Below are 72,089 nucleotides of genomic sequence, written 5' to 3'. Positions count from 1 at the left end.
TCAGTTAAAAATAGTCTGTTGATAAACGAAGGAGCCTAGAAGTTAATACATGTTAAAGAATATTTTAATGCATGCCTTACCAATCTTACTGATACCACAACCTAGTTATCAATAAATATATCTTAATGTATTGACAAAGTAAGGGGTTTGTTATTATGTCTTCCTTTGGAATGGTATGCAGTGCAGATGACACAACTACATACTGATTTGCTCTCTTTGAACTACAATGACATTCCTGACCATTGCATTATATATCAAGTTATTACTTTGCAGTTTACTAATCCCACATTCATCCATCCTATCATGAATTTGTCTTAGTTTATTGGGAACAACTATTTTGTCAGTTTTGAACATTAAGCCTTGGACATTGGATTTAGCTTATTTTTGCCATGAACCCTATAAGACTAAATTTCTTTCATTACTAGTACTTTTTTGTTAAGGCCTTCACTGGATCATAAAGTTGGAAGAATCTGTAAATTTCACCACAGAGCATCTAGAACCCCATATCTTCTAGTGCCAAGTTGGCCATAGAATTCTGTCTTAATCCATCTCTTCCCCCAAAATTATTTTAGTAGTCTTAGCCACACCAACTATGATGTCTTATCTTTGGCCATACCCCTTTATGTCCAACTTTGGAGATCTGAAAAGGCAGCGCTATTTGTCTATTTGTGCTTCACATGGATATCCCTGTCCCCTTCCACCTTGGTTGTTAACTTGCAGAATTAAATCCTTTCTTGTACAGTTCTGAAATGGATGACTGAATGACTCACAGTCAAGCACATCAATAAACTCCTGCTCCCTCTCTAAATCAATGCTTGCAATTCCTCAGTCTGTCTGGCAGAATCCAAACATACATGAATGTAACCCTCTTCTTCATGCCACACTTTTATTTTCTCCTCTAGTCTGTCATCCTCCTGTCTTGACATATCTTGGGCTGATACACTTTAGTGATCCACTTGCTTTCTCACACTTCACCTATCTTAACCTCCAGGATGCTTACATTAGGTTCTAACTAGGTACTCTTTTTCCCACATAATACTGAACATCTTCCTCCTTCTCTTTGGCCTTGCATTTAATGCCCTCCATTATATAGATCATTAATCCACCACCTCTGCCCTTCGTCTGTTATTCCTGCACAACCCATAGCGAAGCACTTCCATGTTCCATCCTTTCTTGTTATTGGTCTGCATTGCTGTGATACTAGCATTGCCCACCCTCCATTCCCATCATCATTGCTAGCAACTCCATCATCATCTTGCATTAATTCCTTGCATTAAATGAATACTACCTGGCCATGCTCCAACTCACCCTTGTTTGTTATTCTATATTCTGTGTCCTTTTGCTTTCTGTCTGCTATCAGTGTACCTCATGTTTCCTACTTCTTTGACATCCTCCTGCTTCATTAGTAGTTTAAAAGTCTTTCACATATACTTTTCCAACTCAGCTTTGAACTCTTCCATTCTTTTTGAGCTAAGGTAGAACCTGCCCCTGACACACAGAGCTGGTCTTTATGCTATGTTCTTCTCATCATTCTTCCATTTCCAGGCTCTTCTCCCATGTCCACTGCTGCAGACAATTATTATAATCCTAAAGCCTCTTATTCCAAAGAATGCTGGCTGTTGGTGCAACGTAACACATCTCAGAATGCTACCTTTAATCTTCTGTCTCACTGTCAACTCTATGTCTTGCCTGCTACTACCTCAGTCATCTCCCCTGACAGGACATTAGTATCTTCATGCATTACATCGTGTTTCTACTCCTCTACATTAGTGACCACCTTGGTCACTTCTTCTTACATATTACAGATTCTAAGCCTCAAGATGGGTTCACAGCAATCTAATCGCTACTGTTTCCATTGACAAAAATCTTAATTCCATTGGAGAACGAGTACCTAATCACAAATTCTGTTCCCACACTGGCACTTGTATTCTTAATTTCCTGCTTCAAGTCAGTGCCATCATATATGTGTCTGTTTTCCATCCAGTTCCACTGGATTCTTGTGGAAAGTATAAGGCTGCAGATAAGATCCACAGAACTGAAAGACAAGATGTACAAAAATGAAATGTGTGCACTTAAGGTATAGCCCTTGCACATGGCCCCGCAGTCAGGGAATTACTAACCTCGATTAGTGAACCATCTCTGCTGCCTAGGATGAAAGCATGGTATCGAGGCCCACTACAAGTACCACAGTTTCAACCTGGCAACACACAAGCATCACTGAGAGAGGAATGATTTCCAGTTCATTTTTCAAAAGCTCGCTATAATAAGCACTCTGCATAGGGACTGACTGGAAGATGTGTTCTATGAGTTAAGAAAAAAGATGCAGAAGAGACTGAGGTCAAGACTAGACCAAAGCATATATCTTATTCAAGTCCGTCTGTTGGTATGTCCATCTCTGAACCCTCACATGCAGTCACTTTTCTCTATAACAAGGGATCAACACAACATCCTGTTAATCATCTTTAGATCAAGTGAGGGCAAACAGAAGTTCCCTGGTGCCTAGCTTTGGGAACAAAACCCGAGGACAGCCTTTGCCCTCTACGTCATGCTAGAGTGGGTCATTAGGCACATTATACTGAGCTGAACTTTGGTCCAGGCAATTAACTCCCTTCACTAATCCCTTCTTCCATCCGAGGCTATCTCACCAGTGAGTGGGAAAAGGCAGGTGTCATCTATGTCATGCCTGCGTGGTCCTTGGGTATTCTTGCATTCCATGCCTGATAGGATATATTTGAGCTGGCACAAAACAGGACAAAGTTATTCAGCAGTCTGGGCATGATCAGGATTTTTTTTTACTTCAAAGATTTAATAGACTTAGACAAGGTGAGAATTTTGACTTTTGCTGAGTTAGTTCAGGGGGGGAATCAAATGGTGGTAGTACCTCCAGTTGCAATCTGTGATAAGAAGGCCTGGCCTTTGAATCAAGTACAAAGGGTAAGAAAAGAAATCAGAAACTTAGTATTACAGAAACACACACAGAAAGAAATTTATATTTACTATCAGGCACTAGAAGGGAAAGTCTGAGAGAACTTAAAGACAAATGAGAATGACAGTTAAGACACTGTATGGAAATGTAATCTGGAGTAAAATGATAATAAAAAAATAGATACTAAGTTCTCCCACCATGATCGCATTCACTGCTTTGGAAATTATATGGTATGTCAATGCCTTCTTACTCCAAAACAATTAAAAACAAGGGGATGGTCACACATCAACAGATGCTGGAGAAATGGGAAAAGGCAAGCATGTCTTACGTTAATATGATATGAAACCATGCAAGTTTGAAGATATGTAGGTAGAATTGCAGGGTATAATTTAGTATTAAAGGGTACAATGCAACTATGGATTTCTTATGTAAAATCTGCTCTCCTTGCAGTGATCTTCAAGAATTTGAAGTTTTTAATTCAAACTGTAATGTATTTGACTAGATTTATCTCTGCTGTCTTTAAACAGGCTGTAGATAATTTGATATATGCTGTTGCATTCTTAATTAGTTGTATGCTTAAACTTAAGGCTGAGGTGTAAGCATACAACAGAAATATATTGATTATGACTAAATATGAAAATGTTAGAAGGTGTTAGTGGAATAATAAGAATAGGTAAAGTTGAGTGAAAATGATTATGTTACTATATGTTTTAAGTTTTATGTGAATTATTGTATTGTAAAGATGTAGGAAGTGTGTATTCATTTATTCACAGTAAAGTTTCTTTGGTTGAAAAAAATATTTAACTCTATGGGCTGATTTCTGTAGGAGACTTAGGGGAGGCATCTCAGGAATAAGCACCACCTCTAGCATTTGCCTGCCCCATATCTCTTAACTTCCTTGGTCAAGAACTCCAGACAAAGTCAAAAATAATGGGGAGGACAAAGGACCAAAATCAGTCAGTTTTAAATATTGCTCTTATAAACTCAGAATGTTGCTAGAATGATAGGTTTTTCATTAGGAGGCATTTTCTGCAGGATATGAAATCTGAAACTCAAACGTCTGTCACTATGTAGTGATTGCAGTCCTGAACCTCTTTGCAGAAAGCCACAAATTTTAAGAGGAACAGATCAAAAACAAGAGAAAGGACATTCTGGAAAGCTGGAGGTATAGTCTTCTCCTGCACATGATGTAGTCATGTAGCAGCCCAACATTTTTATACATATAATTTACACCCCCCCCCAGCCAGTTTGTGGCTTACACGAAGCTGCACAATATGAGTTTGTTTGTACCACACTTGTACAATATGAGTTTGTTTGTACCACACTTGTACAATATGAGTTTGTTTGTACCACACTTGTACAGTATGAGTTTGTTTATACCACACTTGTACAATATGAGTTTGTTTGTACCACACTTGTACAGTATGAGTTTGTTTATACCACACTTGTACAGTATGAGTTTGTTTGTACCACACTTGTACAATATGAGTTTGTTTGTACCACACTTGTACAGTATGAGTTTGTTTGTACCACACTTGTACAATATGAGTTTGTTTGTACCACACTTGTACAGTATGAATTTGTTTGTACCACACTTGTACAATATGAGTTTGTTTATACCACACTTGTACAGTATGAGTTTGTTTGTACCACACTTGTACAGTATGAGTTTGTTTGTACCACACTTGTACAATATGAGTTTGTTTGTACCACACTTGTACAGTATGAGTTTGTTTGTACCACACTTGTACAGTATGAGTTTGTTTGTACCGCACTTGTACAATATGAGTTTGTTTGTACCACACATGTACAGTATGAGTTTGTTTATACCACACTTGTACAGTATGAGTTTGTTTGTGCCACACTTGTACAATATGAGTTTGTTTGTACCACACTTGTACAGTATGAGTTTGTTTGTACCACACTTGTACAGTATGAGTTTGTTTGTACCACACTTGTACAATATGAGTTTGTTTGTACCACACTTGTACAGTATGAGTTTGTTTGTACCACACTTGTACAGTATGAGGTTGTTTGTACCGCACTTGTACAATATGAGTTTGTTTGTACCACACTTGTGCAATATTTGTTTATTTGTGTCACAGTTGATTGAACTTTACCGCTCAAGTGAGTAGCTAGTTTTATTGTGTTGCCACTCCTTACAGGATGGATATGTTGTTGCTCAAAGTCTATGGTGTGTAGTGCTGTCTGAGTTCATTGCCTCCTGCAAAAGGTGCAAGGCAGGTTTTCCTGTATACTGATTGCTCTTTATGTGAGATTCCTTCACCTTTGAGTCAGAATAATAAAAGAGCATGGGTGACAAATCCCCGACGTGGTCAACGCAAAGGCCCCGCAAAAATAATTAGTAAGTACAGTATTTGTTCATAAACTGTACAGACTGAGTACCTGTGCATCAGGTATTTGTGTACTTGAGCTGTTAGTTTCAAATGATTGTTGCTAGGGAATTGCTATACAGGCACTTTAGCAATGAGTAAATGTAGTCATTCCTTAACAGGTAATGGTCCTCTACCTCCCCATTTGAATCCTCACCTGTGCTGAAGTCTGAAGCAAATCAAGGGCATTTCATTGTTTTGTTGCAGACCACTTGATCTAAGACCATTTGGTTACATAGTTGCTCCTTGCTGATCAAATGAGCGTCCAATGAAAGAATTTTAACTTACTTTGTAAAATTTGGCAGTCACAGCTGTAATCATATTCATTAAAAGAATTCACAGAGCACAATCCCCTGCACAAAGGGCTTGACAGATGGCATCCATGCAAAGTTATTTTATTAGAAACCTATTTAATCTGATGAACATGATAGAAATGACTTTGAACATTTTCTTAGTGAATTATAGCGCTTCATATCTGAAGCAGAAACTTATAAAAAGCCTTTCCCTCACATATTTCCTTCTCTGATCATACTTTCCTTGCAAAGACTCACAGGTGATTAAGTTTTCATGGATTGTCCTTCTATTCCCTATCCTGCTTCCACAAGGAAACTCAGTGTGTGTTTTGACGAGAAGGAAAGGGGAGCCTTCAGTCACCCCTCCTTTCAGCCAGTTCTCAAGGATTCTGTTTTGATAGCCTGGAAACAACCACAGCGGCTGTAGCTCAAAAGATAGGTCACCTATATGAACCCCAATGGAATGGCCAAATCTTCTCTTATAGAATCTCAGGAGTGATTCCTTCATGGTCATCTTCATCCAACATAGGCACCAGACTTCCTAACATTCCGATATTCTCCCTCCAGATAGACAGTCCAGTTCCTTGAAAAGATTATGCAAAAGAGTTTATTCTACTGTCGATACGTGCTTGTTTTTCATTTCAAATCCTTTCTTACAGGCAGTGATTTCATGAGGTTCTCTGAGCTCCTTTACTAGGATGTCAAGAGTTAATAAAGAAAATTCTCCACGAGGGGAATAGCCAGGATTTTGGGGCTATAATCTGACTTCCATAGTCTAGCCTTCCTCCATCACAAGCAGTGCTGAGGTAGATACTAATATGTCAAAATAGCTTAATCACAGTAAGGAATTTGTGGAATTCAGGGCTTCATTTAAAGAGACTAAATGTAAGGAAATAATTTAAATTGAAAATGTTCACAAAAACTACTTTACTGGTCCAGTTGTAAAGACTTTTCTCACATTTAAGATTATTATGATTCAGTGCTGCTATTGACAATAAATACATTTTAAACACATTCTACAGCATTTTATTTATTTCTTTTAAATTAATTGGGGTAGAATACTGATCTGTCTGGACATATTTCAGTTCCAGCCTAGTGTAAACACAACAGAGTCAATGACAAAATGCAATATATGCATATATTTTATAGAAAATAAATATCAGAGTTGGCTTGAAGGTGAAAAGGCAGCAGATAAAAGACATTATATACCGAGTGACTGACAAACACAATATATACATACATTATATAGAGAGTGAAATTTAGAGCTGGCTTGCTGAAAGAATCACAAGAAAAAGTAGTCAGATTATGGTATGTTGAAGGGTAGGAAATGGTTAAGTTATATGACCAGAGAGGTAGCATTTGCATTTTCCTAGAATCTTGAAATGTGCTTTTATTTTTGATTAGAAAATAGAGTAAGAGGCATGCTATTTAAAAAAAGATGGGAGAGGTTCCAAATATTTTGGATCAAGGACTAAGAAATCATGGTCTTTCCAGTGAAGCCTAGTTTAGGGGGGTTGGAGAAGAGAACCTGTGTGGTTAAGTTTGTTTGTTTGTATATCTTTGAATGCTCTGGAGGCTAGTGGTGGGAAGGTCTCATTCATGATACATTTAAATAGGAGTGAATCAAGTAGAAAGTCAGCACACTGTCTCACAGATAGTCAGTTATCTTTTCAATGGTTTTGCAGTGGCATTCATTTCTTAAGGAAAGGGTGACGAATCTGCATATGGCATTTAGGATGGATTGAATGGTAGATGCATTTCTTTTAGAGGCTGCAGTGATTAGTGAGAAACAATATTCTACTAGCGCCAGTAAGATACATTTTCTTATGGCATTTCTATGGGTCTAGATAGAAAAGGGGAGATCATATTAATCCAGAATAGGAGAGGGTTGCTTTTGTGTGTGTGTGTGTGTGTGTGTGTGTGTGTGTGTGTGTGTGTGTGTGTGTGTGTGTGTGTGTGTTTGTGTGTGTGTGTGTGTGTGTGTGTGTAGTTCTAGTAGAGATGGAAATTTAGGAACATATCCAACCAAATCCCTAGGTATTTGATTGAAATGACATTTTCAAAAGTGTTATTTAGATGATCATTGATTTTTAGTGGTCTTGAGACAGCAGTGAATTTTTGCCTAGTGCAAGAAAACATGTTTTTTTTTTTAGAGGAGTTAAGCAGTAATTGTCTATCACTGGCCCATTGAAAAAGGACATGAAAATCAGCCTGAAGTTTGAGTTCAAGAGAAGAGACCGAGTGGTCAGAGTGGAATAAGACCATGTCATTAGCATAAAACAGGAGAAGAAGCTGGGGTAAGTCAAAAGAGAGTTTGTTAATGTACATGGAAAGGAGGAGGGGCGCCAGAATAAATCCTTGGGGGACACCTTTCTGCAGAGGGACTGATGAAGAGGTTGACATGCTGAAATTCACTGAGAAGTTGCAGTTAAACAGGTAGTTTTTGAACCCGGGCAACATGTCATTGCTAATGCCTATTTCAGTGAGATGGTTTTAGGAGAAATGAGTGATCAACAAGATCAAAGGCTTTGGTGAGGTCAATAAAAATGGCTCCAGTAATTAGACCTTTGTCCATTCCAAGTAGAATGTTGTCACTGACTGTCCAGATAGCTGTGGATGTACTGCGACCAGACCAAAAGCTTTGCTGCTTTTGAAAATGGAGGTGGTATTTGTTGATGTACTGAGTGGCAAGCAGAAGAACAGCTAAGATGGGGTAGAAAGGAGTAACTGCCCTGGGTGCAAAGTTTTGGACGGCGTGATCTGATCAGCCATCCATCATCACGATTGGTCTTAGCGCAATATCGGCTTTTAAAGATGGAATTGCATTTGCGATCAAACCTGAGTGCTGTAGCTCTCTGTGTGTAGCAAATGTTTGTTACATTGTAGCAAGCAATGTGCTACAGTTTCAATGTAAATTTTTTTTTTTTAAATAAAACCTGAACTCTGTAGTGCTCCATGCAGGATATAAACTATAGCAACTGCTTTCTACAGTTTAAAAGATAATTTTTTTTAAGAAAACCTGAGTACCCTAACTCTTCAAGCAGTATATAAACTGTAGCAACTGTTTGCTATGTTTTCTAGCAAGAATTTTGCTACAGTTTAAATATAAAAATAAATATATTTTTTAACTAAAACCTGAGCACTGTACTGCTTTGTACAGGATATAAACCATAGCAACTGCTTGCTTCATTTGTAGCAAGCAGTTTGCTACAGTTTGAAAGAGAAATGTTTTTCTTTATTATTATTATTTTTTTATTCTAATGTAAAGAAGGATGGTTGGGGGCAGGGCACAGAAACAACACCTGAATGACTATGGTTGGAAGGGAGGTGGTATATCCTGTATCTTGCCAATTGGTTGGTGTGGAGGGATTGGGCTTCTTACGAAGAGGTTTTACAATGGCATTTTCCAGATATTATGCATAATATATAGTGTAGTACAGAAGTTGTAGATGTGTTTCAATGGGGTTATGATGTTGTCTATACAATGACAAATAAACCATGGGTGAAGATTGTCTGTTTGGGGGAGGGAGATCAAGTTTAATCTGAGCAGAGAGTGGATGTTCTTGGATGTGATAGTTCTGAAGCAGGATGAATGGATGTTTGATGGGGAAGTGGGAGTGGCAAAGGCAGTCTGGATTTGGCTTGATAAAGGAATGGAAAGGTTGCCGAAACGAGAAAGGAAATCAGAGGCAGAACTCTGAAAGGATGTGGAATTCATGCTGGGAAGGTTATTTCATCTTGTAAGATGGTTGAGCTCTTTCCAGAGGTTTTTGAGTGGTTTTATTAGTGAGGTTTGGTTTGAATTCATCAGATGACTTTTATTATGGTATACTGCTTGCTTGACAAGGTTGCATAGCTGGGAGTAGCATTGTCTGTTGATATTAGTAAGATGGGCTTTCCAAGAATGCCATGCATTGTCTCTGAGATGTAGAAGAGCTTTAAGTTCATAAGTTAACCAGTTATTAGTTCTTGGTTTGTAAGGTTTTTGGATTACTACAAAGCAGGAGTTTTGCAGTTTAGTCAGTATAGAGGTGAGTCAGTATGCACTGTGTATGCCTAGCTGCATCACTGATTATGGTTGCTTCTACAGTGCAGTCTGTGTTGCCAATGCACCTTTCATTCCACTGATATCACTGTACTGGTTGCTGTTGGAAGCACTTACAGGATGGTTTGAGCATAGCTCTCTTCCTTTACCAGATTATCCTGTATACTCCTTTCTGGAGGGGTTGTCTTTAGGAAGGCCAGATAAGATGTCATTAAGGGCCTCTAGAACAGGTATAGAGTGCTTTCAGTCAAGAAAGTTATGCACAACTCCCTATCAGGTCCTTTTCTCTCTAGCAAACCAACTCATATCGCTTAGGATTAAGAGGCTTCCATGAAGGCATAGGTAATCATCCAAACACTTGATTGTGTTTCTTCCTCTAATCTTATGTGTGAACTTACCCAAGATGCCATTCCCTGTGTGCTTGTGCATTATTTGGCTATTTGCTTGGTCTGCCATTGGGTAGCAGGTTTCAGCATAAAGACCTCTCATAAGGGACAACTGGGTACATAGTACTATAGACAGACCTACTAAATATTGCCACAAGTAAAATTAGAAACTTAGGTTCCATAGGACTATACATTACACTTGGTGGTTCCCTACAAAGAATGAAAGAAAAAAACTTGATTAAACCCTTATCAGTTATGTTAAATAATGTTAGCATGTAGGCATGTTCCTGATCTGTGATATCAGACTGTACTTTGTACTTCTGATTCACAAAGTGGGTTGGGAATCACATCCTACTAAGACAATTTTGTACACATAAACCTAACCAGTAGTATGCTTAAAATCATGGCGAGAGAGAGAGAGAGAGAGAGAGAGATAGAGTCACACTGGACCTTATCCAGAATGGCACAAGGGGCTATTTTCTGCTAAATATAGAACACTGTGCATTCAGTAATGAGGACTCTTGCCTTTTGAATCTTGTAGTGCTCTTTGAAGAGGCAAAACCAGCATTTGATGAAGGTCTGATAGTACAATTTGCTTATCTTGACCTTGGTAAGGCACTCAGCACTATCTGACATAATGGAATAAATGAAAACCGAATAGTATAAAGTGTCAATTCCCATGCAAATAAAGTCCCAGTCATTAGTTATGCAACAGGACACAGCAAGGCACCATGATGAGGGGTTATCTGCATCTCCCAATATGGGCTACCAATTTGTTTTATTTCGTAGGTGTTGTTCATTTATTGAGACAAAATGTAGAAGGAATGGCCCAAGGATAGTTTCAATGTTACTATGTAGCAAAGATAAGCACATAAAAGTAATATTATAAGGTTTAATTTATAGAGATATTTGAGTAGTTTTAGTGGTTGGTAGTGAAATTATTTAGTGAAAGCAGAATGAGAAATTATTTGTGAGGAGGGCCAAGTTCTAGAGGACAACCAATGATTACTGAAGGTTTTAAAATAATTGTGTGAGGGATGATGATGTATTATAAAATAAATGATGTGTGGTACTTTGTGAAGAATAACTCTTCCATAATAATGGTATGCCAGTGTCAGTGGTGAGGGAAAATAGTAATTAGAATGTGGCTGGAAGAGAAGATGGTAGGGGCACATATCAAGAACTACATTGATTGGTAGTGGACACTGTGACTCGGTGTTGATGAAGAGCTAGATCAGGAATTACAATGCTTGCTAGGGAAGACTCTGCATTAGTGGTGATGAAGAGAGTAGTAAGTTAGTTGGGGGTGAGTTTTAGAAGCTATGCTAAGTGCAGGAATAGTTATTCAACAGAAACATACCTCTGAACATCTAAGAGCAAGGAATCTCGGCAAAACCATATATAATGGGGGACAAATGCCCAAAAATAGGGATAATTTTTAAGTATTGCTCTTAGAAACTTAGAAAGTTGATAGAATAACATATTTTGCATTATCATGAATTTTCTGAAGAGTATGAAGTCTGAAACTTAAATGTCTGTCATTATTTTCTGACTTCACTCTTCAATGATTTGCCAGGAAACCAACATTTTATGAGGAGAAAACCAAAAATATGAGGCAAAAATCTGGACATCCTGCAAAAATCTGGAAAGTTGAGAGGTGTGGACAAAAGTAGATTAAAGGGTGTAGTGCAGTTGCTGTTGGCAGACTATCAGAAGTACAAGTAGTATGGGGCAATTCCTATGATAACACAATCTGTGGGCAAGTGTTAATTATTGTGTGGCTGGGTTTGGAGTGATAAACGAAACAGTTAATCTATGGGCAAGTGTTAATTGTTGTGTAGCTGTGTTTGGGGGTGATATGTATTTAAGAGACACAATCTGATTATTGTGTAGCTGTGTTTGGGGTGATATAATAAATACTTCATCTGTGGGCAAGTGTTAATTATTGTATAGATGTGTTTAGGGGTTATATAAGAAACAATCTGTGGGTAAGTGTTAATTATTGTGTAGCTGTGTTTGGGGGTGATAAAAGAAACAATCCGTAGCAAGTGTTAATTATTTTAAATAGAAAAGTTGAAGTTAGAAGAGATGGTATGGTAGGGATGCATAGATGTGGGAAATGTTCGTCTGCAACAAAACTAAAAATATGCATGGGGTGAAAATTAATGGAAAGATGTACACTGCTTTTGAAAGGTTTGATTGTAGGTCAACAGGTGTCATTTATATTTTAGGTTGTGATTGTGTTCCAGCTAAGTGGTATATTGGGCAAACCACTAGACAAATTAAGATTCGAATTTTGGAACATTTGGGTGACATAGGGAGGGGCAACTTAGAAAGCCCCGTAGCTGCACATTTTTGCAGCACACATAATGGTGAGAATGACAGTTTCAAGTTTAGTGCATTAGCTAGGCCCCATTCTAGCAAAGGAAATTATAAGGCAGCCCTAAGTAAGTTAGAACAGAGGATGATCATTGAGTATCATACTTTATTCCCCAAGGGGATGAATTTGGAAATTTAATGAGCATAAATGAAATTTAACTGTTATTTGGTGATTTAATATATATTAAAAATGAAGTTTTGTAATATTGATAAGTTAATGTGACTAATAGGTTGTTATATTTACATATACATTTAAATGAAAAGCATTTACTGTATTAATGAAATTTAATAATTAATTATTTTTGAAGGGTTTAGTCTAGTTTATATTTTGTAATTTATATTTATAAAATTTGTAAATTAAGAGAAAAAAAGAAAAAAATAGAAAAAATGTGTTATAAATAGTCACATTATAGAAATGTTTCTTTCCTTGGAATTTATTTCAGTGGAGAAAGAGTTAAAATGTTTGACATAATGATGTTTAACTGATTAATTGATGCTTGATTAATTAATTAAAGCATATATAAAAGAACACTGAAAATGGCAAAGTATGTCCCATTGAAGGCGAACAGCCGAGGTACCAGGATGAAAAGAATAAAGATGGATATTTACTACTTCTGTGTCTTCCTTTGAACTTGGTGGTGTTCCTGCAGTTTTTGAAGTATTTGAGGCTTGTTTTTCCAGAAGTGTATAGCTGTGTTTGGAGGTGATATAAGAAACACTCTGTGGGCAAGTGTTAATTATTGTATAGCTGTGTCTAGGGGTGATATAAGAAACAATCTATGTGCAGGTGTTAATTATTGTGTAGCTGAGTTTGTGGGTCATATTGTGTAGCTTTGATTTGGTGATATTTATTTTATTTATTTATATTTTTATTTTATATTTGTTAACCGGGACAGTCCGACTGGACCAGGTCCATTTACAGCGGAGGCCCGGGGAGAAAAGCTCTACATATATTAACAGAAATACTAGAATTTAATACATAGTAGTAAAAAACTGATACCAACACATTATAACAGCAAAAATCCAGCTAAAATGACAGAAATATAAAACAGACAGGATAAACTCAGCAGCTGAACAGACTAAATACATTTAACATTGAGAGTAATGACATACATCATGTTAAAATGAAGTACCTATATTAAAGGGATAAACAACTGTAGCATTTACATTAGTCAAATAATAAGCCTTTCAACTTTACACAGAGCTTAAGCAGTGGTTTTAGGTTATGCATGGGCAAAGCCAGGTGCTTGTAAGATGTGATTTTAAAGAGTTTTTGAAGTATGAGGTGGTGGGGCTAGAGGTCAGTGATGGGGGGAGTTTGTTTGTGTGGGAGAATAGCGCTTTTCCAGCAGTATTAGCCCTAGAGATGCATAGAAGTGATTTGTCGCTAGAACGGAGTGTGCGATTTCTTGCATAGTAGGTAAGTAATTTACTTAGTGATGGGGTTTTATCAGGATACTTCAGAATGTTATAGGCAGTAACCAGTTGGTGGTAATTTAGTAGCTGAGGAAATTCTAACCATTTTAAGTCCCTTAGAGCTAGACAATGATGGGATCTGAAGGTGGTATTGGTAGCAAATTTGGCAATATTATTATAGCATGACTCAAGTTTGTCACGGTCAAGTTTTCTGATATGGGTAAGAATTGGTGCTGCATACATTAGTGTGGACAAAAGGTGAGTTTGGGCTAGGGTGATCCGGGCTTGATCTGAAAGGACGTTTTTGTGTCTGTATAATGAGCCCATTTTTTGTGAACCTTTTTGATGGTTTGAGAGATATGGACATCAAAGAGAAGGTTTTTGTCAATCTCAACACCGAGGAGTTTGGTATGGGCAGAAGGAGAAATGATTGTACCATTTTTGGAAGTAATAGAAAAAGAAAGAGGAGCAGACTTTGATTTATTGGGGGTAAATAAAAGCAGTTTAATTTTATTAGGGTTAAGGATGAGTTGGATATTTGTGATCCAACGTTCCACAGAGTTAAAGGATTCCTGGGTCTGTTGTTGGAGAATAAAAAGAGAGGGGGCTGAGCAGATTAAAGTCGAATCATCTGCATACTGTATGAGTGTGGCATGCTGGGTGGAGGTATGTAGATTGGGATCTAGGACTATTGAACGAAAGTTCAATAGTCCGAATCCACAATCACCGAACATACTTTAACGAAAGTGCTTTCAACAAAAATGCGCTTTCATTAAAATTTGTTAAAAAAAAACAAAAAAACCCCCAATAAATCTACTTTTATGCAGGGGGACAAGCTTCCCTGCACCCCCATGTGGGGGATGTGCCCCCCACATCCCCCTACTTTAATATTCTCACTCCGAGATCACACTACAGTGAGGAAAAGGGAATATTCCCTTATCCGCACCATAATACAATCTCCGCAACAGTCATTCCCCCATGACTCCCTCTAGCTGCAGACATACTTCCACAAAAGGGCTTTTTCGGTAAAAAGCATTTTCGCAGAAGTATGCCCAGCTGCTTGTGCTTCAGTCAAAAGTTCCTTCAGGGATCAGTACTGATCCCGTATATTATTAGTGTTGATAGAAAAGAGAAGTGGGCCCAGTACTAAGCCTTGTGTTACACCTATGAAAGTTGAAAGTAGAGGAAATAATGCCCCTTGCCATTGGACAGATTGTTGCCTATCAGCTAGATAGTTCCTGAACCAGGCAATAGTAGAAGGGGCAAAGGATAGGGACACTAATGAATCTAATAGTAGGGAGTGTGAGACCATATCAAATGCTTTGGATAGATCCAACAATATAGCAGCTGTATAGTTATAGTCGTTTCTGTGCTGGTTTACTAGATTGGTAAATGAGAGAAGAGCAGTAGTTGTACTGTGGTGTGGCCGGAACCCATGTTGTGTGGTGGAGAGGTGTTTGTGTGTGTTCAGGAAATACACGACTTGAGAGTGAATACACTTCTCTAGCAGCTTGGAGAGGGGAGACAGAATAGCCATAGGATGGTAATTAGAGAAATCATAGGAATTACCACCTTTATGAAGAGGGATAATGTAAGACACTTTCCACAATTGAGGGATGTAAGATTCTTTTATGGAGCAGTTTATGAGGATAGAAACGGGGTAGGATAATGATTCTGTAGCTAGTTTTAGGAAGTTGGCAGGTAGATTATCAGCTGCAAGTGTGGTAGGTTTTAATTTCAAAAGTAGTTTTTTAATATTGGAGGTGGGAACAGGTGAGAGAGTAAGGGGGGAATGTTATCTAGACACTTGGTTGGGATATATGAAGGTTTGTTTTTGGACAATTGGCTGGATAGTGCCATTATGGATTCTGCAAAGTGGTGATTAAATCGAGAGGCTAAGTCCATGTTGTCACTGGTGGAGTTGGGAGCTGGAGTAGTAGTTTTGCCTGGTTTAATTAGGGAGTTGATAGCTTGCCAAAACATTTGAGGTTTTTTGAGTGATATGTCTTTAAGAAGCAGTGATGATAAGGTGAAATGTAGGTGAGGACATTAGCAAGTAATGGCTGGGGAATTAGAGGTGGGAGAGGAGTTAGCAGGAGTCAAGTAGTGTGTGCATGCACACATTCCAAGAAAAGCCAAAGAGAACTGCATCACCCTAGCAGGTTCTGTGCAGTAACACAAGATGTTCTTCCCTGTGTGAAATAATGAGGGATAGAAAGAAAAGGTGGGAGGGGTATGTTGAAAGAAGATGGCTGGAACTGGGGTCACAAGCAGTAATCCAAGTTATGAGTATGATGTACTACTGTGCTGTTTCCTAAACTTGAAACAGTTATAAGGAGCAGGGGTGGGGGTAATAGGTTCATGAAAAGGAAAGTCCAAAAACAGTGAGAGCTCTCAGGGAAGCACTAGATGTACCCCACCCAGAAGGCAGCAGTTAATAAAATACCAAGTGTGGCACCTAAAACAAATTCATACTAGTTACAAACTACTATGCTGATAAGGCAGTACACGCACAGGTAGATGTGGTCTTTTTTAGTTCAGATGCTCAAGGAGCTCTAGACTGGTGACTGTTGTCTCAACTGATAGCAACTTTTAAAAGAGAAATTCCTGCTGATGTAATCTACACTGTGTGCTGAGCAGGCAAACTGTGACAGTAGTATTTTCTCTAAAAGAAAGGGTAAAAATGAGTAGACATTGAGAAAAACATAAAATAAACATTAAATATGAATTACTATGGTTTACCACCTAAAATCTGATATGTGTCACTCATTAAAAATAGGTCATAATAGAATGCATAAATGGATAAATTATTTGTATAATTTTCAGAAAGAAAACAATTTAAATTCAGAGCAAATTGTTACTATGAAATTAAGGACATTTGAACTCAGAACACTGTATCATTAGGAGAATAATAAATGTCTTGCTGAGATGGAAATATGACAATCTAAAACTGATAAGTTATTATTTGATAAGTATTTAGATAAGATGTGTACAAAAATAAGGAGAAAGCTAGTCAGTCTATACACACAAAGGTTTTTCAAAGCAGAACTCCAACAATAATGATCCTTTTATAAAATGTGCTGACAAAACCACAAGACCAGTCATTTAATATGGGAGTAACTTCTGGCATATGAATAAGAAAAAAAATGTAGAAGATAGATTCCAAGATCTTTTAGAAAAATGGTACTAAAAATGCTAAGTAATTTGCAGGCTTAAGGTGATTTCCCACTGTTTAATAAAAATACTCCAGAATACGGAATAAAACACATACTTTAATGGTGGAAAATGCAACCGCTAACGACTTTATTTATTTATTTATTTTTATGGGATAAAACACACACTTTAATGTCGGAAAATATAACCACTAATGACTAAGTGCTTTTGCCAAAATAACATATGGCTTCATCAGAGTCATAATGGAGCACTCAAGAACATGCATTTAAATACTACTAGTAATTAACTACACTCAATCACAACCAAGATCACACAATACATCATTCTATCAATGCCTTCATTAATACATTAAAATCTATTGAAGTATATCAAATCACTAATCATGAACCATTTAAACATGTTATTAAACCTTTTCATAAAAACTTGAAAATCTATTTCCTAAGTGCAAACATGCATAAAAATAAATCAGTTCATGTTGAATAAAATAAGAAATCATGCACATTTGAAACAAGACTTACACAATACAAGCTCTTTTTGTCAATACTGGAACCAAAGAAATATTGTCATTCAGGCCCGGAGGGCTCATGGCATTTAATCTTAACTGCCACAAATATTCTTTGTTTTCAACTAACAATTTATCATCACCCACCTCACATTAGGGAAAACACAATCAATAACAAACAAGATAAACTTTTTAAAATTTGGGAATTTAGTGCTGTGTATATACAAGGCATTATGTATATTTCCATTTTTAATTGCTCTTAGGTGTTCAGCTATCCTGTCTCTGAGTCTGCAAATGGTTTTACCCACATAAAATCCCTGACAGCTGATGCATGTAGCAACATACACTGTAAGTTTAGTGTTACAGTTACACCTGCCAGGGCAAGACAGGGTATATCCATAGTTGGCTAAAGAAACGTAAGGTCCATCATTAACAAACTTACAACATCTGCAGGCTCTGCATTTCAACATCAAGGACTTATAAATTGTTCTTTTCTGATGCTCCAGGATGTTTTTAGCATTCTTACCTCTGCTGAACACTATTCTCAGTTTGGTCCCCAGTTTTTCCTTTGTATGTTCATCTAGAATAGATAAACATTCCATGTTTTGTTAACCACGGATACAAACAGTGGGGTTAAATCATTATATCACAAGATACACACCTCCTGGTTGCTACCATCTTCTTTCCTTTGTATAACCCCACCATCTGACCTCAGAATAGGCTGAAAGGAAGTTTCTCTTTTGCCCATGATTTCCTGCCTGATCTTAAGTAACAATTTTAAGGGGTACCCCCTATCCAAAAACATCCCTATAAGGGTGTATAATTTGATCTTAAAGGTGCCATTGTTACTGACCAAGCGGGATAATCTAACCACCTGCCCTTTAATAATACTTTTCCTTTGATGGAGGGGGTGACAACTTTTGAAATGCAACAAAGAATTTGAGTGTATTTCCTTCCTATGTATCTTACTCTGTAGCCCATTCTCACTCTTACTCAGATGGATATCAAGGAAATCAATTTCTTTTGGATGCCAACGACAAGTAAATTTAAGGAAAGGGGTAGTGTTATTAAGGTAATCAACAAACCCTTTCATTTCTTCTTCATTACCCCTCCATAGGATCAGTATATCATCTAGAAACCGATTGGAAAGTTTTATTTTTTTCCATAAATCCAGATTTTGCATGAATGATAGTTGATGGTAAATTGTAGACCCCATAGTCCACAAATTCCATCAAGTATTCAACATCAGACCTCCACACCATCCAGCAGTCATCCAGGTATTTATGCCATATATCAATTTCCCCCAAGTAAATGCTGTGTGTAACATCATAGATAATTTGTTCTTCTATGTAGGCCATATATAGATCTGCATATTTGGGAGCAAATGATGCACCCATTGCAGTACCCCATATATGGAGATAACATTGTTGGCCATAGAAGAAAACATTCTTGGTGAGAACGTGTTCAGTCAAACAAATGAGGAAAGTAATGAATCTGGGTTTGTATAACTCGGATTTATGGAACCAGTATTCAAAGGGATCAAGCCCAGCCCATTGTGGTATATTGGTATATAATGCGCAAACATCTAAAGTGCATTGCAACCAGTGATCCTCAATTTGCATTTCATTTATACTCCCTAAGAATTCTGTGGTGTCCTGAATTCTGGATCTTACCCATCTCAATAATGGTTTTAGATGTTGGGTTAAAAATTCTGACAATGGTTCAGTCAAAGAACCATTGCCTGTTACAACTGGTCGACCATGGGGATTCTGAGGGTCTTTATGAATCTTTGGCAAGAAATAAATATATTGACTGTTTGGATCTGACAATGTAAGATGATTTTTAGTGTTTTGTGTGACAATGCCATTTTCTACTGCTGAATCCAAAAATTCTTCAGTTTGATGTTTAAACATAGGTGATGGATCAAGAGGCATTTTGGTGTAGTATCTGGCATCATCCAATTGTCTCAGAGCCTCAGCATCATATTGTGCCCACAGCACCACCTTTGTCCGCAGAAATGATTACCAAATTCTTGTTGTTAGAAAGTTCCTGTAAAGTTAACATATCAGACTTTGAGAGATTATTAGACCTGGGGTGAGTCATACTAGATGTAAAGTGTAAATCTTTGAGAACACTGCTTTGGAAAATAATCACACAAGGATGCATTGGTGGGACAAGGGTGGATTTGTGGTATTTGAATGTATCAACAGTTAAACCATCAGAGATATTATCATGGAAATACAATTTGAGATTGAGCAATCTACAAAATGCTATCACATCTTGTGCAAATGTATCTTCTGGAACAAAAAAAACCGGTATAAAAGAAAGACCTTTATTCAACAGAGTTGTTTGTGAGTCAGATAATGTTACATCAGAAATGTTTAATACATTTGTACTAGGACCAGTATTTATTTGTTCGTCAAAAGTTCCATTAAACCCTCCAAAGTTTTTATTTTTCCGATATTTTCTGCCTCCCCTCTTGTAAGGCCTAAAGGGACTGTACTGTTGTTACGTTTGGGGGTGGGAGAGTCTGGGGTCTGCTGTGTGTCCAAATCTGTACCAGAAGAAGAATCTCCCCCAGATGAATCCATATATGTATTACATTTTCTAAGAATGGACTTGGGACATTTGTGTTTGGGGGTGGTATTGGTTTTGTTATAGCCTCCTTCAAACCTGACATGTCTGGTATGTTGAAAAGGATGACCTTTGTCATAATCAGTTTGATCTCTTTGAAATTTTTTGAGTTTCCTATCTTTAAGCTGTTGTACAAAGGTTAATAAATCTGAACTGAGATTGGTCAATTGGGTAGAATAAAAAGGTTGATCCATGTACCTGATTGCTTTCATCACATAATTTACTGACATTAGTAATTTCCCTATCAATGATTCGCTCATAGTATCTAGATAATGTTTCCACAAATCTCATAGAACAATTTTGTTGTATTGTCGACCATTCACTGATTAGTTGCTCATCCAATTCAGTGACTAATGACTGAATTTTGACTCTGAGCCCTTTGGGGGTTATCCCTTTGGCCATATACACTTTGAATAATTTGAGGTGCCATACATTAGATCTTAGTGTTTTCATGTTTCTGTTCAGTTGTTGAAATAATCTGTCACAATGGGTTTGTGGGTTTTCAATAGTATTTGTACCATTGTCATTATGCCGTTCCCCTATCCCAAACATACCAGAATCTTCTTTATCAGAAGAAAGCCCGACCAAGATCTGATTCAGATCCATTATATTAGATTGGTAATAGATGAAAAAAGATAGAATATAAGAAAAATATAAGAAAACAGAGTCAACTGTAGCTAAAGAGCAATGTAAGGTATAGAACCTTAACAATTTTTTGAAAAGAAGGATATCACCCAAAGTCCAAAGACTAATCACACATGTATACAAGCCAAAAACAGACTTATATTGTAAGGAATATATGTAAAAAAGGTAAATGCAGTACCACTTCCTAATAACAAACAAATTCAATCTAAGATCTGGGCAATAGTGGCCACCGTAATGAACAAGTTATTGAATCGATCACCAAATTGACAAAACAAGTTTTGATCAATGTGAAATCCTGGTGTCTCAGTGCCTGGATAGACCCAAACTAAAGTTCACATAAATGAACCTCCTTATCTGGCCTTGACTGTAATATTTAAATATATACTGAGTCCCTTCAAATAGGTAAAAAGAATGTGCCGCGTCCAGATCCACTTACGACTAAATACAAAATCCTGGACAATAATGGTCCCTGCGTATCAATTGAATGTCAACTGGTATTGACAAATAGCAATAAGCTTATGAAAAAAATATATAGAGCCAAAATTTGGCCTGATAAACGTGTAAATGGGTGGTAAATGTTGATTAATAGTCATAAAATAGTATACAGAAACTACAGTTGAGTCTGTGAGCAAAGCCCAATTTATCTAGATTACAATAGGGTCTTTGTATCTTTAACTATATACCACCAAAAGGTAGGATAAAAAAAAAAGAAGAAGAGGGAGGGGGAGTAAGAAGGTTGAGTGAAGCCTGTTATATGTCCCACTGATGGTAAAGTCAACTTATAAATAAAAGTCAGTCTAATGCAATGTATTTAGTATAAGAAGTCAAAACTGGTACTGTAGTGATATTTATGCTATGTGAAAGCATCCTGGTATAAGTTCAAAAAGCTGGGATGTGATACCCATTTAGGAGTCCCAATACACACCGAACCAGATTCCAAAATTATGCAAGTTAAACAATCTTGAGCTGTTAACAATATTACTTGTTAGATACACATTGCAATACATTGGTTCCCAATATAACCCATCTGAAAATAACCAACATATGACAAAGCGAATATCCAAAGTATTACTTGATGTTTAATAAAAGATTATTATTATTAGGCAAAAAACCCATTTTAAATTTCCAAAGAGTCCAATAAATATTATCATTGAAAAGAATGTCCAAAAAATGCCTAACTATGTTGCAGGCCCGTTAGAAAATGACACCTGAATATATCTTAAATGGTGAAATAAAAATGGCTCCCCGGTGTTGTAAAAATGACTTTTGTCATAAATAATTAACAGATACCCAATAGTCCGGATAAACTCGTTACAGATGTATCAATAAAAGCGCACATTAACATGGCTGTTATTGTCCAATCTGAGTTTGCAAAAACAGTTGCTACACCTTTATGTTCTTTGAATTAGAAAGTTCCACTCAGGCACACTCTTGCGTAACACAGCTTGTTGTATAGTCGAGCCACTTCGCCTCGCAATGTTAAATAATCTTTATCCCGAGACTGTAGCAAAAAACATGTGCATGTATTCTGTAATCCCAAAGTCAAAATGCACAGTAGAAAAATAAATAGTGGAACAATAAAGCCTTTATAATTGGATAATTTGTTAGAGTTACTGTTATGTTCCAGGTCCATAGGAAGTACTAACTTCCAAATATATCACAAAGAAGATGAATTAAATCAGCCCCATTAACAATGTGAAGTACACAAGTAAAAGTTACCTTGAGCGCCTGAAAAATGGCCGATAATCCGATTAACTATTCACGATTGTTTTAATGCCAGATTGACAAACCTACTGACATATCAAATAAAACCTAAAGAAACCTAAAGATGTTACTGCTCAGTGCTTAAACAATAAACTCCACACCTACAAGCTGTCCTTATTCTGGAGAATATAGACATCTGTGCCTATTACTGAAACATCAGTGCAAGACTTAACTGCCTCCCCCATATTTAGACCATCAGCTGAGTGGACAGGGACAAAAATTCGAGGAATGTCTGTTTACATTAGCAACAAGTATAATTCTAGGCTGGTTAAACAGAATGATGTCCTGGAATTTAACCATGTACAAATCACCATAGACAAAGTCCCATACCATATCCTAGCAAGCTAAAGGTCACCTTCCATGTCCCTAGAATCCCATATCCCCTACTTAAACTTACTGGAGAAGCTCATCATTAAACCAAATACCCCCTTCATGGGAGACGTTAACTACCCCTGTACAGACTGGGAAACATACACTGCCTTATATTCACAGGCACAACAATTCCTGGACTTTATAAATACAAATACCCTTGACCAGATAGTGCTCACATCCACCAGAGGTTTAAACATACTGGACCTGGTACTCACCAATATGAGAGAGTGCTGCAACACCCCCAGTGTCACATCCTCACTGAGAAGGTCAGACCACAAAGCTGTCTCCTTTGAAATAAAAAATTAACTCGGTAACCCAGAAAACCCTGTAATACTTATTAACTATTCCAAAGCAAAGTAAATCCCATTAAGTGATAGTTTGTCAAAATTCAATGTCCCTCCCAACCCTGTATTCACAGCAATCTATTTGGAATTGTTCACAGAGACCCTGTACAACCATGTAAATGGCTGTACAGAGGCTGCTGTACTTACTAGAAGTAAACTCAAAGCAAACTCTAAAAACAAACCACAGTGGTGAAGTTTTAACTTTAATAGAGTGTATGGCAAAAGGAAAAAACTCATGGCTAAAATCAGGAAGAGGAACTCCCACAATGATAGGAACACTGTAATTAAACTACACAGGAAACTAAGAGGACTAATTAAGTCCAATAAGGCCAATTATGAGGTCAAGATAGAATCACAGGCTAAAGACAACTGCAAAGCCTTCTACAGCTATGTCCAAAACTTCAAAGGTAGCGCACATCAGTGTGACGAACTGGTGGTCAGTGGTGCCACCTTCACTGAGCAGAGCAATAGCTCAGACTTGGGATGTTAGGCTTACATCTTTGTTGTTTGCAAATTGTGCTTTTTCTTAGCCTCAAGTGTCTGTGATCAGGCATGTATAGTGGAGCAATGCAATGTTGAGTGAACAGCAAATGAGATGAAAATCAGCACCTCTAAATCAGAAGATATGACTGTCTCTCTCTCTCTCTCTCTCTCTCTCTCTCAGAAATGAATGAACTACTGCCCAAATATGGTGGTGAAAGGGGCAGCTATCCCAAGTGGAGGTGTTTAGGTACCATTGGGTCTTGCTCATGAGTGAATGTTGCAAGGATTGCTGTAATGGAAGCAGTACTGCAGGACATATACCCATCTGTGGTGGTGCTGTGAAAACTGATTCATAAGGTAAAGGTCTCGTTAGTCAATCAGTGTTTCTATCTTCACATGTGATTATGAGCTCTGGGTACTGACCAAAAGGATGACATTGGAGGTACAAGTGACAGAAAGGAGGCTCCTTTGTTATGCAGCTGTGCTCACTGTTCACTAAAGAGGGACCTTGGCAATTCTGCAGCATATTGGAGTACAGCCACCACTCCTGTGGGTCAGAGAAGTCAGTTGAGTGATTAGAGTACCTGCTGTGGATGCTACCTTAGAACATCCCATGTGGGATAAAGAGGGGGTTCTTTGCCTTTGATACAACTCACTGAAAGGAGACCCTCTGGCAGACCTCAGAAAGGCTAGAATGATTATATGTCTCAGTTTGCCTGAGAATGCTTGGTAATCTCCCTGGATGAGTTGAAGATTGCTGGTGGGGAAAGGCAATTTATTTCTAATCAGCTTACTACCATTGGAACCCTCAACAAGAGAAACAGTTTAAACAAATAGATGGATGTTTGTGGAAACTAGAGTATATGAAGAACACCCTTATAGACATGCAGGTACCATGCTCACAGTGACTCCGGGTCAGGATTGAACCCTAGACCTAAAAGGCAGATATCTTCAATACTGAGCTGTCATGCCACTCATGTTTAGTATCAGTCCAATTTTAAAGAGGAAGGAAAGTGAGGAAGAAGTGTGAAGGATGAGAACTGAAATGGAGAATTATTACAGAGTGACTTAACATACTATTTCCTGAGAAATGTAAGGTTTTGATGCACAATCAGAGAAAGTGTGAAACTGAAGTATAAGCCAGAGGAGAAATTTAATAGAGTGAGAGGTTCAGTCCTGGGACCACTCTTGTTTGGCATCTACTTCTCTGAAGTACAGGCCAGCACTAAGGGACTCTGGCTAACAAAGTTTGCAGATGACTGCAAACTGGGATCCATTATTGAATCCCCAAATTATGTGGATATTCTACAAAAGGGCCTTACAGAAACAGATGCCAGAGCCATACATATGGTGCCAGAGCCATGGGCTCAAGCTTAATGCTAAGAAATGTATAGTTGTCCCCTTTGGGAAAAACATGTACCCATGAATTACCACATAAGTGGCAGTACACTAAACATCGAAAGTGTGATAAGGGATTTAGGGACACAGGTGGACAGTGGGCTCACTTTCGATAACCACATAGCCACAACAGTCAGGAAATCCTTCTATGTGGCACACCTCATCACTAAGGACTTTCCATCCAGAAAAAAGGAGGTCATTGTCCCACTGTACTCATCCCTCATTAGACCCATTATAGAGTACAATGCCCCATTTGGTATGTACCTCACAAGACATCTGCAACAACTGAAAAGGCCACAGAAATACCTCAGTAAAAGAATCACAGGCCTAAAGCAGATGTTCTATGTTGACTGTCTAAAACCCTCCAGCTATACTCTGCCACATATTGCCTACTCAGAGGTGATCTCTGCTTAACATACAAGGCCATGTCAAACCCAGTGCTGTAGAACATGCTACACTTAAAGAAATCCCAATCACTCTGAGCTACACTCTCCAGGGATCTAAATGTGGTCATCACAATGAACAAAACATGCTGGAGGGATAGGTTCCTGACCCAGAGACTCTCCATACTCTGGAATAGGCTGCCCATACATGTCAAGCTGAGCGCCTCTTTGGCTCTCTTCAAAAGGAACCTTGATGATTGGATGGGAGATAGGAAATTCACCCTGGGAATCATGTCAATCGCCCTGCTAGACAGGGGATCAGGGATGTAAATATTCTGGGAAGAAATAGCCAGGGAATTGATATGGCTAGGCTTGTATAGGCCCTAGGGCCAATAGCCTAGTACCAACCTATGAACCTATAAGTTGGATAGGAGAAAGCCAGGGCCAGTTGCACAGGAGCAATCAGCAAACTGGACTTGACAGACCATAAATCTTCTTCTGCTACCATCTATTTATGTAAGAAACAGAATATAAAGGCCATGTCCAGATAAAATCACTTTAGCTAGCAGATCTGGGAGACTCTCTCTGATACCTTCCCTGTGGGAGGAATAAAGGCACTTATTTTATTTGGACTTATCCATTATACTCTGTTTCCTGTTAGTCCTGTCACCCTCTGGGTCACAGGTGGGATACCAGACTTCACTCAAGCCCTCTGGATTACCTCTCTTATCTATGTATGTAAGCAGAAAATGCAAGGAAGAATGTTTTAAAATCCTTATTTTCATGACTTTTGGAAAGCAAATGGAGAAAAAAATGCAGGCTCAGTGGAGTTACTATAGTTTACTAGAGTGGCAAGTTAAGAGAAAAATAACAACAAAAACATGCCAATATATGTTGATGCAAGATATCCAGAAAGTAAACAGCATAATAATGCCATGTCTGAAGTCACCACGCATTAGTATGGAGGTGGGGGGGGGGGGGCTAATCTCTTGTCAATGTGTTTCTTTAAAAATACAGGGAGGATGACATAATAGTATATGGTGTGTTTTTTTTTTCTTGCAAATAAGTCCGTAAATGATATATTTATTTCATAGTCAGGAGGTAGATTCACAATGAATAATATGAGACACAACCGAGGAAAAGATAGTGAATGCCAGTGATCTGCAGGTTTCTGAACTAAAAGAATACAGACATGAGAAGTGTAATTAGTAAAACAACAGCTGTAATCGTGTGATATTTTAATATCCAGGTGTGCTGGTGGGAAGATTAAGATCAAGTCATGTGATTACTGAAGTAGAAGACTCTTACTTGGTATCCTGGGAAGCAGAACAGCTCTGAAACTTAGAAGCATTCAGAAAGGAAATTAAGATGATGAATTTCATAAACAACACACCACAAAATTATTAAACAGTCTAGAAATCTCAAATAAATAGTTGAAAACACTTTTCTGGCAATTGAAAAATGCTCTGTCATTCTAATTCAAAAGGAATAAAAGTACACCAAGTGAAATCACAGACAACTGATGCTCTTGGAAAATTAAAATGGAATTGTGCAGATAACTGTAAGAGTGGTTGTATTATGAGGAGAAAAGTAGCACAAAAAACTTTATTGGCAAGATAATTAAATGTCTGAGTTGTGAGCTGGTGGTTCAGATCAAATGGAAGCTTGTTGACCCTTCATTCAAACTAATGCAACAGCGTGAAACAACTATGTGTGCACAATGTTGACATATGTTCATAGGTTGTTACTAGGCTAACGACCACTAGGGCCCTTACAGGCTTAGCCACGCACCTCAAACCATTAGGGTTCCAAGTATCATGGGCGGCTATAAAGGGGTCATGTTAGTAGGGAGGTAACTAAGGATTTATGGGGGGGGTGTTAGTTAGGCTAGTACTTTTCTTTTTGACTGCCTCTGTCCGTAAGGGACATGTAGCTGTGATTAATATAGAAACCCGGCATGAAGTAGCAGGATCAAAAGCATACTGCTAATATTGTAGAATGTGGTTAAATTTCAAAATAATAGGGTTCTAATACTGACATGTAGCCATGGGTCATGTAAAACAGAGGCCTTATAAACATGCCCTTGTCTGTGTAACACCACTGTATAAGCATAGCAAATAGCCCTGCCAGGAAGATAATGTTGTGCCAAGTACAGAAATGGCTGAGTACTCTAATAGGAAGGTCACATGTCAAAGGGTATAACAACAATGGCAGGACACATGAAGAATACAGGTACAAATGAAAAAAGCAGTAACCTAGTCTCTTCTTATCAAGAAAATGCTAGGAGTTACCTGCAGATTGTCTGCAAGCCACTTGATATAAGGTACAATAAGAGCACAACACTGGGCTTACAGACAACTGTGTAAGGATATTTGACACTTGTTCAGTTATTGCACTGGTGTGAGAACAGAGATTGTTCTGCATTGGTGAAATACTCTTTTTTCCAAATGTGCAGTTACGTATAATCAGCTGATTATATTAATTAACAGGGTGCATAAAGGTCAAAGTCTCCTGTGTGAGGGGTGTGAAAGTTTTGCCACTTCAAAAAAACAAAAAAGAAACAAGTGGACAGCTCTGTGCTGATACCACTGCACATGGTTTGCATCATAGGTTCATATGTTCATAGGTAGGTACTAGGCTATTGGCCCTAGGGCCTATATAAGCCAAGCCAAAAGGTACCCTGGCTTTTGCCACCCAAGAAAATTATTTTCCTGTGCCACTGTCGAGCAGAGCCACAGAAGTGATCCCCGGGTTGAATTTCCTATCTCCCATCCAATCATCAAGATTTTTCTTGAAGAGTGCTAATGAGGAGCTTTGTTTGCTATAGATACGTAGTTTGTTCCAGAGTGTGGGAAGACTCTGGAACAGGAATCTATCCCTCCAGCATGTTCTGTTTATTGTGGTGAAAAGGTTTAGGTCCCTAGAGCGTATAGCTCGTAGGAATTGGGATTTGTTTAAGTGGAGCATGTCCAAAATCTCTGGGTTTGACATAGCTTTGTGTGTTAGGCAGAGATCGTCTCTGAGTAGGCGATATGCGATGGAGTAAAGCTGCAGTTTTTTGAGATGGTCTGCATAGGGCATCTGTTTGAGGCTGGTAATCCTCTTTGTGAGGTATTTCTGTGGCCTTTCCAGTTGTTGTAGATGTCTTGTGAGGTACATACCAAAAGGGGCGTTGTACTCTATAATGGGTCTAATGAGTGATGAGTAGAGGGGAACAATGACCTCTTTTTTCCTTGATGAGAAACCTTTTGTGATGAGGTGTGCCACATAGAAGGATTTTCTAACTACTGTGGCGATGTGATTATCAAAGGAGAGACTACTGTCCACCTGTGTCCCGACGTCTCTTATCACACTTTCGGTGTTAAATAGACTACCACCTATATGGAAGTTCATGGGTACAGAGTTTTTACCAAAAGGAATGACAATGCACTTTTTGGCATTGAGCATCAAACAAATACCACTTTAATAGTGGATATTTGCACTTTTTCCCAATAGCTGAGGAGGGGGATCCACAAATGGACTATTCCTTGAAGCTATTAGCTATCTTACCAGTAAGAACAGGAATAGCGGGATGGAGTTCCTGGTGTTTTTGTCTTCTAACCAGTAGTGAAATGCAGTAACTGTGTCACCATGGAATGTATGCACAGATCTACATATTGCATGCAGGATTCAGAAGTGTAGCTTTGCCTTTGGCTCACCTGGTGGGGAACAGAATATATGAAAGTGGAGCACGTAGTTATCACTCCCGTTTCCTTCATTAGAAGTCAGAGTAGTTGGTTAACACCTGCAAGAAAAATAAGGTAAGGAGATTACTACTTTCCTTTCAACCAAACCAAGTAGGTAAATTTAATCTAAAATCAGGCAGTAAAGGCCTGCAAAGAGAAAGTCATGCATTAGGAAACCTGAATTCACTCTCTTGCCAGACACCTACTAATAATGATGGGTGGATCTAGCAGATGGTTTGAATGCTTGGAAGGTAATGCATGCTACCTGACTGTGAGCATAGTGACAGACACACATCTTGTATTCTGTCTATGAATCCTTTTCTAAAGGCAGCAGTAACCTGACTAGATCACTCCACTTTTCAGCAGACTTATTTTTTTCCTGGGTTTGAAACACCCTATTTGCAGTATGGGCCCTGTAGGACCTTAAGGATTCTGGGTCTCATGTCATCTATGATACTCATGATAACTTTTGCAAGACTCTGCATGTGAAAAATTAATTGTTACATGAAATCTCTTTTGTTCCAGCATCAGCATCCCATAACTTTTCAAAGTCCAGTTTTGGAATTTGTGAAAAGGGAGATTTTGTGGTGGAAACACCAAATGTCTCAAATGCACAGCTGCCATTCTGCCTTTCTTCTTCAGCACAGTCAGTCATAACATATGCCTCAGACTTTGCTTGCAGAGCAGTGTCTATGGGGATAAACCTGCAGGGTCTTTGGAACCAAAAATACAAACCAAAACACATATATATATATATAGAAGATGTTCACTCTTATAAATGCTCTCAACTCTCTCAACCATTTCTGGTCTCTAGGACCTCTTCAAGTGTTTACAGACAGCACCATAGTGATGTGGTACATAAACAAACGAGGAACCAGATCATACCCTTTGTACAGACTAGCAATAGTGGCCTGTGATATAGCTTTTCAACACAGTCTCAATATACATGCATCTTAACATTCACTCACAGAAAAACTGTATGGCAGACAAGCTGAGCAGGGACAGTTCACACCCTCACAAATGGAAATTGAATCAGGGGTGGGGTTTCCAATGACTGATCCATTTGTAGGGAACACCTGAAATAGATCTTTTTACCTCCATTCTCAATAATCATTTGGCAAAATTCTGCTCTAGGAATCCATCCAAGAAGGCCTGGTAGACAGATGCTTTTTCTTCCCCATGGACAGAAATGTTCCTATATGCTTTTTCACCATTTCCGCTAATATCCAGGCTCATTCTGAAAATTCAGAAATGCTCTCCAAGATCATTGTGGTGACTCTGTTGTTCTCAATTTTTTTTTGGAAATGGCAAGGGACAATTACCAGAAGATACTCACAGAGTGAATTTACTCATACATGACCAGGAGTGTTTGATACATCCCAACCCCAGACACCAACAACTGACTGTCTGGATGATAGAGTTTTAATACCTTTAGGCAATGTTTCCCTGTGGATATGCAGCAGGTATTAAGGGATAGAAGAAAACCTGCTAGTAGAAAATTATATAATAGCAAATGGAAAGGTTTTGTAGTTGGTGCTAATAAAAGAATCAGCACCCATTCAGGACTAGTGTTTCTCAGGTTCTTCAGTATTTGTGTGAGTTACTATCATATGACCTGTCTTATTCCTCAATCATGGTTCATTTGTCTACCATTTCAACATGTCTAACCATGGGTCCCCCTCTTTCAATGCAGCCTCATGTGAAAATGCTTTGAAAGGGTGTTGCATAAAAAGTCTCCTAGGAAACAAGTGTCTCCTCCCTGGGAACTTAATCTTGTGTTAGAAAAATTAAATCTTGCTTCATTTAAACCAGTTCATCAGGGTGACATGAAGTTTGTAACATGGAAAACAGTCTTACTGATTACTCTGACCTCTACAAGAAGAGTATCTGAGTTGCAAGCTGTCATGGTTGGTCAGCCTTATATAATTTTCCCACAAAGATAGTGTTTCCTTAAGAATTAATCCTTCTTGTATACCTAAATTAGTATCCAAGTTTACTTAAAGCTGAGTTAACCAACACCCTGCCTTTTTCCCAGAACCTAAAAATGAGGGAGAAAGGATATATTATACCTTGGATGCCCATGGACAACCCATGTACTATCTGACAGAACAAAACTTTTCAAAACATATGATCAGTTGTTCATTTAGTGTGAAGATAAAAAAAAAGCAACCAGTGTCAAAACAGACTATTTTAAAATGGTTGTCTCATGCCATTATTTTTTATTATGCCCACCACAACAAAACTACTCCAAGTAGGGTCAAAGCTCACTCTACCAGAGCATTGGCTTAATTGGTGGCTTTTTGAAAAGGGTTGGATACGAAACATGTTCTAGAAGCATGAACTTGGTCCTTTGCACAAGTTTTGCAAAAATAATTGTCCCGTCCCCCCTTAAATAACTACACTACACACAAAAAGACATTTAACGACCTTTATTAAACTGTATTATACAATGAACTATGTACACAAAAACCAACATTAATTAACTTATTTAGCAACGATGATCTCCGGGCAGTGTCACTACTCACCCTGGATGAACTTTACCTCAAGGCAGCGTACCAACTCACCTTGATACCTTCTCCACCTGGGCAGCGTACCTACTCACCCACATAAAGAGGCAGCGTACCTAGTCACCTCACACCATACCAAAACCATAAACCAATACACCTTCTTTAGTGGGGGGAGCAGAAGAGGACAATCCTGTCCCTCTTCCCTGCCACCAGTCTGATCCCAGGCTGTTCCCCCTCCTAAACCTTAGCCGCAATCATATTGTCTAAAAAGAGTTTCAGATGCAAATTAAAAAGATCCAGACTCACATCATTAAGGTGTACTCCATCCGTTCGATACCAAAACTCCTCTCCATCCCCAAAATCTCTATGGGCAATAGTAAGCATCCCCAAAACCCTTAATTGCCAAGCCAACCTTTGATTCACATACCTACTAACCCTTTCAATCGCCTTATGACTATATGCAGCCCTCCAACACAAACGCGGAACCAACTCTGACCACACAATTTCCATACCCGGTGGATGAACGAATGCCCCAAGATGATAATGTGCTTCCCAAAAAGAAAAGAAGAAAAACTAATCATCAGACCACAACTTATCTAATATAAGACAAAAATGCATTTGAAGACCACCTCCCCACCCTTTTAGTCAATTCAATAGAACTACCCTCTCTAGCTAAATCTGAAGCCCTACCTATCCTGAACGAATGAGCTGCAAACCTCTCCACCGGAAATCCCATACAACGTAAAGCCTTCCTCACCAAAAGTATGAATCTACTACTCGACACCACCTTCCCATCCACTGAACAAAAAATTAACTGAGCCACACTCCCCTTTCACCTCCTATCAAATTCTTTTGCCCACATTACTGGACAAATGCAATGATTCCTGTCCGTTTTAAGCACCACCACACATCCTCTAGCCAACTGATCTGTCTTACTCCTCCTTAATGCAATAGTAACCTTGCCCTCCCCTATAATGACATCCTTCCAATATAATGAGCTTAACAACTCCGAAATACGAAAAGCACCAAAATATAACCATGTACATAATGTACCCCATATAAAATAATCCATAGACCCCTTTTGCAACAAACCTAACCCTTTCAACAAAACTTTCAATATAACCCTCATAATTGGCCATCTAATATCCTTATGTTCCACCACCATTATACCCAATCCCCTTAACATATGCCCTAATGTCCAAGACTTAGTGAAATCCTGCAACCTCGCTACCTTAGTGAAAATGCTAATCGCAGCCAAATTCACCTTAACCATCTGCAAAGCCTTGCCTAACCCCCAAGCACGAGCTACATATCACAGTAGTAATTCCTCTGACCATACCCCTTCCTCCTCTGGCAGCTGCAAAATAAACTGATTAAAATCAGAAAGAGCCCTACCATACGCCTTCCTTGTAGAAGGGGTCCAGGAATGCCATACCAACCACCTGGCTACATCGACCCAAGATTCCACACCTCCTCTGGCAGGAATTCTGGCACCTCCTCCGCCCATGGAACCAACCCTCAAAACCTGCGAAACTGAAATCGGAACAAGCTATTAGCAATCTCATTCCTTAATCCAGGCACATGCACTCCTGTAAAAGAAAAATTTATTAGAAGGCTCTGCAAAACCAATTTACATAATACCAACAATAACAAACCCAACTTAGCTGTCTTCTTTTGCAATACCCTCACTACAGCCATATTGTCTGAGTGAAAAACGACTTGCTTGCCCCTCAATTGCTCCTTCCACACCACCAAAGCTGCCCATATAGGCATCAATTCCAGAAAGGCCACATCCCGCTTCCATACCTCCTCCCAATCCCGAGGCCATTCAGCCGCAAACCACCGACCCCTAAAATAGGCCCCCATGCCAGCACCCCCAGCTGCGTCCATAAACAACTGAAGTTCCTCCTGCCCCACCCAGTCTGACTGCCAAAAAGATATCCCATTAAATTGTTGCAAAAACCCATTCCACAACCCCAAGTCCTCCCGCATCAATTGGGTTACCCTAACCCAATGGTGTTTGCTCTTACCCCCTTTCAGCAAGTACACCAGTGACCTACAAAAAGCTCGCCCTTGGTGTAAAGCTCGCCCTGGGTGTACCACTCAACAGGCAAAATTCAAAAGTCCCAGCAACTCCATAACTGAACGAATCCAAATCTTATCCTTATCCAACACCGAACGTATTACAGACCTAAGCCTCTCTGTTTTATTCGCTGGTAAACAAAACAATCCCCGCTCCACATCAACTGTTAATCCAAGAAATTCTAATGCCCTTGCCGGACCCTCCATCTTATGCTGAGCCAATGATACTCCTCACACATAACCGTAAACTCCCGCAAACCCTCCTGTGCTCCTACCTTTCCTTTGCCCACCAACAGAAAATCATCTAAATAATGCACTGCCTTTTGAGTTCCCACTTTTTGCTGCCAAATCCAATGCAATACTGTACTGAACTTCTCAAAAGTCGCACATGCCACTGAACAACCCATGGGCATAGCTTTATCAAAGTAGTACTTATCTCTTACCCGCATCCCCAATAGTGGCCAATCCTCCCTCCTAATAGGCAACAATCGAAAAGCCGACTCAATGTCGACCTTAACCAACCATGGCTCCCTAAATTCCCTAATCACTTTTACTGCATTATCTAAGGAAGCGTAATGCACCCTAACCTCCTCTTCTGCAATAAAATCATTTACTGAATTCCCTTCCGGATAAGACAAGTGATGTATCACTCTGAATTCCCCTTCTCACTTCTTCGGCACCAAACCCAAAGGTGACACCGTGTAAGTACTAAAAGGCGGACTATCAAAAGGACCCAATAACCGCCCCGCCCTACTCTCTTTCTCCAATAAAGCCTCCAAGATGTTCTCTTTACCTTGAACAGATCATAAATTCTTGCAACCCCCCCACCCTTTCCCACTGTGGACTTAATAGGAAACCCCTTTTGAAAACCCTGTATTATCTCCTCTTTGATGGCCAAGCCAGGAAACTGATGAAGCTTATCCCAGAGAACCGCTACCTTAATAGGGAACGGCGCCCCTCTCTCTATTGCCTCTAAAGAACCGAAATCCCCGGGACCCATGAAAATGACCCCTCCCCAGGGCCGGCTGAAAGCCTTGCCCACCAAAACCACCTTCATGACCCATCACATTGGAGTTCCAGGACAAATCCTGCCTACCATAGCTAGTGGCCGAATGATCCCCTCCACATCTCGAACAAACATGGGCAAATTTGCACCCCACCCATGAACAGGAGCCACTATTAAATGACCAACACACACCCGCTGTTTCTGGTCCACTCAACCTTCTGTTAGAGCCCATGTCACTATCCATCATCGTAGCCAACCATAGATCTGGGTGACACATCTCCCAACAAAGTGACTGGTCCACAGCCTTCCATTTACAGAAACGCTGATCATACCAAAGCCACGCATTACCCAGCCTTAACCGCTGCGCCTCATGAATAGTAAGGAAATAGCCTAGCAGTGGCAGAGCCAAGGACCCGTCCTTCTCCAGCTGCACTGCCATAAAATAAATAAAGCCAACCACACAATTATCCCATGTCCTAGGGCGAAGGTTACCTACCCTCTGCCTTCCCAATGCTGCTAAAGCTGCTAACAAGTCCTTACTGTTAGAGGACTCTGCTTCCACTTGCTGTTGGACCCCTTCCACATTAATCAGCTCAAACAAATCCACATACTCCCCTTTCTAAATTTTTTCCTTAACCGGACCCAAAATATGGGGAGTCAGAATAACTGCTCCTGTCCCCTGCCCCAAAGACTGGGTAGCCAACCTATCCCCAAGCCGCAGCCCAAAATCAGAGCCTACCCCCGAGCCCAAGCCCAAACTGTCCCCGGAACCCCCCACCCCCGTCGCATCTCTAACCGGGTACCTGGCACCCTGTGCTAACTGCCTCTGCACCTCCTCTATCCCTTGCACACCACCCCTGAGATCCCCAACTGCCAAGTTGTCATCCATCCCCACCTCACCATCCTCAACCCCTAGCTCCCTCGACAATGCTGTTGCAATAAAACCATTACCTGCACCTTCGTCTTGTGATGTGCTGGGAACTGGAGTCTCCACTGCTATCCCCTGCTGCAATGCCTGCTGCTTTTTCCCCTCGGCTGGGGTTCTCACCGCCGTGCGTCGCCTCTTCTGACCTGGGGTCTGCTCAGGTTCCTGTACCACCTCCAATGTTGTCGCCTCCTGGAACAGCTCCTCCGCCTGGGCCACGATTGCTTGCCACCTCTGCCTTAGCTCTGGTAATTTGGCCATCTGTAAAAAAGAAAAAAAATATTAGCACTATTCTATAAGCCCGACTGCCCCACTCCCCCCAAACCCCTGGTATTGCCTTGCCCCACACCTTAACTTATCCTTGCTTGCCCACTGTCACCTTTCACCCCTCCTGTTAGCCACCTCCTACCATTAGTACCCCACCCCACCCTACCCTAGCATATCCCCTATCAATATCCCTCCCCCCTATGTATCTATGAGGGGAAAAAATTATTAATTAATTAATTAAATCTCTCTAACTATTTCCCTATCACTCAGCCACCCAATCCCCTCACCATTCACACAAACAAGGCTAAACACACTTACCTTCCCTCCCAGCATGATCCTCTATCTAAGTAATAGTTATTCCACACAGTGCGCATGCGCGAACCGGCACTAGGACCTAATGGCCAAAAGACCGGCAACAGCAACCCACTACACCACCAGGGAGGACAGAGAAGACATATCACCACCACCACAACCGAAAACTGAGACAGAGGGACACCCGACCAGCCACAACGCCATCCTGAAGGACCAGAAGACTGATCGACACCCACGAACCCACCAGGGAGCACGGACTGACAACCGCCACTATACCACCGATGAAGAAGACAATGGACCCCTGAACTCAAGCTGCAAACACCGGGAAAGTGACATGGACACATTGACCCACGAACCCACCAGGGATAAGCTGCTCAGGATAACTGCGACGCCATTCAGAAGGGGAACCGGAGAGGCAAAAGGACACACATGAACACCCTAGTAGCGCGAACCGAAAACACCGCCACTACCACCAACGAAAATGGAGCCGGGAGCAAGCTGGACCCACAAACCCACCAGGGATAAGCTACTCATACACCGTTGGACACCCGGATGCCCCAACACCATCCTGAAGGGGGATCAGAGAGCAGATGGACCCACAAACCCCCCAGGGAGCGCGAACCACAAACACCACCACTACCACCAACAAAATGGAGCCGGGAACACGCCGGACCACTGAGGTGCTGATCCGCCACTATACCCCAACGCAACCACCACCCACGACCACCAGAAGAACATCTACCCCCCAGGAATGAACACAACCCACCCACGAACCCACCAGGGAGCATGAGGGGATGATCTACTGCTACCCCCCAACCTAACTGGGACCAGATTACACTGATGGACCCCCCTTTTGCCTACCACAACCACCAGGGGAAAGTCTTACTGTTGTTTTTTTTTTTTTTTATTTAACTGTACCCCGACCGCATGGCACCGATGGCCTGCTACCCGACAGAGCTAAGGACAGGCCCAGCCTCCCCCCATGGATATCCCTCGACCGCATGGCCCCACCAAACAAGGCCCAATGAATCCCCAGGAGACCGGCGGATGACAGGAGCAAGGAAAACTTCACCCACCCAGGTAAGCCTAGCACTATTCCCATCCACTTTATTATTTATAGCTACATTATTCTATATATATATATATATATATATATATATATATATATATATATATTTTTTTAATATCCATCCCCCAACCGTTCACCCACACACACAGTACTCTATCACCCTTTCCTATCAGTAAGCTCAAACTATCTTCCCAGATGCCAGCCCCCCCCTTAACCTAATCCCTAGAAAACACCAAAGAGGGAACTGACCCAGACCACCTAACCCCTTCTCTCCCCACCATCCAAGGCCTACCTTCATCCACGATACCTACAGGTCAAATGGACGTAAGCTAGTTATCACTCCACCAACTCATGCCAAATGTGCCTACTTCCTCTAATCCCAAACCCATAGTACTGTCAGAAGTCCCACCTACTCCTACCTCACTTCCTTTTACATCTCACTCTCTCTTTAACCCTTTCACCACCACAAACCCACTATCCTAACCAACTGCAATCCTTACCTTCCTTTCTACCACTATACCCTCCCCACACCCCTTTACTCCCTTACTCGAGGGACCAGGACAACTTAATTTGTCCCAAACTGCATTTATAATTTAGACTCTTCCAGGTCTAGGACAAGCTTTGCTAGGACCATTCTCCATGGGAGTACTGGACCATCGTCCTTTCTCTCAGTCAGTTTAAGCTATGATATTCTACCCATATAGCTTAGGCTACTGCAGCAGTGATCAAATGATGAACATAGTACAGCTGTGCATCTAAACTTACAGTAACAGGAGGGGCAGAGCCTGAATGGCTAACTGAAAGCAGCAGTATTTTAGAGCTGCATATAACTAGTTAAATAAGACAGCAAAAATATTCTTTTTTTTTTTCAAAGTATAAAATCTTATAGATAAAGGTCTAATTTACATAATTAGAAACTTTGGTGAAGTTTTACAAATAATTTCCTGTCAAAAAGCTTGGAGATATATTCACTTGTTAAAATGAGCAACTCAAAAGAATTCTCACCAGGATGCTGCCTTAAAGAAGGAACTACAACAGATGGCATCTACCCTGCAGGAGTTGTCTTTGAAGATGGATGATTTTAAAGAGAACCTGGAAAATCTTAAAACAAGCAGTCAAAAACAGGCTGACACCCTCAAGGAAATGCTACAACAACACCAGACAAGGATAACAGGAATAGAGGTTTCTCTAAATGACTTAGAAAGCAGACTTAAGGAAGAGGAAAGTCAGAAAGAACTGCTTCTTAAACAAAACACTTGGTTGGTTAATAAAGTAGATGCCTTGGAAAATAGGGAGAAGAGAAATAACATCAAGATTTTTGGATTACCTGAAAACAAAGAAGGTGAGGATATTATATCCTTTTTATCATGCTGGATCCCTGACATTTTAAATTTAAAAGAAGAACTTTCTTTTGGCATTGAAAGGACACACAGAGTTCTTGGGAAACCTGCCACTAACTCACACTCTCCTCCTAGGTCAATAATTATTAGATTTCTTTCATACTTGGACAAGGAACTGATTTTAAGATCAGCTTGGAGGAAAGCACCTCTAAAATATAAACAGATCCTGATAAGATTTGATAACGACTATTTATCTAGAATAATGGAACAAAGGAAAAAAGTGTAGCCAATGATAAAGTTTCTGAAACAAAATAACATCAAGGCACAACTTGCATATCCAACTAAGATAAGAATACTGTATGCCAACGAGATGAGGACTTTTATTGACTTAGAGGAAGCCTCTTCATTTATTAAAACTAATAATGTGATTACTTTATCAAGAGAACAAATGAAACAAATGTCTGGACAGATGTCAAAAAGAAGAAGCAAAAGACTATACTGTTACAACCAAATCTCTCAAAGCATCTACTATGATATGAATTGCTTTAAAGGACCAATTTTACTGCTTGGAATTTTAAAACAAAGATTACTAACTACTGGAATTTTTATCTATATTTTTGGAAAATAGATGACACATGAGAGTTTTCACATTACCTCAGGTATGTAAAACAGGGTACTTTTCTTTCACAGAAGGAGGGTTATATAGCACATAAAATATTTATACTGTAAATCAACATACATAATATATGTGTATTTTCTCTTAATTTTCTCTTTTCTTTCTGTCTTCTCTCTTTTCTCATTATTTATTTTAACTGCATCTTCTCTCCCTTTCTAAATTCTCTCCTATTTACTATACTAATATAGTCTATTTAATAACTCACTAGCTATACATAGATAAATAATAGTCTAAAATAATCTAGTTTTAAGGTAGACTAATTGGAATAGTGAACTTAATTAATTATTACAATATTTATTAGATTAATGATGGTCACTGTTATGCTTATTGGGATTGGGGACATGTTCGTGATTAACTCTGAAATGTTCCATTCATGTACATACGTCCTTTGAATTATTTTTGTTGTTTGTCTTTTCGGCTTTTTCCCAGTAAGGAGTCGCCACAGTGGAACATCGGTCCACTAATGAATGGCAGTAGATTTTTTTTTTTACGAAACGCCGAGGTGCCAGCTCCACGCTCAACCTTCAACGAAGGCACGTCCATTTATGCACGCATGTCTTTCGAACGCTACCCAACCGCGGGGAGGACATGCAGACTCCACACAGAAGGCACTCCCAAGCCACGTCGAGAATCAAACGGGAGAACCTCTTGCTGTGAGGTAACAATGCTACTGCTGTACCACCGCGGCTACTGAATTATTTCCTTTTAGTATTAACAAATACATAAAAAAGAAAAGGAGGGAAAAATGTACTGTTGGTTAAGAGAAGTGAAGCTTTCTTCACATTCTATTTGGGTTGCCATAGCAACAGTAAACAATTGCTGCAGTTTCTTTTTTTTTCAATAATTTTTCTTTTTCTTTTTACATTAATAAATGTCATCTTACAACATGACCGTACATGTGTGTATATATATATATATATATATATATATATATATATATATATATATATATATATATATATATATATATATATTTATATATGTTATACATTGATGTCAATACCACAGGATATAGGTCGTACAACATATCTATTTACACTATGTACATAGATGCTTTCACTGTACCGCAGTAGTGGTGCTGCGGTAGCATTTTTGCCTCACAGCAAGACATTGTCCCGTTCGATTCTCAGCTAGAGTGTCTTCTGTGTGGAGGCATGCGTAAATGAGCGTGCCTTCGTTGAAGGTTGTGCATCAGGGCTGGTAACTCGGCATGTAAAAATCCACTACCAAACATTAGTGGACCGGAGTTCTGCTGTGGCGACCCCTAACCAGGATAAGCCGGAAGACGCAACAACAACATAGATGCTTTCACTGTTAATTCCACATTCGTAATATCCCAGTTATTATTTAATATCTGAACTTGTATGTGTTCTTTGGTTCCATTAGAGTGTATTTCTAAGTTGCTGTGTGGTGAGTTATGCTAATATGATATTAAAAGTTTGTTCCCAAATTTCTCTGGATTTCATGTTTTTTTTTCTTTTATCTATTACTATTTTATGAGCTAAAAGGTGTTGTATAGCTACTTGTTTAAAACCCTCCCAAGAGATATTTATCGTATCTAGCCATTTAAAAGCTATATACAGTTTCATTAGTAGGAAGATTGTTAAAAGTGTATTTGCTTGTTTTTTTGGTATGTTGGGTGGGAGAATGTGTAATAGAGTGAATTCCCAAGTTAATGTTGATCTTTGATAACCCATTTTTTGTAATTGTACCTTGAGAGAGTTCCAGAGTTTGTAGACACATTTACAGCTTCAAAATACATGGATTAAGTCAGCAATCTGGTCCTTACAGTGTGGGCAGAAAGGTGATTTTGATGTGTTAAATTTGTGTAGAATTGCAGGTGTAAAATATGCATTATTATTGATCATGAGCTGAGTGTATGCTAACTTTTTGAGGGGCATAATCTTCAGTGTTAGACTGATTGCCTGGCTTATTTGCTGATCATCTATGGATGGTTTAACTTTTCTCCAGTAGTTAGAGAAGAGGAGGTCTTTCTGGTATTTGATTTCATTTATCATTTTATATGAATTAGTAATAGTTTTCTTTGTTGTGATAATAGTTTTCCAAAACCTGCTACAAGTTTCTATGTCACTATTGGTCATAGTAGCATTTTGGAGGTTACTGGAATACAGTTCTTTGATTTTTCTTAGGATTATTATGTGTGATTTAGGGAGGTTTAGATTGGCCCTCATTTCTTGTATTGAACAGTTAAGATAAGAATAAATATCTTGGATTGTTTTATCTTTCAGTCTGGGAAAAGGGACTAAGTCCAGCATCTTATTGTTTATTTTTAAATTTGGGTTTTTATGAAGGGGTTGCAATATTGTCATGACTTGTCCAAGGTTCAAGAATTGAAAGAGTTTTTGCGCTAAGTTGATAGAATGTTTTAAGGGCTCTATAATGTTATAAGTTTGTATTTCTTTCTGCTTCAGGAATGGAAGTACATTGGGATTGAAAACTAGAGCTTTAAATGATCTATAATAGATTGTCACCCAAAGAGGAGACCAATTTTCCATTGATGGGTTATGTTCAGCTATTCTTAATATTCTATTAGTGTTAATAATCAAGAAGTACATTTTAAAATCTGGTAGATATAGTCCTCCTTTATTTTTGGGGAGTGTTAATTTTGTATAGGAGATTCTGTTTTTTTTTTTGGTTCCCATATATATTTTGCTAGGAAGGTATGAATTTGTTTGAAGAATTTATTATGTATTATTTTCTGTGATGTCATGAATACATACATTAGTCTAGGTAAAATGTTCATTTTGATTATTGATACCTTGGCCAAGAATGGTAGTTTTAGGTTGTTCCATCTTTTACAGTTTTGCATTATGTTTTGCCATTTCAGGTTTACATTGTGTTGGTAGAAGTCTTTGTTATTCTGGAAAAAGGTGATTCCTAGGTATTTAGTTTCTTCTTTTATTTTTATTGTGTTTAACAATGGTATTAGTGAGATGAGTTTGGGCATTTTTAGGGGGAAAATATTAGTTTTATTGAGGTTTAGTTTGTAGTTAGACATAGTCGAGAAATGTTCAATTACAGCTATTATTTTGTTTATATCTGAATTTGGCATAGTGCAGTATATGTTCAGATCATCCGCAAATGCAGTGAGGTATATTTTGAAGTTGTGTGTTGATGGAGGATTGTGGTATGTGTTTTGTTTAATGTACAGAAAGAGTGGCTCTAGGTATAGGTTAAACAGGAAGAGTGATAATGGGCATCCTTGTCTTGTTCCATTTTTTATTAGAATCCTATTTGACCAAGTTTTATATATATATATATATATAGAGGTGTATAGGTTGCTATAGAGAGTTTGGATGATCTGAATGAAGTTATTGGGTATATTAAAGTAGGGTAGTGTTTGGATTAAGAATGCTAGGTTAACCCTATCAAATGCCTTGTGGGCATCCACTACCATTGTGTAGATGTTGATATTGTATCGGTTAGCATAGGATATTAGTGCATCTAATGTTAATGTACTGTCACTATTCTATCTATGTGGCTTAAAACCAGATTGTTCTGAGGAGATGATTTTCTCTATCAGATTTTTCATTCTGTTTGCAAGTATAGAGATAAATATTTTAGTATCTATATTTAAGAGGGAGATGGGTCTGTAGCTGTCGGGGTTTTTGGGGTCTGTGTATTCTTTTAATATAAAGATGGTTTTAGAAGCATTAAAGTGGATATCATTTATTTTCCAGTTTATTATGTAATTCAGTGTATAGTATAGTAGTTTGGCTATCAAGGGGGAAAATGCTTTGTAAAATTCTGATGTGAGTCCATCCGGACCCGGAGCCTTATGCGCTTTTAAGTGTTTGATTGTTGTAATAATTTCACTGATGGATATCAGTTCAGTAAATTTTTTTGTTGGTCTAAATTTAGTTTAGGGAATTTCAGTTTTTGAAGGAAAAGAGTTCTATCTTCCTTTGTGGTTTGTAGTATTTGTGCTCCATATATTTGAGAGTATATTTGTTCAAATGTTTTAACAATGTCTTAATTTTTTGTGTAGTTTTTGTCTCTGTAGTTTATTTCTGATATATTGGAGGTATTTTTGTGTTGGGAGATAATTCTGGCCAGAGCTCTAGAAGGTATTTGAGCTTTTTCTGTGTAAGTGGCTAACATTTTGGCCTCATAAAAAGATAGGTTCCTGGTTTCTAAAATATGTAGATTCCTTTGCAGTTTTAAAAATTCTGCTTCTGTTTGGTTCTTGGGGTCATTTATTAGTTCTTTTTCAAGATGCTCTATTTTCCCTTTCAGTGTATGCTCCTCTTTCAGTTGTATTTTTTATAGTATGCTGCTTTTTTGATAAACAGTCCTCTAATTTGTGCTTTGGTTGCAGCCCATTTTATGTCAGTTGGTACTTGGGAGTTAATGATATTTGTAAGAGCTATTTTTAGTATTGCTTCTGTTTCTTTTATTACATCCATTTTAGAAAGTAAATTAGGGTTTAATGACCAATTATGACCCCTATTCTCTAAATATATCTTTTTGTCCCAGTTAATGTTCAGTGTGATTTTGGAGTGATCTGAAAAGAACCTGGTATGTATAGCTATTGTTGGTTCCATGTTAATGAATATGTCAGAAATTAAGAAGAACCCCGGGATTCACGAACCTTGCGCCAGGCGCACGCATGGCGTAGGCGTCACAATGCCAGACATGGCCGCCGAGCAATTCAGGTACGATCCAATTCCACGTGCACCACCGGCGTGCGCCTGAGTTGTGCCGCCTCCGGTGTAGGTATGTTAAACACCCCATGTGCAATGTTGCGCCATGCAAATGAAGGCATGTAGCGATTCACGAAGTGGCGCAGGCGTAGCATAAGGGCACGGCAATGTAAACCAAAAAAAAACGTTTACATATATCCAAACATGACATAGGAGTAACGGAAGGCTGTCAACGTCAGGTGTCATACTGGTGCAACATGCCAATGGCGAAAGACACCGAGAATGTCAAAAGAAAACATGCAGAAAATGTAAATAATGACATAAATGGTATGTACGCAGAAACCACAGCAGAACCCCAGGACATGTCTGCGGAAGGTGCGGAACAATGAAATAATATGACAATGTCATAAAAGAGCAGTATAATACATATCAGCTTCACAGCCACAATACACCATAGTATGCATGTAAAGCCACAACCACAGCCCAAGGGTTGCCAAGGAGTGGCGGCAGTGTCTGGCACCGTAACCATGTATTACTAGTCAATGCCATGCAAATGAGGCAGATAATACTGAATCGCAAAACCCCCGCCGGCGTAAGGCTGTACCAAATGGTGCAGCGGTAATACACCGAGGAGTGGCCTAGAGGGAATACATGTCAATCGCAGAGGGGTGTGCCACTGTAGGAGGAAGCACATTGGAGCCCAGCAAACATGGGCTGTACAATGCACATCACAGCAGCAGGACCGGCGCGTGAGGAAATAGATGCGCTGAGAGTACACAATGCGTGCACAGATGCATGTGCACGAGGATGACTACGTCCCCCAACCCAGTCATGTGACGGCCGCCCCGTCAACAACCACGGATCCAGGAAGGTGATGCGGAGAATATGAATAAATGCGGAAGCAGTGTAATTGGAGTCGTAATGAGCAATCAACACCAATCAACCCACGAAGGGCAATCGGCGGCAGCTGACAACTCTGCATGCAGAATCCCTCAAAACGGGAAAGGGGAGGCATATGAATGCAAAGAAAGTAGGGGATGTAGCAGAATTGCAAAGAGCGAAGAACCGATACAGCACAGCCAAGTAGAGAGGTACCATAATGGCGGCGGCAGACAAAATGCATGATATGCCATGTGCCTGCAGGATGCACTCCAGGCAATAGTAGGTGCAACGTGCAGAAACAGTAAGGTAAGGTGTAAAGCTAAACCAATGCAGGCAAGTGTAATGTAACACCAAAGGCAACAGCGTTGCAGTGCCAACGGTAAAACACGGAAAATAATCCACAGATACGGCTGCACAGACACACCCAATGACATCACCGGGTGTAGAGCACAACAGTATAAAGTGTGAATGCACAACAACATAGTGAGCTGCGACCTGGCCAGAACACAGGTGTTACCACTGTGACCTATGCCCCTGCATTGGGTGCACACGTTGTGACATGGCAAATGACATGTCCCATGCACGTGGATGTCTTTCCGCAACATTGTCACACCATGACATGACCTATGCACGACATAGCAGACATCCACAATGTCTGCATAGCCTTAGGGAATGTGACACCGCAGACTACTACGGTTGTATGTCACATGGGTCACCACAGGGTTGTGTGCACGATGCCCATCACACACAATTGTCGATGAACCAGACAAACATGGCCATGGGTGATACCTACAGGCATGTTGCCACACAGTACATCCGCAGTGGGTATTCACCGTTGCACCCTGTCCACACATAGTGGGCTCATCACTGTAGTGGACCCCCTGGACATCCGATGTGGTACACCAGAGAAATGGAATGCCTGTCTGCAGCCACTAGAGGTGCCACCAATGTCTACCATATACGTGCTGTTGAACAGCAGAACTGACTTGCAGACATGGCAACGCAATGCGTCCAGGTCACGCATCGCACAGAAACATACCTGTGTCCTGCTGCCGTGCAGTGGCACAGTGCCCATACTCCCCACTGTACAGCTATGTACACAGCTCACACCAACCACACCTGCACAGACATCCTTGTTACACATGCATTCTATCTGTAGACTGTACACATAACACTGCACTGTGACATCCGTTGTGATGTGGTGCATGTGGTGGCACACCATTGTCACATGTCCACATGATACCGCACATGTTTGCGGTGTACATGACATAGTGACGCCAGCCATCTGTACTGTTAACCCGCCCATGGCCACACGGTGTATCACGGTGATGCATGCAAACTACCATGAATGTGTGTACTGCAAGCCTACTAAAAGACACCTGCCTGATGTAGTGTGCACTCCAGGGCAGTATGCATACTGCCACTATTAATGTCTGGGCTGCATTCACTGGGCTGTGGTGTGGGAATGCTGCATGCCACCTGCAATATCACATGCATGATGTGTCTGTATGTGTGTGTGTCCGCGTGTGTATGTCAGCGTGTGTGTGTCCGCATGTGTGTGCATGTGTGTGTGTGTCTGTGTGTGTGTAATGTAACTTACGGTATGTCTTTGTATTCACAGGTGCTGTAGGTGCGTTCCCCTCCATCTGATGCTAGTGTCCCCACAGATACTAGCGGTGATGACCATGTGCATGAGGCACAGGCAGGGTCATCATGGGCAAACACTGTGCCATTGGAGAACATCACACTTATGTCCCCTTCATCCCTGCACACGGTTCAGATGCCGACACATACCACAACACCGTTGCCCACAGATGACGGACAGTCAGCGTCTGTTGGCACCGAGCAGGAATGTGTGGTGGCTGCAGAAGGTGCAGGTACACACCATGTTGCCAGTGTAATGACTGGTGAAGTGCCACACAGGCATGTGGCAGGTGCTGCTCGTAGGAGGAGCACTGCTAGACATACACCTGCCGTACAGGGTGCAGCAGCTGGTATAACCAGACGCATGTTTCAGACTGTAATGGCGGCGCAGGCACGTGCCGAACAGCAGAACCAGGAAGGGCAGAGGCTGCAGAGGTCCGCAATCCGTTCCTTAAATGAGAACATCCAGTCATTGGCGAATGCCCAACAGCAGCTTGCCGATGTTCTGGATAGGAGATTAGGTGAGATGGCTGGGATCCTCGACCGAGGCATGGCCATCCGTGAGCGTGAGCTGTCCGTGCTGGAACACCTGGTAGGGGTTGGGCGTAGGGCACGTGGGCGTAGGCCAGCAACACCACCAAGTGCAGGTCGACGTGTGCATGCCACCTCCCATGCCCACCCACACAGTGGTGGTAGCAGCAGCAGTGCAGCTGCTGCTACACCAACCACACCAGGACACAGCAGGCCACGTGGACATGGCCCTGGACGGTCCCAGCGTGGACACGTTTCCAGCAGACATGTGTCATCGGAGAGTGGCCACGCTATACCTCCACCCGGTAGTGCCCGTGCGACCCCAGGCAGGCACGGGTCACGTCGCCGCAGGCTGACACAGTGAGCCGTACCACCTGCACTGTACAGTCTGGGGGCTGCCAAGTATACCCCGTGTAGGCATCACAGATGACTGAACTGTGTACACATGTACCCACACACAGCAGTCACAACTGTAGGGCTCCACCACATCCACATGCATTCTGCACAGTCATGCCCAGTAAATGCACAGGCCCTTACACACACACATGCTGTCATCCATTGGTACATCCTATGCCCGTGGCACACATATCACCCTGTGCATATGATGAAGCCTCTGCTGCAGAACCGTGAGCTACACCATCGGTGCACGGTTATGCAAACATATTCTGATGCACAGGGTGGACAAGGTAGTGAGAGGTGTATGTGATACCTATGTCCACATAGTACGCAATGTGTATGTTGCGGTGGTTGTGTATGGCAGGTGACAGGTGCGTATGTGACTTGGGTCATGCACTGACATCATGCAGCAGGCATACCATGTAGTGCAGGTGCAGCATTCATTGTTTTGTGTACACGGTATGCGTGGTGGTTACATGTGTAGCACCATGTTGGTTCAGTTAACCCGTATGCCAATTATGGTGTACTTGCATGTGCCTACTGGGAGCACTGTTATCAGTTCCCCACGTGTAGTTGTGGGGTACCCACAGGCACGTCTGGCAATATCAGCATAGCACAGGTACCCGCAACCGGCATGGACCCCTACATAGGTACATAGGCGCACATGTACATACTAGGCTATGTGCCCTACGGCATGTGTAATCCTAGCCAGAGTGTGTGTGGCTGCTAACGCCCCTTAGGATGAGGATACCACATCCATCGGTCTCCTGTCCCCCATCCAGCACTGACACAGAGATGATGCCTGGCGCATACCTATGATCACACATCCACACGTCATGATTACTCATGGACAAAGTCAGTCAGGGCCTCTGCTTCACATGGGCTGGCAATCCTCTCCGTGTTGTAGGGGGTCTCTGGGCATTGACTCTGTTCCCCAGCACGTCCTAGTCATCTTCGTGGTGAGGTGTCTGACAGTCGCTTCTGTGCCCGTGTTTGCCTGGAGCCTAGGAGGTGGAACATGTCCATGTCACCCAGGTCGGACATGGCCGTGTATGTCAGGCACAGATCACCACAGAGCAGACGTGCTGGGAAGGTATACAGCCAGAGTCCCCTTGGTCGGGCAGCGTGTGACACATGTCCCAGCACCCTTATCCCCGTGTCCTGGAACATTTGTGGTCCTTCCGAGTGCTGCAGGTGTCAGGTTAGGTACAGCCCAGATGTGCCATTGTACGCAATCATTGCTCTGGTGTGTGATGTGTACAGGGGTACAATGAACACCCCTGATGTGGATGTGATTCCTTCCAGACCAGGTGGCCACAGTGGAATGTCTTCCCACCCACATTGGCATTGTGTGTGCTGACAGAGGTTACCGACAGGTGTGGTACCCATTTCCCTGAACATGTCCACCATGTTGAATGGATTACCACCTACGTGTTACGTCGGGGCGAACATGTCCTACCCACTGGGTAGGTCTGCACCTTCTCTGGCATGTAGCAGCAGGCCATGGCTCTGGCACCAGTTATCCATTGTCTATGAGGCCCCAGGTGGATGTCCGTGTCAGATGGGGTGTTGGGTATGGTGGCCGGTGTGCAGTCATCTGCATACCTTGTCTGCCACAATCCCCCTATGTTTGCATGCACATTGGAAGGTCGAATGCCGAACGGCAGGGGGCCCAGGACTGAGCCCTGTGGGCCTCCACTCGAGACCAGCTTTGAGTCTGACACGGCACCAGGAACACAAACCCTGTGTGGTGTGACCTCCATCCATTCCGAGAACCATCGTGTGACATATGTCCCCACATGTACGCTGGCGAGCCTTTCCATGAGTCCCACGTGGAGTGTGTTTTGAATGCTCCCGCCAGGTCATGGTAGTGTGTGCAAACCGACGTACCCCCATCAATGGCCTTAGTGACCGCTCCAGACAGGCCGAGCAGGTTTGGGAGGCAGGATCTGCCCTTGACTAAGTCGTTGTGGGTATGTTCCGGTATTGGCTGTACACCACTGTCTGTATTCATGGGCACCAGTATGGACCTCCCCGCAGCTTTGCAGACAAGACTTGTCAGGCTGATAGGGCAGGAATGTCTACAGTCCATAAGAGCACTACCCTGGCGTAGTGGGACCACAGCTGCCGTATGCCATCCAGCGGGGACCTAGCCCATAGTAAGGCTAACATGACACAGCGGCCTTATGTGTGGGGCGAGGGCTTCAATGAGGTTGGGTAGCACACAGCCAGGGGCACCATTGGGGCCCATTGGTGCTGTGTTCACCACCTAACAGATATCAGATCACTCCAGGGCATATGAGATGTTTTGGAGGCTAGACTCTGGTGGGATGGATACGTCCCCTCTTGGGGGGGGGTGGATGTATGCATGGAACATGTCCACTGGTTTGTTGACAATGTCTGTGGGTGCAGTGACCGTTGTACCATTCTGGATTAATTCCGGCCATGACTGTGCACTCCCACCCATGTCCCTACCACAGCTAAGGAAGGCCCTATGGTTGTCTCATGTGCCCTCTGCAGTACCACTCCCACAAGCGGCCTTGGATGATTGTATGTGTGGCCGTATGTTAACGCCGGTATGAATGGGTGATGGCTTCCCTGGTACTGATATTGCTCTGTCATGTATTAGCTCCAACTGTTGATGTACAGTTTGTCAGTGGCTGGGGTCCACCAGACCATGTGCCTGCCTTCGGTGGACAAGGTCCTGATGTTGTCATGATCGCTTGGTGCAGACATCCCTGGGGGTGCTCAGAGAAGGCATTCGTAAGGGTTTTGGCAGTGTGGCCTGTGTTCACCACTGGCATGGAGGACTTGTAGGGTACCACACCGGTTGTATGATGTGTGTGGTTTGCTGTGGAGAGGTCGTCACTTAGGTCTCCCATGCCGGTGTTGGGTGCAGGATGTGGATTACCAGTGGATCCACTATATAGTCTGACATCACCATTGAGGGATGTACATCCTGTGTGGAGCATATCCTCCCCATGTGTGATGAGCAGAACTGGTATACGTCCCCCCCTAGTGGGTATGGTTCATGGCTGTTTCACAGCAGTCAGGTGTATGAACACCCGGGACCTGTGGCGTAGGGTGTTGTGTCATGGGTAATGTTCTCAGTCTATGTATGGGTGGTTGATGTCACCCAATACGGCGGTGTTGTGAGAGCATGCACACTCACCAGTGTCCTCAGGACGGCTGTGCAGGTATCCTGGGTTTGGGAGGGTGGTCTGTAGCATGCAACAAACTGTATGGCAGTCCTACCCATGGTTAATTGCACCTGGATATTCCCCGCTGCAACGGCCATGTCTGTGGCATGGCCGGGTTGCTGTTGTGTGGCTGGACACACACGACGGTCCACAGTCTGCCACCCATGCCGTCGCACCATGTGTATGCATGTCTGCTCTATGCCGAGTCTAAGTGTCTGAGCATGCCCAGTAAGCAGCTGTGTAGATGGACACACAGTACAGTGCACACCGCGCCCGACTGCATTAATACCCCGGGTGCATGCCTGTTTCCCCTTCGCAACGGCCACGTCTGTGGCATGGCCAGTTTGCTGTTGTGTGGCTGGACACACACGACGGTCCACAGTCTGCCACCCATGCTGTCGCACCATGTGTATGCATGTCTGCTCTGTGCCGAGTCTAAGTGTCTGAGCATGCCCAGTAAGCAGCTGTGTAGATAGCCACACAGTACATTGCACACCGCGCCCGACTGCATTGATAGCCCGTGAGCATGTCTGTCTTCCCTTTGCAACCGCTAGGTGTGAGAGGCATGGCCAGTACACCCGCCGGGGGTACACACGACAGTCGTCACCGATGTCTGCTACTAGGCGTGTAGCCATGGCCAATGGCATCCTGCATAGCCATGGTGACCATCCAGGTGACACATATGTGGCTGTCATGCCACATTGGCTGCCTACATCCTGCACGCCGGATGCCCTCTTATAGGGTATACTGTCATGTGGTGCATCCCGTATTCCTGTCGTGATGTACTGATCAGTAGTTATGTGGTATTCCCGACTGCAGCACTAACGTGTTACTGTACGGCCACCTTGGGATGGTAACAGGCTGCGTGACTGCGCACTCTGTTTTCATTCCCTATCGGACGCATTGCCTCTGCAGATGATACCACCCACCTAGGGGTATGCCTCCTGACAGTGCTGTGCTCAGTAATCCCGGTAGCGCGTTCTGTAAATGCTTCATGCTGTAGTGTGTTCATGTAGGTAGGCGTAGGTTCGACTTCCAGCCCTTCTGTGTGTGTGTGTGTGTGTGTGTGTGTGTGTGTGTGTGTGTGTGTGTGTGTGTTTCCAGCTGCCTCTGCAGATGAACAAGCTTTTAGACGCTTCACAACACATACCTTGGCTATTGCCAGCTATTCTCTTACAGGTGATGTCATCCGCCTAGAAGTATGCCTCTGACAGCGCTGTGCTCAGTAAACTCGGTAGCGCGTTCTGTAAATGCTTCATGCTGTAGTGTGTTCATGTAGGTAGGCGTAGGTTCGACTCTCGGCCCCTGTGTGTGTGTGTGTGTGTGTGTGTGTGTTTCCAGCTGCCTCTGCAGATGAACAAGCTTTTAGACGCTTCGCAACACATACCTTGGCTATTGCCAGCTATTCTCTTACGGGTGATGTCACCCACCTAGAAGTATGCCTCTGACAGCGCTGTGCTCAGTAATCTCGGTAGCGTGTTCTGTAAATGCATCATGCTGTAGTGAGTACATGTAGATAGGCGTAGGTTCGACTCCCGGCCCTTCCCTGTGTGTGTGTGTGTGTGTGTGTGTGTGTGTGTGTGTGTGTGTGTTTCCAGCTGCCTCCGCAGATGAACATGCTTTTAGATGCTTCGCAACACATACCTTGGCTATTGCCAGCTATTCTCTTACGAGTGATGTCACCCGCCTAGAAGTATGCCTCTGACAGCGCTGTGCTCAGTAAACTCGGTAGCGCATTCTGTAAATGCTTCATGCTGTAGTGTGTTCATGTAGGTTCGACTCTCGGCCCCTCTGTGTGTGTGTGTGTGTGTTTCCAGCTGCCTCTGCAGATGAACAAGCTTTTAGACTCTTCGTAACACATACCTTGGCTATTGCCAGCTATTCTCTTACGGGTGATGTCACTCACCTAGAAGTATGCCTCTGACAGCGCTGTGCTCAGTAAACTCGGTAGCGCGTTCTGTAAATGCTTCATGCTGTAGTGTGTTCATGTAGGTAGGCGTAGGTTCGACTCTCGGCCCGTGTGTGTGTGTGTGTGTGTGTGTGTGTGTGTGTGTGTGTGTGTGTGTGTGTGTGTGTGTTTCCAGCTGCCTCTGCAGATGAACAAGCTTTTAGACGCTTCGCAACACATACCTTGGCTATTGCCAGCTATTCTCTTACGGGTGATGTCACCCGCCTAGAAGTATGCCTCTGACAGCGCTGTGCTCAGTAATCTCAGTAGCGCGTTCTGTAAATGCGTCATGCTGTAGTGAGTACATGTAGATAGGCGTAGGTTCGACTCCCGGCCCTTCTCTGTGTGTGTGTGTGTGTTTCCAGCTGCCTTCGCAGATGAACATGCTTTTAGACACTTCGCAACACATACCTTGGCTATTGCCAGCTATTCTCTTACGGGTGATGTCACCCGCCTAGAAGTATGCCTCTGAAAGCGCTGTGCTCAGTAAACTCGGTAGCGCGTTCTGTAAATGCTTCATGCTGTAGTGTGTTCATGTAGATAGGCGTAGGTTCAACTCTCGGTCCCTGTGTGTGTGTGTGTGTGTGTGTGTGTGTGTGTGTGTGTTTCCAGCTGCCTCTGCAGATGAACAAGCTTTTAGACGCTTCGCAACACATACCTTGGCTATTGCCAGCTATTCTCTTACGGGTGATGCCACCCACCTAGAAGTATGCCTCTGACAGCGCTGTGCTCAGTAATCTTGGTAGCACGTTCTGTAAATGCGTCATGCTGATGTGAGTACATGTAGATAGGCATAGGTTCGACTCCCGGCCCTTCCCTGTGTGTGTGTGTGTGTGTGTGTGTGTGTGTGTGTGTTTCCAGCTGCCTCCGCAGATGAACATGCTTTTAGACACTTCACAACACATACCTTGGCTATTGCCAGCTATTCTCTTACGGGTGATGTCACCCGCCTAGAAGTATGCCTCTGACAGCACTGTGCTCAGTAAACTGGGTAGCGCGTTCTGTAAATGCTTCATGCTGTAGTGTGTTCATGTAGGTAGGTGTAGGTTCGACTCTCGGCCCCTGTGTGTGTGTGTGTGTGTGTGTGTGTGTGTGTGTGTGTATGTGTTTCCAGCTGCCTCTGCAGATGAACAAGCTTTTAGACGCTTCGCAACACATACCTTAGCTATTGCCAGCTATTCTCTTACGGGTGATGTCACCCGCCTAGAAGTATGCCTCTGACAGCGCTGTGCTCAGTAATCTCGGTAGCGCGTTCTGTAAATGCGTCATGCTGTAGTGAGTACATGTAGATAGGTGTAGGTTTGACTCCCGGCCCTTCCCTGTGTGTGTGTGTGTGTGTGTGTGTGTGTGTGTGTGTTTCCAGCTGCCTCTGCAGATAAACATGCTTTTAGATGCTTCGCAACACATACCTTGGCTATTGCCAGCTATTCTCTTACGGGTGATGTCACCCACCTAGAAGTATGCCTCTGACAGCACTGTGCTCAGTAAACTCGGTAGCGCGTTCTGTAAATGCTTCATGCTGTAGTGTGTTCATGTAGATAGGCGTAGGTTCGACTCTCGGCCCCTGTGTGTGTGTGTGTGTGTGTGTGTGTGTTTCCAGCTGCCTCTGCAGATGAACAAGCTTTTAGACGCTTCGCAACACATACCTTGGCTATTGCCAGCTATTCTCTTACGGGTGATGTCACCCGCCTAGAAGTATGCCTCTGACAGCACTGTGTTCAGTAATCTTGGTAGCGCGTTCTGTAAATGCATCATGCTGTAGTGAGTACATGTAGATAGGCGTAGGTTCGACTCCTGGCCCTTCTCTGTGTGTGTGTGTGTGTGTGTGTTTCCAGCTGCCTCTGCAGATGAACATGCTTTTAGACGCTTCGCAACACATACCTTGGCTATTGCCAGCTATTCTCTTACGGGTGATGTCACCCGCCTAGAAGTATGCCTCTGACAGCGCTGTGCTCAGTAAACTCGGTAGCGCGTTCTGTAAATGCTTCATGCTGTAGTGTGTTCATGTAGGTAGGCGTAGGTTCGACTCTCAGTCCCTGTGTGTGTGTGTGTGTGTGTGTGTGTGTATTTCCAGCTGCCTCTGCAGATGAACAAGCTTTTAGACGCTTCGCAACACATACCTTGGCTATTGCCAGCTATTCTCTTACGGGTGATGTCACCCACCTAGAAGTATGCCTCTGACAGCGCTGTGCTCAGTAATCTCGGTAGCACGTTCTGTAAATGCGTCATGCTGTAGTGAGTACATGTAGATAGGCGTAGGTTCGACTCCCGGCCCTTCCCTGTGTGTGTGTGTGTGTGTGTGTGTGTGTGTGTGTGTGTGTGTGTGTGTGTGTGTGTTTCCAGCTGCCTCCGCAGATGAACATGCATTTAGACGCTTCGCAACACATACCTTGGCTATTGCCAGCTATTCTCTTATGGGTGATGTCACCCGCCTAGAAGTATGCCTCTGACAGCGCTGTGCTCAGTAAACTGGGTAGCGCATTCTGTAAATGCTTCATGCTGTAGTGTGTTCATGTAGGTAGGCGTAGGTTCGACTCTCGGCCCCTGTGTGTGTGTGTGTGATTCCAGCTGCCTCTGCAGATGAACAAGCTTTTAGATGCTTCGCAACACATACCTTGGCTATTGCCAGCTATTCTCTTACGGGTGATGTCACCCACCTACAAGTATGCCTCTGACAGTGCTGTGCTCAGTAATCTAGGTAGCGCGTTCTGTAAATGCGTCATGCTGTAGTGAGTTCATGTAGATAGGCGTACGTTCGACTCCCGGCCCTTCCCTGTGTGTGTGTGTTTCCAGCTGCTGCTGCAGATGAACATGCTTTTAGACGCTTCGCAACACATACCTTGGCTATTGCCAGCTATTCTCTTACGGGTGATGTCACCCACCTAGAAGTATGCCTCTGACAGCGCTGTGCACATTAATCTCGGTAGCACGTTCTGTAAATGCGTCATGCTGTAGTGAGTTCATGTAGATAGGCGTAGGTTCAACTCCCGGCCCTTCCCTGTGTGTGTGTGTGTGTGTGTGTGTGTGTGTGTGTTTTCAGCTGCCTCTGCAGATGAACATGCTTTTAGATGCTTTGCAACACAAACCTTGGCTATCAGTGGCCATTCCTTCACGGATGTTGTCACCCACCTGTACATGTGCCTCTGATGGTGGTGTGCTCGGTGGTCCACGTAGCGCATGCCATACCTGTGTCATACGTTTGGGTATGTGGGGGTGTGGTCAATCACCATGCCTGCCACATGTGTGTGTCTGTCCATGCTTCCAGCTGCATGGGTTCATACGGTATTGCCTTGTGGTTTACGCAGAACACTCATATCCTGCCGCCATCCCTGTGTTTGTGGATGGTGGTACGCAGCTCGAGTACTGCTTGTGTGCCTGTTGTGGTCGGCGACCGCCGTAGCGTGTTCTCCACGTGCACCATGCTATGGTGTGGTGGGGTGATGCTGTGTACATTACACTCCCGGGCCTGCCACATGTGTCCGTCTGTATCTCTGTCATTGTATATCTACGTACCTATGTTGTGCCCGTACTGCTGCTCTAGCATAGACGGCTGTCTTTCCCATGTATCGCATATTTGCACGGCTGACACATATAACTGTGGTATGTTGCATATCCACTCATTGTCCATGCACTGTCCGTATTCCAGAACACCGTAATGACATCTGCTGGATATCGTGGCAGACAGCTATCCTTGCTGTCCTGACAGTGTACCTGTACACGCCATACACCTTGTGTGTACTTGCCTAGTTATGGTGTGTGTATATCTACCTGTGCTGTATGCATGGCCGTGTGTGTGTCCCACTACAGCCATCTGTGCAGGTGTCGCCAGTATGGGTAATCCTTGTGGACCGCTGTTTCATGTGCACGTCTGCACATACCTGCAGACCGTACTACCCCTCCTACGGCAGCGGACTTAGATCGACTGCTGCCCTAGGCTGTAGGGCTCCATGGCACCCAACACCACAGCACATGGTGCCCCCATCTTGGTATACCTACATGACACACCTACTAGACAGGTGGCCCTACTAGTGCGGCGCCCTGGGCAGCCGCAGGATTGCCGTATGCCTATGGCCGGATATGGGCACATCACAAGGCATACGTCTACATTCGGTGTTTTACGACATCCAGGTTATAATACCAGAGGGGGGACCTCATCAGCTATGCTATAGAATGCGGATCTAGTTGGATTAGTAGGTGGAGGGTTGGCCACACACCAGGGCTGACCGATGGAACACTGATGAGGCCTCCTTTGAGAGGCAGGTGGAGCAAGCCCCCGTAACGGGAATGTAGTTTAGGTACAGATGTAGGGTTAGCACACATTTGTCCACTCTTTCAGTTCTGTACCGCTGTATTACAGTGATATGCTATGCATATCTTCCATATACATTGTTAAATCTTTGATTGATGAGTATTCGGCATAGTACAATATCATATGATACATGTGTTAATAGGATGCCTTCTGAGATGTTAACATATGTGTGTGCGGTTAACATTGCGTCTGTGCTTTCTATGCTGTGGTTACATGTTCATTGTTTGCACAGAAAGTAACACATGGAAGTGTAAGGGGGGATATATAAAGCCTGGACGCCTCTATGTTATGTGTAAGTCTCACGGAGCCTACGGGTGATAGCGCTTACATGTCTATGGAGTAACCTTTGGATACCACATGTGACCTGTCATGGACGAAATGTCTACATTGACTGTTTCATCTACCTATGTGTGTCTTGGTTTGTGTGCCATAAGGTGCCAGCGGGTCTTTGATGTTGATTAGGTGTATTCCATGGTCAAGTGACATTAATCCTATTAATTCACTGAAGGATGTTCTTCATTGGTGGGAACGCCATAGTTTGACCATCGTATGGCTTTCCTAGCTGACGTTGATATTGTGCCATTGGTATGTGTTCCACAGGTCACCCATTTGTTCCGCGGTATGGGAGCGTGTGATCCCCATTCCGGTGCTGGCAGATTGAGAGCTGTGTACGCCGGTATTCGCACAGCGGTCTGGCTTTGTATGGGGAGTGTCTACTGTTGTCCCTATCTGTATGTCCTGTGTTATGCCTCACTGCAGCTGTGTGGTTACACCAGGTTCGCAGTTATGGGTGCCATCTTGGTCCTACGCTTGTCCATCCCTAGCGATTGTCTACTGGACACTGGTATGGAGCGGTACACATTTCACACCTGCATTTAGCATTAGCCAATGAATGCTTTGCACTATCAGTGGGGAGTAAGGCACGTGCTACTCCCACATCCCTCCCACGGTGCGGGACAACGTATTATCTGCCAAACAACACCGAGCCCCGTTTCTGCATACCCAGGATCCCATGGCTGCAACCCTCGACGGTACCCATTACACATCCGGCATGTGTGCGGGAATGGGATGTGGATGCACCTCTATGGACTCTACAATCTGGGAATATCTGGACATATGTCCTGCATTCCGTGGACAGTTGTCGTCAACCCTGAACATGCTGGGGGTGCATATGTCTGGCTGTACCGTAGTCACGGCTGTGAGTTCTTTCAGGTCTCTCAATCGTAGCTGGTTGACATTGCGTACGGATGAATCTCTGGGGTCCTACTAAGAACACCATTGTGCATATGTACAGTGTAGACCTTGTTGGACTGTGTCCATCTGGCTAGTGGGTTTGACTGCTGCTGTATGTTCCCCAATCGCGGATGTCTGCTTGCTACCCATATTATGTAGTGCTACGTTAACCAGGGTATTCTAAACTGAAACCGGATGGTGTAAATCCAATGATGCAGACTAGGAGATGCTTTAAGTAATCCTCAAATGTCCCATTAGGATATGTCCACCACTGTATTGTCAAACTGACACAACCAAAACATGTAGATCCTATTAATTCATTGACGGATGTTCTTTATAAGCGTGAACGCCATAGTTTCAGGATCCTATGACTTTCCTACTTGACGTTGTTGGTGTGCCAATAGTATGTGTTCCGCAGGTCGCCCATTTGTTCCGCGGTATGGAAGCGAGTGATCCCCATCCTCTTTCTGGCAGATTGAGTGCTGTGTACGCCGGTATTTGCACGGCGGTCTGACCTTGTATGTGGAGTCTCTACTGTAGTCCCTATCTGTATTCCCTGTGTTTTGCCTTACTACAGCTGTGTGATTCCACCAGGTTTGCAGTTATGGGTGCCATCTTGGTCGTACGTTTGTCCATCCATGGGAACTGCCTACTGGACAGTGGTATAGGGCTGTACACATTTCACAGCTGCATTTAGCATTCTCCGGTGGATGATTTGCATCATTAGTGCGGAGTAACACATATGCCATACCCACATCCCTCACACGGGGCGGGACAACGGATCATATGCCAATCAACTCCGACACCCATTTCTGCATACCCACGATCCCATGGCTGCAACCCACGACAGTACCCATTGCAAATCCTCCAATGTGTGCGGGAATGGGATGTGGACGCACATCTATGGACTCGACAATCTGGGGATTTCTGTGCATATGTCCTGCATTTCATGGACAGTTGTCATCAACCTTGAACATGCTGGTGGTGCATATATGTAGCTGTGCTGTAGTCACAGCTGTCATTCATCTGGGTCTCCCGATCGCAGCCGGTTGACATTGCGTACGGATAAATTTTTGGGTCCTACAATGGACACAAATGTGCATATGTAAAATGTAGAACATGTTGGACTGTGTCCATCTGGCCAGTGGTTGTGACCGCTGCTGTATGTTCCCCAATCGCGGATGTGTGTTTAACTACACATATTATGTTGTGCTACGAAACCCATGTTCTACTACGATTAACACAAATGGTATTAATGTAATGCTGCAGGTTGGCAACTGCTTTAAGTAATCCTCAGAAGGCCCAGTAGGACATATACGCCACTGTATTGTCAATATAACACAGCCAGAACATGTAGACCCTATTGATTCATTGAAGGATGTTCTTTATAAGCGGGAACGCCAGTGTTTAAACATCCTATGACCTTCCTAGTTGACGTTGTTGGTGTGCCATTGGTATGTGTTCCACTGGTCGCCCATTTGGTCCGCAGTATGGCAGCGAGTAATCCCCATGTTGTTGCTGGCAGATCGAGTGCTGTGTACGCCGGTATTTGCACGGCGGTCTGGATTTCTATGGGGAGTGTCTACTGTAGTTTCCATCTGCATTTCCTCTGTTATGCCTTATTGCAGCTGTGTAATTCCACCAGGTTTCCAGTCATAGGTGCCATCTTGGTCGTACGCTTGTCCATCCATGGGAATTGCCTACTGGACACTGATATAGGGCTGTACACATTTCACACCTGCTTTTAGCATTATCCGGTGGATGCTTTGCATCATTAGTGGGGAGTAAGGCACGTGCTATACCCACATCCCTCCCACGGGGCGGGACAACGGATTATCTGCCAAACAACACCGAGCCCCATTTTTGCATACCCAGGATCCCATGGCTGCAACCCTCGATGGTACACATTACACATCCTTCATGTGTGCGGGACTGGGATGTGGACGCACTTCTATGGACTCGACAATCTGGGGATTTCTGTTCATATGTCCTGCATTTCATGGACAGTTGTCATCAACCTTAAACACGCTGGTGGTGCATATGTCTAGCTGTGCCATAGTCACGGCTGTCACCTCGTCTGGGTCGATCGCAGCTGGTTGATATTGCAAATGGATCAATTTTTGGAGTCCTACAATGGACACCAATGTGCATATGTAAAGTGTAGAACTTGTTGGACTGTCACCATCTGGCCAGTGGTTTTGACTGCTGCTGTATGTTCCCCAATCGCGGATGTCTGTTTGACTACCCATATTATGTATTACTTGGCCTATCTATATCCATGTGCCAGTAAGCGGAAATACAGCAAACCTTGAGTCCTGGTCATCTTCATAAAAGACATTATTGAACATAAACCAGGCCAAAACAGACAATGACAAAAACGATACACTCCACAGTCAAAAGATACTGAGCTCTTTCACCCACTAACATGGGGCATCGTCGGAGTACGAAATACATTAGTTAGTCGTCCCTTATACACTTCCTTCAGAGACAGTTTAAAGTCAATTAATCAATAAACTTGCTCATAGTTAAGTGGACAGTGCTCCAAGTCTTGATGATAAAGTGACATATACAAATCAGTGTTGCATACATTACTTAATGGAAACAATAATACAACAACAATGTGTTAATATAAATACAATATTGGTCAATACAATCAGTATATTGAAACATAGTTGATAATTGTTGTGAGTAAACCTTAGAATGTAGTGTGTTGATAATGATATTGTATATCAATGTGTATAATTGTTGCATTAAGATTCCAAAGCATGGAATAAATAAGTACAATTAAAGCATATTTTGTATAAATATGAATGTAAATAAGAGTCACAATGTTAAATATGAATATGACTGTATTATAACTATATCAATATGAAATGGAATAAACTGTAGTTGTTTACATCTTGTTTTCAAGTGACACATCTATGTCCATGCGTCATATCTACGGGCCGTCGGACTGCTGTGTGTAGATATATACATGTGAACCCCTCGTTTCATACCTTTCTTTGTTACTGTCTGTGGATTACCTGTGTACACACATCAATTACCATGCCATACCTTTCCACTGTACAGGTTCTGGCATGGTGTATGGCTGGTTGGCCCTTAATCATGCTGTGTGTTACATTGACCTGTGTCTATCTGGCAATTCACTGGCGTGTCATGTGTGACCTTCTTGCTTCTTTAGGGACCTGATCCCATAATTGTGATGTGCTTCCACTGGCCATATATTTCTCTGTCTGGGATCTGTGTGTAACCAGTCCTTTCAGGACACTTTCTATTGTTCTTTTTTGGTTACATATATGAGTACTTTGGTATGTTGTGCTATTATTGTGTGTGGAGCATTTCTCCACGGGCCTCTGCTGACACTGGACATATATCCAGCTAGCCTAGCCCGGTCAACAAGTGTGAGCCAACTGAACGCAATTCGTATGGGGGCACCTTCTGACAAGTGGGTCGGGTTACAGATGCATAACCGTCATCAATCCATACTACTAACACACACGTTATTCTATCCACATTCTATGTTTGTCTTATCACATAGCGTGTGTTTCTCACTATTTCTAACGGTACTTTACATGGCATTGCCCGATTCCATACTTTCAGAGGCTGACAGTTTTGAGACATGTATGATTGACGTGGAGGACACAGCCTTAACTTTCCCTGCTTCGAGTGGATCACACACGCACATGCGCACTTGCATTTCCTAATTGTGGGTTACGCGCAGATGCACATGCATATCCGTATTCTGTTTACATATGTTTACTGGGTCTGTGTGGTTACGTGGTCTGTGTTAGTTGTGACTGTTCCGGTAACATATCTCTGATCCGGTTGACGGACGTGTGCGGAACGCACTTTCACCTTTAAACATGTAACAGTCTTTGCGGCATGGACGCATTACGTACACGTTCACATTTATATGTTCTATAGTCGTAATTCAAATGGGACTGCATTCACATTTGCCGGTTACTGTGACCACTACACGTTAGCTGTTTGGTCTCATTTATATGCATACCCATGGTACCTAGCTACATTTACATATCCCCCCCACCCCACCCCCGCACTCACGTACGTCACAGGCATCCATTCTCCTGCTGGGAAAGGTGCGGTACTACATGTTAAACATTCCTTATTCCCTCCCGCTCATGGCCCAGGATGCATATGTCGTGACCGCAGGGATATTCAGATCACAGGGGCTTATATCCCCTACGCATACAGGCCTTCGATTGTCAGGGTGTTCCTGTGGTGCTTTGGGTTTGGTCTTGTCCGCCTAGTGTACGGGACTGCCCTGACCGTGTACGAATGTCAGATGAGTCACATGGGCACAGTTTGTCCATGTCTATGATACCATATCCCCCCCCCATTATTCCTAACCGTGTGCGCTGATTGGCCGGCGTACCCGTTGTAGATCTTGTTATAGTAATTGCACACGGTCTGGTCGAACGGACCTATTTCCATTACTAACCCTCGGTATTTGTAACCTGTCTCGCTATATTACATGGGTTTAACATTGCGTGACGGCTTTCACTGAGCCACGGACATGTCCGTTGCTTAGTTTGGGCCAGTCCCGCTCTGCTACACACATTTAACATGGCAGAACAGGTTGAACAGCTCAGCAACAGGGACATCGGGCTCTCCGTCACTGTTTAGTATTGAATCGCTATGTTGACTTTGTTTCACAGAGCGAGACAGTGTCGACATTGGTAACGGACATCTCGCGCAGTATGTCCGCGCACGCCAGTGCTGTATGTCTGCGTTTGGGCGGACACGCATTATGCTGTGCCATTATGTCTGGGAATATATGGTTTCTTTCCATAGATGATATGGCATACTAGCAATGACCCGCGTCTGGGTGTGGGTACTGCTGTATTTACCCACGGCAAGAGTGGCCTTAGGTCAAGTGGTGCCCTAGGCAAAGGACTCCATGGTGCCCCGCCACATCACCCGCTACCCCCATCCTGGTCTACCTACACCAAATAAAGGCAGGAAAGGTGCCCCTAGTACAGCGCGCCTAGGTGGCTGCCTAGTTGGCCTATGCCTAAGGCCGGCTATGTGTGTGGTCCCTCGGGCGCCGGACTTGGGAACGCACCACGTCTGCCGTGGGTATATCTAGCATTACCCACATCCGGGCGTGGTTTATTGCTATGATGTTCCATGTTTACGGACACGTGTGTTTGGACAACCTACAATAGCTTCTGCTATTGGCATACAATGCTGTGGGTGGTGCCGGTTACCATACATATGCCTTTCTCAAAAGCCGACTTCACACTTCTAAACACTACTGCGGTCTCCTTTAAGGCCCCTGAGCCAGTGGTGAACATTACTCAAACCGCTGAATCACTTACATATGCCTTCTACCAGCACCTACAGGACTGCATGGATCAGGCAATCCCATACAAAACTGAGACTCTTTGTACCAAAGCCAAGCATCCGGTCTGGTGGACCCCAGCCATGAACAAGCTCTACAACGAAAGGAGGTAGCTACTACAAGATAGAGTGGAATACTTGTAAGGTAAGACACCCTTGCTCATCATATGTGAAGAACTACAAGCTCTCATGAAATCATCCAGGGCAAATTCGACAGAGAAATCACCAAGGACTCGACAGACAATCATAAGGCCTTCTTTAGCTATGTTGGACACCTGGGAGGACACTCCCAGATATGCTCAGACTGGGTTCCAAATGATGTGAAGATTACTGAACCTACACACATTGCCAACATACTGGCTGACAGGTTCGGTGCAAACTTCTCCCCCCCCCCCCCACATGGAGAGATATCTATACCAGAGGATTGTAGATCCCGGAACATCTGTAACGCACAGGTGGGAAATGCTCTCTCCAAGGCAGTAAACACAGCATCCATGGGACCAGATGGTGTCCCAGCTGTGTACTCCATGAACTCATTGAGGAATCAAACCCACAGTTAGGACAGCTGTTTAATCTTAGCCTCACCTCAGGATACGTACCCAAGTAGTGGCGCAAGGCGACTGTAGTCCCACTTCACAAGGGCGGTGCCTCCACTGACCCTGGTAATTACCGTCCCATTAGCTTGACAAGCCTTATCTGCAAAGCCATGGGGAAGGATCATAATGGAACTCATAGATAAAGACATAGGGGACTTGCATACTTTGGATCCAACCCAGTTTGGCTTGGTCAAAGGCAGATCATGCCTTTTAAACTTGGTTGACTTTTTAGGATCAGTCACCAAGGCCATTGAGGAGGGTAAAGCAGTCCATACAGCCTACCTCGACCTGGCAAGGGCCTTCGACACAATACCCCCCTCAGGTATCATTGATAAACTCATCAGCTTGAATGTAAATACATACATCGCCAGATGGGTTGCAAACTGACTAAGTGACAGAACCCACACGGTCATAGTTGCTGGCACCATGTCATACTCACAGCCGGTCACAGGTGGTGTCCCACAGGGCTCAGTCCTGGGTCCACTCTTTTTCGGCATCTACATTTCCAAAGTACAAGCAAACACAGAGGGGTTATGGCTGACAATGTTTGCGGATGACTGCAAACTGGGTGCCATAGTCGGACAAACATCTGACACAGATATCCTTCAGAAGGGCCTCACAGATATGGATAACTGGTGCCAGAGACATGGCCTACAGCTAAATGCCGGGTAATGCATAGTCATACCCTTCGGGAAGAACAAGGTTACCCCTAGCTACCATATAGGTGGCAATCCACTGAGCACAGAGGGAGTTACCAGGGATCTGGGGACCCGGGTTGTCGGTAACCGTTCGACACACACGTTGCTAACGTAGTTAGGTAGACCTTCTACATTGCCCACCTGATCATGAAGGGATTCACATCTAGATCAGGGGAGGTCATCGTCCCCTTGTACTCATCACTCATTAGACCTATGATTGAGTACAATGCCCGCTCGAATGTATCTGACCCAACACCTGCAGCAGCTGGAAAGGCCCCAACAGTTCATCGACAAACGGATGCAGGGTCTCAGGAATATGTGTTATGCTGACCAACTGAAAGGACTCCAGCTCTATTCAGTCGCATACCACTTGCTCAGAGGTGACCTGTGCCTGGCATACAAGGCCATGTTGAACCCAGATTTGATGACTATGCTTCACCTAAAGAATCTAGATCCCTCAGAACCACAAGGACAGGTGACGTAAACCTTGACACTGTCATTAATAGAACGTGCTGGAGGGACAGATTCATCACCCAGACACTCACTATGCTGTGGAACAACATCCCAGTACATGTGAGGCAGAGCACCTCGCTGGCCTTGTTTTAGTATTTTGACAAGGATGTATGAATTGATTTATTTAACTAACCTTCTAAATGAATTTTTACTTTACCACATTGTGAATTTTTACATTTCATTGATATATTTTACATTAGTCACAATCATAAGGTTTATCTCTATATATTATAGTTCATTTATACTACTAGGTGTCTCTAGTTTTTTTAATATATTGGCACAATCCCTAGAACATATATATGTAGCTTATACACTGAGACATTTGGAAAACATTATGTTGGTTCTTCTTTCATATATACATATATTTAAATTTTTTATGAAGAATATACGTTTTGAAGCAATGTCTGATTTACTCACTGTGTGGAATCTGTAACCCAAGTAAAGTTTTTTAGCTTGTTTGCCTTTAAGGCATTTAATTAATACTTAGCACATCTAATTAAATGACCAATTAAGGGTTTTAAATGTAGTAGGTTGGACTGCATTGTATGTATTCTGAAGATGTCTGCTTATGAAGCAGACAAGCTTCAATAAACTCTGGTGACTGAATTTAATTCCTGGTGGGCTCTGAGTGGTCACTGACCGTTTCTACAGTACCTCATTTTTGCTTTGGACTTTCTCAGCTGGTTCTCTGTGTTTTTTGTATGGGGAATGTCAAGTGTAGTCCCTATGTGTATTACCTGTGTTATGCCTTACTGCGGCTGTGTAATTCCACCGGGTTTGCAGTTATGGGTGCCATCTTGGTCGTACGCTTGTCCATCCATGAGAATTGCCTACTGGACACTGGTATAGGGCTGTACACAATTCACACCTGCATTTAGCATTCTCCTGGGGATGCTTTGCATTATTAGTGGGGAGTAAGGCAGGTGCTACGCCCACATCCCTCCCATGGGGCGGGACATAGGATTACCTGCCAAACGACAACGAGCCCTGTTTCTACATACCCAAGATCCCTTGCCTGCAACAGTCGACAGTACCCATTACACATCCTTCATGTGTGTGGGACTGTGATGTGGACGCACTTCTATGGACTCGGAACTCTGGGGATTTCTGTGCATATGTGCTGCATTTCATGGACAGCTATCATCAACATTGAACACGCTTGCGGTGCATATGTCTAGCTGTGACGTGGTCACGAGTATCGGTTCACGTGGGTGGTGATGAATGCGGGCACGCATTCCATACTGGAAAATTTTTGGGTCCTACAATGGACATCAATGTGCATATGTAAAGTGTAGAGCTTGTCGGACTGTGTCCGTGTGGCCAGTGGGTTTGACTGCTGCTGTGTGTTCACCAATCGCGGATGTCTGCTTGACTATCCATAGTGTGTAGTGCTACAGAAACCATGTTTTCCGAGACCGGAACCAAATGGTGCACATCCAATGTTGCAGGTTAACAACTGCTTTAATTAATCCCCAGAGGTCCCGGTTGGGAAGTATCGCCACTTTATTGTTGGAACGACACCTCCAGACTAGGTAAATCACGGGCACTTTGGCACGGTCTTAACGGCCATTTGCAAATGTAATTAGCAGACACGTGTCAATACATGTATAATAATACATATTGTCATGCCGAAGTTAATGTATGTTATTTGGACAATGGCTTCTGCTATTGACATCCGTTGCTGTGGGTGTTGGCGGTTACCATACACATGGCTTTCTCAAAGGCCGAATTCACAATTCTGAACACTACTGTGGTCTCCTTTAAGGACCCTGAGCCAGTGGTCAACAGTACTGCAGCCACTGCATCACTTACATATGGCGTCTGCCGGTACCTACAGGACTGCATGGATCAGGCATTCCCTTACCCAACTGTGGTTCATTGTACCAATGCCAAGCATCCAGTGTAGTGTACCCCAGCCATACACAAGCTGTACAACGAGAGGAGGTGGCTACTACAAGGCAGAGCAGACATCTTGTGAGGTATGACACCCTTGGTCATTATATGTGTAGAGCTACAGGCTGTCATGACATGGTCCGGGGCACGTTCCACAGATATATCTCCATGGACCTGGCTGACAATCATCCAGCCTTCATTTGCTATGCTGGACACCTGGGAGGTCACTCCCACATATACTCTGACTGGGTTCACGGTGATGTGGAGTTTACTCAACATACACACATTGCCAACATACGGGCTGACAGGTTCGGTGAAGACATCTCCACACCCTCCCCCCCACATGAAGAGATGTCTGTACCGGCGGTTTGTGGTCCCCGAATGTTCTGTGACGCACGGATGGAACATGCTCTCTCCAGGGTAGTGAACATAGCATCCATGTGACCAGCTGGTGACCCGACTGTGTACTCCACGATCTCATTGAGGAATTAGACCCACAGTTAGGACAGCTGTTTATTTCTAGCCTCACCTCGGGTAACGTACCTGGGTTGTGTCGCACGGCGACTGTAGTCCCACTTCACAGGGCCAATCCCTCCACTGACCCTGGTTATTACTGTCCCATTACCATGAGGAGACCTATCTGCAAAGACATGGGAAGGGATCATACTGCGGCCCGTAGATGAAGGCATAGGGGACCTGCATACTTTGCATCCAACCCGGTTTGGCTTGGTCAGGGGCGATTCATGCGTTTAAAGCATGGTTGACGTTTTAGGGACAGTCACCGAGGCCATTGATGGGGCCTTGCAGTCCATACAGCCTACCTCGACCTGGCAAAGGCCTTCAACACAATACCCCCCTCGGGTATCATTGATAAACCCATCGGCTTGGATGTGAACACGTACATCGCAGGATGGGTTGTAAACTGGCTATGTGACGTGGCCCACGCGGTCATAGTTGCTGGCAGCATGTCGGACCTACTGCCTGTCGCAGGCGGTGTCCCACGGGGCTCTGCCCTGGGTCCACTCCTCTTCTACATCTACATTTCCACAGTACAGGCACACACAGGGTGTTATGGGCGACATTGTTTGTAGATGACTGCGAACCGGTGCCATAGTGGGACGGACATCTGACACAGATATCCTTCAAAGGGGCCTCCCAGATATGCATATCTGCTGTCAGGGACATGGCCTACAGCTAAATGCGAGGTAATGCAAAATCATACCCGTCGAGGAGAACGAGGTCACCCCTGTCCGGCATATGGGTGGCAGTCCACTGAGCGCGGGGGTAATTACCAGGGATCAGGGGACACAGGTAGTCGGTCACCATTCGTTCAACACACACGTTGCTATCGTGGTTCGGTAGGACTTCTACATTGCCCACCTGTTTGTGCAGGGATTCACATCTAGATCAGGGTAGGTCATTGTCTCCTTGTACTCATTACGTGTTACACCTATGATTGAGTACATTTCCCCATTCGGAGGGTATCTAACCCGACACCTACAGCAGCTGGGAAGGCCTCATAGGTTAATTGTCATACAGATGCAGGGTGTCAGGGATTTGTGTAATGCTGGCCCACTGTTAGGACCCCTGCTCCATTCGGTCACATACCTCTTGTTCGGTGTTGACCTGTGCCTGACATACGAGGCCATGTCGACCCATATGTCATGTCTATGCTTCACCTACTGTATCTACATCCCTCGGAACCACAAGGGCAGGTGACGTGAACCTTGACGCGGTCATTAATAGGATGTGTTGGAGTGACACATACATCACCCAGACACTCACTATGCTGTGGATCTACATCACAGTACATGTGAGGCAGAGATCCTTGCTAGCCTTGTTCGAGGGGAATCTTGTCCGTTGGATGGGGGATTGCAGATATACCCCAGGGATTACATCATTATCACTGCTTGACAGAGATACGGCAATATCATAGGCATTTTATCTCCGGACCGGAAGGTTGGCAAAGGAATCCTAACTATGGACTAGGGTTATGGCTGACCTTGGGTAGATAGCCTACCCTGTACGTATGGACCTATGAACCTATGTTCACAGTTTGTCCCATTTACACTTGTCTATCCCCTATCCTCTTTCTCATGTGTATATTTCTGTGGCACGTGATTGTCCTCTGTATTACCTGCAGGTATGCTGTCTACAGTGCACATACGTCACGGTTGATTACAGTGTATCTGTGTTCCTACCACTGTGATACTGAGGACTACCACACATCCTTCACAACATTACATGCATATGTCCATTCTATTATTCTTTGGCCTATGGGGGGGTGTTAAGGCAATGGTTACACGTGTCCCTGTTTGTGCGCGCGTCATGGTGGTCTTTGACCAGCCTCCGTTGTGGTCGTGGGATGGACGGTAGTGTTGCTGTGTGTTTGGCATGTGTTTTCATTGCCGGTACATCTGTGGGAGGTGTGGTTGGCACATGTTCCTCTTTGCAGGGAGCCCCATCCTGGGGTTTTGTGTCATGCATCTACACTTGGCACGTGCCATATGTCCTGTGCTATTCCCACAGTTGTGTATGCCTTCATGCATTACTACTGCGTGTTACTGGCTGTTTGTATGTGGTACACATGGCGATTGTGGTGGTTGGCTTGGCCTATTCCCATGCTATGACATACACATCTGTCAATTAAGTTGTTAAAATCAGACTGTAACACTCATTAGGCTTTTCAAAATGACAGTCAATAACACAGGAAGCTCAGTTTCACAACGTTTTAATACTGTACACCAGGAGGCAAATAACTATGCAGTACAAGTATAGAGTTTTGTCTGACTCTATACAGGGAGCAGCTTTATGTGTATTGTGTTTACAATCAGCTTTTGCCCACCTTAATGACGTGGTCAGTCACAGGGCATTTACATCACTATAATCCACAATATTCTATTCATGCAACGGTGCTAAGGTAATGCTTATTAAATGTTTTCCCATGAGAATAGCACAGCCTTGCAAGGCACCTGGTCAATTACAATGTCCTTCTGTAAATGTTGCTCTGTCAAGGTTCCAAGCCTGTTCGGATACAATAGTCAGTTCATTTCATACTAGGTTCCTTTGTCTCTCTGGTGAGCAGCTGTACTCTATCTTTGATAGAGCTCACAAGGCCATCCTCCTCAGTGGAAGGAAGATATACATGTACATACATTTATTATTCTCTAACCCAGCGGATAATTAATGCTGAATGACATACGCCTGCTGAACTGGTTACTGCCAGGGTCAGAGCTTAATCACACTGCAGCTACGCTTCAGGCAATTACATGCATGATAAGTTCTACTGCCATATTGTAAAATAGAATAAAATGCATTATACACTATTTGCTTCTAAACTAGCACGTCATATATGTTTAGATATATCTTTTTCTAACATTCTCCCTCCTTTTAATGCTTTTATTCTATCCAGAAACATATACAACATTATTTCATTCCCTAGCCTCGTCCTCTCTGGAACTTTTAACTAGGCAAATCATTTGTTTTACATTTCAGAAAGAATTTCATTTGGTATTAACAAATTCCACTCCAGGTCTTGATACATAGTCTCGTTTACAGATACGTCAACAGAGTCCCTAACTAATCCTTTCATACAAGGTATCCCGCAACAGACACATGCTCCCAATATGAGCAAAACAACACAAATGGCAATCAAGATATTCATTATGAGTGAACCCCATCCACCAAATGGTTTCTGGAAATAGTTCGTCAGTGGGTTTGGGCCTGGTTCCGCCATGGCTGACACCTGCTGTATTACCTCTAGGTGGTCATTGATATCGTGCTTATTATGTGGTATATACGCACAGCAGTCGTCTTTGATAAGCGCGCACGTACCACCTCTCGCCGCCAGGGTGCAGTCAAGAGCCATTACATTTTGTAGCACAACAGTTCTCATTGCATTCAGTTCATCAGTCACAAGTTCGTGAGTGGAAAAGTCGCATTGCTCATTACTTCGAGAGGTTATGACAACTTCCTCAGTTCCCTGATTGATTTCACTGCTCCATAAGCTGGGATTATTCCAGCCCAGGATATAACACTGTCACTGAAGTCCATAGGAGTCAATTTTCCTTTATCTCTTTCAGAAGAATGATCTTTCCAAACAGCTTCGATGTCACCCACTGGATTAGTAGGTTTCTCGAATGAGTTCCCAGTTCTTCGAGCTATATCTCTTACATTTCGTATCGTACTCAGAGGCAATTCTGCAGTATGTCTTATGGCTGGAACCAGATAACCCAAAAAACAACTACCGGACCAATTCTCAGGTAACCATTGATATGCTTTTTTCCCCACAAACAAAATAACAATATTCTACTTTACTACTGATGCGGGTTAACTCTGCATGTAACATTTTCCTGTCTATAACAGACAACTGTTTATACAATTCAGGATGTTTCTGCACATCTTTCCACGTTGTTCTCATTAAGCTTAAATACGAATCATAAATCGTGCTACAACTACTACTGTGATCTCTGGCTTTTATATGACATTTGTAAGACACAGTTATGTTACAATTACTCCCACCAACTTGGACTGTATCATGTTTATAAAAACAAACAATTCCTTTTTGTGTAACAGGTAAGTACAGTGCCACTTTGTCCTGTGATCTCACAGAACCTGTATCAAAAGGTAGATATTCACAAGTCTCAATTTATCCCCGAGGGGACAGCAGATATCAGAAGTCCTCCATATGCTGTAGGTATGGCAGTACAAACCCAGCAATTTGAAATGTTCATAGTCTCTACATGCACACGCTTCATGGCTAGGTATGTGTTGAG

Source organism: Protopterus annectens, chromosome 3.part1 (assembly GCF_019279795.1).
Source record: "Protopterus annectens isolate FY-2018-M chromosome 3.part1, PAN1.0, whole genome shotgun sequence".
Classification (NCBI taxonomy): Eukaryota; Metazoa; Chordata; order Ceratodontiformes; family Protopteridae; genus Protopterus; species Protopterus annectens.
This window is presented reverse-complemented; position numbering follows the sequence as displayed.